The 72,089-nt window shown below is 40.0% G+C and overlaps 1 protein-coding gene across 1 annotated transcript; it reads right to left on the bottom strand.

Annotated features, from left to right (window-relative positions):
* Positions 1-17,126: 17,126 nt before the first annotated feature.
* Positions 17,127-51,385, bottom strand: LOC141803770 (BMP/retinoic acid-inducible neural-specific protein 3-like). Its single transcript, XM_074687770.1, has 8 exons — positions 50,623-51,385; positions 50,140-50,452; positions 38,218-38,420; positions 33,987-34,204; positions 30,305-30,410; positions 25,507-25,743; positions 22,443-22,665; positions 17,127-18,570 (listed from the first exon to the last, which is right to left on the bottom strand). Exons 2-8 carry the CDS (start codon positions 50,418-50,420, stop codon positions 17,436-17,438), a joined length of 2,403 nt encoding a protein of 800 aa, XP_074543871.1. The 5' UTR covers positions 50,421-50,452; positions 50,623-51,385; the 3' UTR covers positions 17,127-17,435.
* Between the last annotated feature and the right edge of the window lie 20,704 nt (positions 51,386-72,089).

Here is a 72,089-nt window from a genome sequence, read left to right as displayed (position 1 = left end):
ACAGCTGAGCGGGGGGTTCGAACGCCGACGGATGAGAATTGAAAAGGTGGGAGGCTGGCGTGGTGGAGAGGAGGAGACGAGTTTGTAAAAGACACCTGAATTGTGAGTAATGAAAGCAGAGAGGAGCGCAGACGTCTCTTTCATCTTCAAGCAGGCTTGAATCGCTCTTTCATCATCGTCATCTGAAAAATGTGCATGCTCATAGTACCGACACATTTACCAGCAGGGAGGAGAGACACATTTCACTTTCAAAGAAGACACTCTCCCATTCTCCCTCTTGTTATTGCTTTTCAGGTCCTTCAGAGTGCTAAGCCATTAAATACATAACACACACCCAGTGTGACGAACACGGGCAGGTGACAGTTATTTGCTTAGAAATTAGCCTTGTTATTGTGCCTGATGAATGTGCGTGGAAATTAAGAGTGAAAGCTTTGAATGGCAGGCCTACAAAGCAGAATAACAAGAGCATGAGGGGGAAAGAAGGGTCCCTCATCAAGATGACAGGGAGCAATGTGAGCAGCTACAGTTTCTACACCGCACAGATGAAGTGATACGAGGGGAAGGGAGTTTCATTGCTTTGATTTCTGTTCATCTGTCTGCTGTGAGGGTTCAAGTTGAGTCACATCAAAGTAAACTGTGTTTTTTTATTAGGCTTTGCCTAAAATATCTATAAAACTATTTTATGGAAATTACATGAAACCAAAACAAAATTCATGGGTCACAGAGGATACATCCTGCAGCAACCAGAAGGTCAAAAAGTTCATCAATATCCACACAGCACTTATTTTTATAACGATAACCAGATGAGGATGTACTTTTCTACTGCAGGAACTTGGAGTCTCACTCAGTTCTCGGGAAACTCAGTTCAAGGGCCTTGTCCAGGGTGACCAGGTGCTTACAAGCCAAATGTGGGACACGGGTGTGTTTGTGCCGGACAATGTGGGACAATGTGGGACCATAGACTGTATATAGAGTGGACAGCGTGGCTCCACCATTTAATCTGAGTGGAGCTGGGTGACAAAAGAAACAATTATTTATTTTTACAATTATTTTTTTAATTTCGAGAGTCAAATCACTTCCTGACTCTACCTCCAGACATATTTTACAATCCCCGCAAAAAATACACGAGAACAGCAGCTGTCAATCATCGTTAAACGTTACATAAAGCCTCGTTTTAACCTCGTATAACTAATGAAAACGAAACTTTTCGGAAAAAGAGGACTAGAATACAAGGCAGCCAAATGATATAATCAAATCACCACAACAATCGGATGTGAGAAACATTTCTACGAGGAGTATTACATTTTTAAAGTTTGACCACAGCCCATCTGGAATGACTGGAAAGCCAGATTTTTTAACCTACACTGCAGCCAGCCACCCGGGAGGAGCAGTTTTTGTGGGAACCTCACTTTGAGCCGATCAAGCGGACGTCCATTTTTTTTTTACGGTCTATGTGTGGGACACTTTACTTCAATGCTGAAATGGGGCCAAATTTCTGAAAAGTGTCCATCTACCCCTGACACATTAATATTCTAATGAGAACAAGCTTATAATTACATACAAAAAACAACAATTTGATTTAATTGCACACTGTGTGCACATTTATGTGTTTATTTTTCTCCCTTTAATTGAAATTTTCCAATTCAAAAGCCAAGCAAATGCATTTGTCACAGGATAATAATACTTATAAAACTTTTAAAATATCTACTTGTAACAATTCAAAAAACAAACCACAAGTTTCTCAGACCCTGTGAAAAATTGTGATTGTATACATTTAGAGTATCGGCTATTTTTTGCGTTCAGTATATGTCAACTAATCTAAATATAAAAACACAAAAGGACAAAACATTTCAACTTTCTGCGCGGGCTGTTTCGTGCAGGTTTTACATCATGACGTGTGTGGCTGCACATCATTACTTCCATGCACAGTGGAGAAATACTGGATCAAGTTCCCAAAACACTTGCTGTGAATCGCCCTGCATTGGTTTTGATCTTTAATAAACATGTTACCAGCTCCTTTTTCTCAGAAGATTCATGTTTTTCCATCAAAACCTGCATTTTGGTGTCTGAAGCTTTTATCTTTATTTTCGTGTCAGAGGGCTGAGGTAAGGAGGATGCAGGTGACAGTTCAATGAACTCCTGACACATGCACGTTGATATTGATTGACCGTGGACACAGACAATGGTGAAGCTTTTGGATGAAAATCATGTTTTCAGAAAAGAAACTACCTTCACTTTAGAAAGCAAGAACCGATCAAATGTGAGACACCGTCTCAATTTGCGGGACATGGGAAAGTGATTAAAATGCTGTGTAGTCCCACACAAAGTGGGACACCTGGTTACCCTAGCCTTGAATTGGAGGCAGAGGTGGCTGGTGGAGTTTTATCCAGAGGGGGCTATGACTACAAAACAGACATATACTAATAAGCAAGCAAATGTGCTAGGGTATCATACCTGTGTACTTACATCAATAAAAACAAACATACAAAAAGTAACATTATACTGTCGAGGTCCGGGCTCTTTCACATTCACCTTCTCCTGATACGTTCTCCTCTCAAAAGGTAACGCTGTGAGTGACTTCACTGTGTTATTTATGTTTTCTCTCTCCATTTTACGTCTCCGTCTGATCGTCTCTTCCTCTCGTGGCCCGACCTGTCAATCAACCGCACTTGATAACAGACGGCTGTGACGTCGGCTCCACAGCGGGAGCGCAAGGGTCTATGGCCAAAGATTTCTGCGCTGGGGTGGAAACACGTCACCAAAAGCAGATGAATTAAAAAACTTAACTCATCGTGAAATATATAATATTCATCGTGCAAATTTAAATATATAAATATATGCATGTAGTTCAGGACATTATATTTTATCATTTCTTTTTCTTTTTTAATGTCTCGTTCTTCAAGGTAATGTTGACGGTAATGACGGAGGGGCGGTGCCCTGGCGCCCTCTATTGACCAGGCGCCACTGATTGGAGATAGTACTTTCCAGATGTTCATGAACTTTGGGGATCAGGGCTTGCATGCGGATCGTCTCTAAATAGCAGAGCACTGGCAGTATTTTTATTTTACCCTCAGTCCACAAAGACACGGCTATGATCTGCTTGGTTTAATGACTCCTGAACAATTGTCTTCATTGAGTCTGATAGTGTCAGTGTGTCTGTCAGCTCCTGGTGTTACAGTTTAAAGACTGACTCTGTAAAGTGGAGACCTTCAGGAGATTTCGACTTTTGTCTCTTTTTCAGGTGTTAATTCAATGAATCCATCTGTAGTTCAATAAAAGTATCAAGAAAAGTCAAGACCAGCACAGGCTGAATCTCCACCATGCTGACATGTTGGTAGTAGTATTGTACATAACAATGACTCTTTGCCTTCAATGGTTTCATCTCTGCTGAATGGCTTACATTGTTGTATTACTGCCCTCTGATTTGGTAGTGTGGTGCAATTCTTTTTATTTTTTCTCCAGCTGTCACCGGCCTGATCTGGGGCTTGGTAGCAATGCAAACAACGGGTCATCAATGGGTAGCACATAGTTGGATGAGTAGTTATAATTTTATTCATTTAAATGGCAACAAGCCCTGTGATTGACTGTCAACCAGTCCAGGGTGTACACCGACTCTCGCCCTAAGACAGCTGGGCTTGGCTCCAGCCAACTGTGAACCCTAACAGGATAAGCATTATAGAAAATAAATGAATAAAACCTAGTTAGCAGAAAGCTTGTGAACACATCAGGAGGAATCTCAAACCGGAAAATCTCTACAAGCATCTTTATCAACAAAATCACCCTACATCTTCATTTTTTTTCTTTTTCTGAAAAATCTGGGAATCTAGGGCCTTCTGTCCTCCCTGAGGAAAATCAAATATTTTTTGCTTTTTCTCTGGTTGTTGTTCACTGGTTGGATAATTTGATTCTGTGTTTATGGATCTTCCATATGAAACTATCCATGCGAAGCAACTTAGCCAAAACATGGCCAGAAACAGAGCGAAGAGTTTAATCTTCCTCGGCATTTATTGGTCACCTGTTTTCAGATTTCAGATTCAAATCCTCTTTTTGGATTACTTTATTGTATTACTGAAAAAAAACCTGATATAGTTTTACATTTTTTTAAACCCCTCAGAGCTCTTTGGTAATAAGTTGGTGTTCACCTGCTCCAGCCCTGGTTGCTAAACCAAAGACGGTGCTTTCCCCTAAAACATCTTATTAAACGAAAACATCAGTAAAAATCTTTTATCCTTTGACATTTTATACCCTGCTGTTTTGTTTTTCACTTCTCACTGTCCTTACATTATTATGATTTGCTTTGTTTTAAGCCTCAGTGCATTCAGTGCAGTTAAACCTTAAATATAGGTTGTGGTCTGTAGCAGAAGGGAGTTCTTACCTTGTTTTTGACAGCTGAGCAGTTTATTCTCTGTTTACAGCCATGTGCCGTCTGTATGCTAACTATATTAGCTTTGTACTCCTGGTCTAGCTGTGTGTCTTTTCATTTCAAGCAAAGTCGAGTTGTAAAAAAAGAAAATGTTTGTGCTGTAGTCTGCATGAACATCTGCCAGTGATTTGAACCTGGTTTGTCACCATCTCTTTGCGTGTGTTCCTGTGTGTTTGTGTGTACGTGTGCGTGAGTCAGCGTGCGGCTGATCTAAAGCTCAGTGGCCTTACTTTGTCCACAAGCAGAGGACGTGATGTGTGCGGACCATCTGACTGGATTTACTGTGACCCAGATAAGCTGAATCCTCAGCTGCTGCTGCCGCTGCAAAGACAACCTGGCTTTGCTTTACTTAACTCCTTTCTTAACCGAGGAGACAGTTCAGTGAAAGAAGACAGAGAATTTCAAAGGGCATTTAGGTAAGAGTTTGTTTCCACTTGATGTGAGCTTAATCACTAGTTTAGTCATCATAACACGTCCTCACCGCTCCCCTTTCGCATTTAGCCTCAAATAATGATTCCCGAAGCAGTATGCCCACAATGGCATGGGTTTACATTTTAATCAAAGCAAATGACAGACAACAGATTAAACCCCTCTCATTCTGCCAGCAAAAAGCATTTATCAGATATTTCTCTTTGATTTCAAGACACAGCTTCTTCATCCAGTTTATGTTTTTGAAGCCGTCTTTGGAAATGCCATTTCACCCTCAGTAGTTGGCTGCAGGACTCCCCCGGCTGTGAGATTGCTGTTTGTCCGGTTATGGCAGCTTCTGCTTTCTAACAGTCCCTGCAGGCCGGAAAGTGCTGATTCCGACTGCTTTTATAAGTGAACTTACTCTCTCTTAATCGCAAAATGGTCTCCAGATGCCTTTTTTAGTGCGAGTCAGCCCCAGTTTGATTAATGTGATTTGGGAGCCCTGAGTGCCGGCAGGCTCAGAGGTGTCAGCCTGCACTGCTGAATAAATGAACATAACTAATTGTTTGTTTATGATTTGAAATATTAATATCACTGAATATACAGGGCCGTGAGTTGTAATCTCCAATTGGGAAAACATGCATGTAGCCTTGTGTTACTGTTAGCCTTAACAGCACTTGCAAGTGTTATGACACAACTCATTCGTAAGTTTGAGGCTCCATTAGCGGCTCCATTAGCTGATGTTTGATCTCATTTCATTAGTCCCATCAGACAGAAAAAACTCTGTTTGAGTTCAAATGGACGATTTGATGTTTTTTGAGAAAATGTTTGAAGGGGGAACGACAAGACATGGCAGTGAAGATTGTTGCTTCTGTTAATGAGGTGATGAAATACTCTCCACCCGCTTACCCTACATTGCACATCAGCTTCTCTGCACTGTTTGTCACTCAGAGACCAACAAAGAGACATGTGGTAACTGATACAGTTCTGTCACATAACCATGGGGATCTTGGCTGCATTGAAAATGGCCTTCACAATTATCATTAAGTGTGATTGCACCTCAAGGATCCCTGAGTTCCAGTATTCCCAGGCCACTGATTAATGGACTATTACACAGTATGTTCTGTTCTGCAACCACTTAGGGGGAGTATGAGGGTTTCCACAGGCGGTGGGATAATGAGTACAGAGACTGTGCAGTGCCTGTGATAGAGCCCAGGAAATCCTTACCGAGTGGTGTTGTTCAAATGTTGCCGTTTGGAGCTCTGCTGGGGTTCATCAGGATTTCTGCTCCCCGCCTCTCCATCCCTGCAAGTTTTAAGAGGATGACGCTGAATCTGGAGACTAAATCCTGCACCACCCTGGAGGTGCAAACCCAAGGCAAAGTTTTGTTTACGCTGTGCTTTATCAGTGATCTTGGAAGCATTGTAAATCCTTTGCATCTCCTCTTTCATCTCCATACAGCACCTTGATCCTCACTGTGTCATTAGCACTGCGGCAATAATGAAAGAGTGGGGTGAGGAACTGCAACCTTCTGGTTGAGTTGCTATGACTGTGTGTGTGTGTGTGTGTGTGTGTGTGTGTGTGTGTGTGTGTGTGTGTGTGTGTGTGTGTGTGTGTGTGTGTGTGTGTGTGTGTGTGTGTGTGTGTGTGTGTGTGTGTGTGTGTGAGTAGGGATGAGGCACCAGCACAACTCATTACAGAGAGACTATATGTAAATCCAAAAGCCTCTGTTGTTGTTAATCTTGGTGAGGAAGCGTCTCAACATATTTTGTGCAGCACACACGGCATGCGAAATGAAATCAGATGATGATGCTTATTATGGATGATAGTGGAGAGCATGTAGCAAGGTCTGAATTATTCTGAAGCAAGTAATCAGTTACCCCATTTTTATTTTATCACACAGAGAAAGGATGTCCTCCGGCGTAGCACAACAAACCAACATGTTGATTTGCAGCTGTAGCACATTGTAAATACTTGCAATCTTTTTATTATTTCATTGTTTTCATTATACTGAGAGTTTCTTCTAAGGACACATTTGAAAATCTCTAAAATATGGTTGTATGCAGGTGGTGTCAGTTTAATTTTTTTCAAGACTTGTTCTTCATACAGTTCTGTCATGTGTTGTCACCTTGTAACATTATTTCATCCCAAAGCCAGTGTTGGTCATTTAATCCAATCTAAAGAAAAAAAAAAGTCTTGCTAATGCTCGTGCTAATGCTGATTAAGAGAATTTTCCATGTTGTCAAAGTAGACCCTTGAAGAGAAGCTTAACATTTGCATTTTTGACTTCAAAGAAACATTTCTTACACATGCATTCTGACAATGTGACATGTAGGAATGCCTCAAACATACGGTGGCCCATGAGGGGCAAATGTGATGTAACAGTTCTCCAATCTTTATCATGAGGAGAACAAGTACTTCAGAAACAAAAGCTTCAATAGCAAAACTGCTTCTCTATCAAAAACCCTCCATATTCCCATAAAATATATGTATAATCCAACTCCAGCAAAGTTAGAGACTTCATTCTTTTCCAACAAGTTCAGAAGTTGTCTTGAGTGGTTGTTATTCAGGCCTTGCCCGGGAAAAATGATGCTCTGGTAAGGTTAAATTAGCTGTCCCAATTCAGGGGTTTCATTTTTCATAGGATGTATTTTCTTCTGCTACAGAGCACGTTAACCTAAGATATGATGATAACTGTTCTTCAGCAAATAAGACGAGACTAAAAATGCTCCTGATGGACTGTCAGACGTTCAAAAACCATGAGATTACCTCCTCTGTGCGTGTTAGCTTTGTCACTTACCTGGGACGACTGTGCTGTGGGTACAAGTTCTCAGCTCCCCCAGTCATCTTTGCCATTTTAATTGATGATTAAGCCCCGAAAACCAAAACCAGCCACGGGTCTATTTATTCAACAGTCATTTTTCAGCTTTTATCATTAGCAGCTGTTGGTTGTCAGCTATTTTGGGCTAGTTTGGTGATCTATAGGACATATTTAGCACAATGTTTGGAAATTTGATCAACTCTGCATCATCAAAGATGAAGAAACAGTTCAGAGTGCAGTAGATTCTGTGTGTCCGTAATAAACAATACATCTATGTCTATGTAATGTGCGATGATAACTTATCTTTATTTATTTAAGCCCAGAGATATCCAGATCCAGTGACCAATTTTGTATTTATTTAACTATAGACTCAACAAAATGTTGCTGGTACAGAAAACCTGTAGGGCAGACTTGTGTACAGAGAAAATTGATAAAGGAGTTGATAAAGAATTGGATCAGTAAGCTCTATAAATAAGGGCATTGATATCAATAAAATCTTGTCAATACTCATCCCTAGTTGTGATGAATGTGGTCTTGCGTGTGTTTCTTTTATATTTAGGATTCACTATTGCAGTTGTTTGAGGGTGTGTTGTTAAATTTGATGCTTATGTCTCCAGATGTAAAATGGTCTGGACAGCTGTAATGATTTTGCCCCTCAGTCACCTTCATTTTATTAAAAAGTAACAGAAAACTAGAACAAAGAAATACCCCAGGGAACGCTGGTTTGGGTAGTTTGGCTGAGTTGGTGAAGTTAGTATGCTAATGCTAATGCTAATGCTACAGTCCTCCATGCAGCATGCACCAAGAGTGCTGGTTTAGCTTCTGGCTGTATGCCATAACCTTCACTCCTCACATTATATGACTAACCTTGTTTGTTGATATGAAGGAAGAAAAAACTAAATACCTCAACATTTGGTGGTCTTCCTTTGGTGTCCTCACAGACATCACATTACATTGCTGCAGGGGATTCACAAGATCATCATTATTCAAGTCGGCATTGCTCCCCTCATGACTAGTGGCAGAATAGCCTTGCTCTTAATTTTCTAAATTAACATGTCCTCATGTTAATGAATGAGGTTTTAATAGCTCTCAGCAGACTGCATTCAGAATGGAGAAGAAGAAAACGATGAGTGCTCCACTCTCCCGCACGCATTCCTGTAGACAAAGGATTATCTACCGTTTAATGAAGGAACCTGTGGATGTTCAATTGGACATAAAGAAAACAACAGTCAGTCTTTGTGAAACTAAAAAGCAACAAAATAAGATTGATTTAAATAATAAATGTGAAACACGCAGCACTGAGTTGACATGTGATGACCGATAACCTGTTTCCCGCTCCGTTGTGTTCTGTTTATGATAAAAAGCTCAGAAAGGAAGCGATGCTCGACAGTTTGTATCCGAGGAAAATCTCCCTGCAGGCTTTTAAAGCAAGCTGTCTGTGCTGCCTTGACGTATTGTCAGCTATTATTCCTGATGCCTCCCATGGGGTCGTCCTCTCCATAAACTCTTCCTCTTCACTGAGCCCCGGCCTCCCATCACCAGCATGCTTGTTAAACAGACTCACACATTAGTCTAACTCATGTTTCCTCTGAGGCCCAAAAGGCTGCCAAGCCAACGCTCCTGCTTATCACTCAACCCTGTGTGTATACATGTGTGTACATTGGGCTCTTTCACACATTCATGCCCCTGCTCTGCCCTCAGATAAAACCACCTGCTGTACGTGTGTATTTCTTAATCCCAGCATCTTTCCTCTTTATTGCTGTGTGAGTTTGCTTTGTTTGATTTGAACTTGTCGATGTGACCCAGAATGTATTTTCAATGAGGGAACTCATTTGAATTCTGTACTTGAATGAAAAATGAAACATCTTGATAAAGAAGGGTTGCTGCCACAAACGTTATATGTGTGTTAACATATTATCGCAGCATATTCAGACTGGCCTGAGCTGAGAATGGGTTCTGTCTTTGATGCATAAAAGTCCCCAGGTTAGGTTGGGTTGGAAAATTAATTCATCAGTTTATCTGCTCTGCAAAAGTGTTAAATTCAAGCATATCAGAACTATTCTAAAATATCAAATGGAGGAATTATCTTCAGAGGAAGTGAAGGACTCTTAAGCAACTACATCATATTGAAATAGCATGGGGATAAATGAGACAGAGGGAGGAGGTCAGAGGGTCCAGATCTGTGCAGGTCAGAGCACTGGAGCAACGTGTTTCTAAAAACCCCCCCAAAAAAACATTGAGTCAGCGTCTACTTGAGCACAAACAGCGAGCTTGGGATAAACACCAGCAGCAGGCCATTATGTGGCAATTAGAAGGACAATAAACAAAGCAAACCTCTCCATCTGAATATAAAATCTTTGAAACTTTAGCCTCAGAAAATTCTCCTCATCGTGTCAGCTCTTTACAGTCACTATGAAAGCAGATGCACTTGGCCGTTTGCTGACTTGTCAGCGTTTTTAAAGGAACACTCCTTAAGGTATACGCTTAGTAAATATTTAACTGCCTTAAAATCACATCCATCAGCATTTTTAGGTACAAAAAAAATGAATAGGATTATTTAATAAAAAGTTGGCAATGTATACTAAATGAGTAGTTATTCAGAATTAAAAGGGTCTTTGTCGTTTCTAACCTTGAAGGGTTTCCCATTAATATCAGCACCAGTCGATTGTTAGTTATCCTCTGTTTTACTTTAATTCCCTGTGAAGAATTTTAAAGTAATCTTGAAAAAGTTTTCCCTCTTGATATATCCCTGATTGTAATACACAATTTAAAATAAGATTATTAGCCCCAAAGAAGAGGGGGTTTCTAAATGCCGTTTCTTGGTATCTGTGGTCAAGTTGTCCAGGACCAGACTGATTTACAGCACATAGAAATACCCATAACAACACTATGGCAGTTGACAAAGTCTAGCAGGAAAAGGAGAGATCTGTGTTTTTCTCCGCTTAAAGGGATTTTTTGGATTTATTTTGTAGTCATGGTGAACACTGGAGATGGACTGTCAAATACAAAAAAAAAAAGATAGAAGAGCAGAAGAAAGCTAAACAGGAGGGTTGTAGAGCATGCAGCAGTAATCCTGCAGTGGTCTGTTCAAACTTGAAAGTCAATCAAGTTACGCTAGCTCTGCTCAGTGAGGTTGGAAATGGTATATGAGCACTGCTACAACATATCAAGGATTTACTAACATTACATGTTACAATGGTACATGTTAAAATACATAGTACAGTTAGCTAGTACTCTTTTTGCCTTCAGAACTTCCTTAATCCTTGGTGGCATTGATTCAACAAGGTACTGGAAACATTCTTTAGAGAGTTTGGTCCATATTGACATGATAGCATCACAGAGTTGCTGCAGATTTGTCGGCTGAACATCCATGATGAGAATCACCCGTTCCACCACATCCCAAAGATGCTCTGTTAGATTGAGATCTGGGGACTGTGGAGGTCATTTGAGTACAGTGAACTCATTGTCATGTTGAAGAAACCAGTCTGATATGATTCCAGCTTTATGACATGGAGCGTTATCCTGCTGGAAGTAGCCATCAGAAGATGGGTACACTGTGCTCATAAAGAGATGGACATGGTCACACCAATACTCAGGTAGGCTGTGGACTTGAAGCCAGGCCCATTTGGTACTAAGCATTCTTCACAGCGACTTAGAGTAAAATGGGGAATAACTTACAATAGACTGATCTCTCTCCTACCCTCTCTCCTCCATCTGTCTCTCTCTAAACCTAACAGTCGAGGCAGATGTCTGTCTAACATGAGTCTGGTTCTGTCCGAGGTTTCTGCCTGTTAAAGGGAAGTTTTTCCTTGCCATTGTAACTTGCTAAATGTTGCAAAGTCCTGTACTCATGGTGGATTAAGATAAGATAAGACTCCTTATCTTGTCTTGATCAAGGGTTTCTGCTAATAAAATTTTAGTAACATTTACGACCTGTGAATGTTTTTGTAAAGTGTCTTGAGATAATGTTTGTTATGATTTGGTGCTATACAAATAAAGACTTACTGATTAACTAAGGGGCCAAAGTGTGCCAAGAAAATATCCCCCACACCATCACACCAGCAGCAGCCTGAACCGTTGACACAAGGCAGGATGGATCCATGCTTTCATGTTGTTGATGCCAAATTCTGATCCTACCATGGCTCAGCTCCTTACGACAGTTTGTTGTTTTGTTTTCAAGCTTGATCTGGTTTTGACAGGGTTTGATCCATTTTGAAAGTCACTTGGCATATTAGGCCGTTTCTGTTCACATCTTCCTGTTCTGTTCTCTCTGCTTTTTGTAAATAGACACGTCACAGCTGTGGCATCTGGCAAAATTTAGGAAGCTTGCGTATCTGCTGCAACCTGCCGGAGCAGGGATGCAGCTTAAATAATTCATCTGTAAATAATTTTGAATTGCCTTGTGTATGAATTGTGCTCTATAAAATAAAATTGCCTTGCCTCATCATCCTTCATGTCTAAGTACATTGGTTTGGCTTTCTTTCATAGAATTAGCCATCAAACTTATTCTCATGGAGTGGGTTACATGCACGTTTCGTTGTTATTTTAAGCCAGTATTAAGCTAAATTACCTAAACAGAATAAAATGTGACATAGAATCACCCCCAAATGCCTTCCTCACCCAAATGAACCCAAAACTTTTTGAACTTGTCTTGGGGAGAAGTTGAATGTCCTCAAACCAAAGTCTGACCTCTAAAGCAGATCTGCTCACAACAACAAACTCCGTCAGACTCACCTGAGAGGTGTGTTGGACTGCCTCCAACTACTCTGCACCACATTTCCAAACCCAGATGCAGAATATTTGCTTGTTATAAAGGTTTTAAAGACACACCAGATGCTCTCTGTTTAACCACAGGCATTAATAACCTTTTACTGGGACACAGTCCAGATTCAGTATCTTCCTCAAACACCACCTCCTCCCGCAGTCGATTTGACAATCTTTGGAGGAGATATCTGAATGTTATATATTACTGTAGCGTCTTATGTTGCATGAGCTGCAAAAAAATAATGAAATAAGAGCCCAAGAAATAGGAAATGACAGGGCTGTGAAAAGGGAATTTCAAAGGGGGATTTAAACTTGATAGGATTTAACAAGCCAATAGCAAAGCTCTGTGATAGCTCAGTAAAAGACTTGTGTTAAGGCCTAGAGACACACAGCTGTGTCATAAAATGCGTCAATAATGTCATAAAATCAACGTTTAAACTAAAGAAAGCCTATGGAAGATGTTAAAACTTGTAAGGACATCAAAGCCTCAAGAATAATTTGTAGCTTTACCCATTAATCCAGCTACATAAACAGATTAAACAGATTCTTACCCTCTTTACATTCACCCTGAACCGTGTCTTTAATCTCAGGAGAAACATGTGTGGTGAATCTTGATGAATCCTCAACTTTTCTTTACATGCTCCTTAGATGCTACGCTAATGAAAACTGCACACGCTGCCCGCCGACAGCTCTTCTGCTGACAGCTCATGGCAGATTAAAGCTGATTTCCCTTTTGGTCAGAGTCACTCTTGTGAGGGTCCAGTGCTGGGTGAGAGTCCTATCCTTGTCGCTGATACCTACCTTACTTTTGTTTGATGCTGGGCATGTCTCTGCTGTGCCCTAGCTCATCTATCACAGTAAGTGTGAATGGCGGACAGGGACGTTGGAGGAACAGAGAAAAGCTGCTTCGACCCTCCCCCCTCTCGCGCTATATACTTAGTAATCTGTGCCAAGGCTGCTACCTCAGTGGAGAATGGAGACCTTGTGTTCTGAAGCTCCAGATGGGCAAAAACAACACAGCGCACACACACACACTCCAGCCACGTAAAGAGATAAACGGAAAGGCTATGAGGGTGTGTTGATGCATACTAGCGTTTTGTGTTAGAATGATTAAAATGTGACGTGATACTAATATCAAAGGCCCTGACATTTTCATTTTTCATCCTGCTTCAATACAATAAGTGATGGGCTTGCAAAATAAATTCAGTGCTTCCTGCCAAGGGTTTAACAGATTTGGATATTCAAAGGAGAAATGAACTTATCTGTTTCTCTGTCACAGGTTTTGTCTCTGGCAATGTTTGGTAAAGATGTCACGTGTTGTAAAAGCAACAAAAAGATTTGATTTCCACATTAAAGTCATAACAAAATGACATTTTTGACCTGATATGATTGCATTAAATCCTTAATATCCTGATAAAAGGACTCACCATATCCACATGGTCCAGACCTTTCTCCGAAATCGGGCTCAGACCGGGCTGCTGAACAACAAACTGTCAGAACAAGTCACATGAACATCAAGAAGACTGCAACTTAACCTCTTACTGCCTGAATTAATTAAAAAATATAGATTGTTTTCATGTGTTTTTGAATTCTCACAGATGTTAAATTAAGTGGAGATTGTAAATTTGAGTACACACAATAGTTATAACTAATTTGTATTATATCTATAGACATGAGAAGTTCATTCTCTGACCAATATATTGTGACATAGTGGATCTGATACGATCTTTGATTTGTGTAGAATATTAATCAATAGGTAATAATGAGAGACAGAGGTCACTTCAGCTGCATCAAGACCTGACAGGGTGTGTCACTAATTTGTGACAACAGGCATCAAGGGGTTAGACGTTACAGTGCAGACAAGTTGTACTTCAAGACACAATAACATGTTTTCTATCGTTTTGGTGGCTCCAGTTAGACAAGAGCCAACAACAATGTTCAATCACTAAAGTATCAAATTTAACAAGAGTGCACATACGTGAGGAAGGTCTAGCATTTCAGTCAGCTAGGGAGTGGCTGTGTGCTTACCAAGGGGAAACCTTTGGTCTAAAGATATACGATAATGCTGCAGTGATAAAATCTGCTGTTTCTTGAGTTTCCGCTTGAGCCTGGCTCCAGAAGTACCAGAAGTCACAAAGATACCAAGCCAAAAAATGCTGTTTTCACAGCAGAAACAAACCTATTTACAGCCTGATGCAAAAAATGTCTACCATCTGTTTTTTTTCTAACTTGGCAGTTTAGAGGATACTACTGAGATCGCGAGTTCGCCCAATCAGAGGCACAGCTCAACTCATGTGACTGAGAGGCACCCTATGGCTGTTAGAGTGGAGACTCAAATCCTGCGACTCTTCCAGTGTGGCTGCACCAGCCGACTTGCTTCAAAAGATCAAGTCAACGTCTCTAAAGGTTGAGTTATATTCATACATCTCAAAGAAAATAAATATATAATTAGTATAATTTGGGGTTGAAAGTTGCCCTTTATTTTGACATATAACTGTATAAGTTAAGTTATAAAAGATGTTAAAAGTTAGTGTGAAGTGATTTGATTTTGTTCTTGTGGATTTTCTGTAAACTTAAAAGCAGTATGGTATTGCTGTTTCAGCAGTGAGTTAGGCTACCGTCACTTTAAGAAAGAGCCCTTTAGTACTGGGGCTCAGTGAAAGTTGAGAATCAATCAAGGACTGAGCCATATGATGTCTTTACCTTCCTATAGATCATCGATTAGAAAAACTTGACTTTGAATCATCCAGTAAGATTGTTTAACAAAACTTTGGATTAAAGGAATTTGTTTCATCAGTTTCACTCCAGAGTCCTGTGGGAGTTTTTTCCTCTTCAAGTGAACGTAGATGAGTAAATCCAAGGATATTTGATCTTTACGCCTCCAAGGTCCCTAGCATTGCTACTTTTGGTTTTATGGGCTGAGGTGTTTGGGAAACAGCTGCATATCATACTTTTGAATGTCTCACCTGTAGTGATGGGCATGCATGGATCTCTCACAGGTATAAAAAGTAAAGGCAAAATACTACAGGTGTTCCAATGTGGCAGGGGGGATGTTTTTGAAGGTGGGTACAGTCCAAAGCAAAACAAATTCTCATGGTTGTTTTAAACAGTGTAATGAGTCCTGATCGTTACTTTTCACCCGTGGTTCCTTTTCCTCTTTTCTGATTTGGAGGAGAAAACTGTTGGAGCCTGCATAGCTCCACAGAGCTGTTCATCATCATGGCACATACTATCATTTTAACATCCAACAACTAATTAAAGCTGAACTTTTGTAAAAATATAACACAAATTGTTAATCGTTAAAGTCCCTGTGAGAACTAAATAAGTGATTTCACTTCTAGTCATAATCCACAATATAAAATAAGATTATCAGCACCAAAATAGGTGATTTCTAAATGTCATCAATGGTTGGGTCCGCCAGGACTAGATTGATTTATGGCACATACACGTCCCTATGACAACCCTTTGCCTGCCAACAAAGTTTGGCAGTGAACAGGAGGACATGACCAAGATTCACCAACATTACAAATTACAGACACGTCTCAGAGCACCAGACTGTGAGTAGGGCTAACTGAAGCCTGGTACTAAACTACACTACAAACTAAGTTTACAAAGTTTGCTTGTTATCATGTCTCAAACAGTTGCGCTACGTAACTATGAATAAATACAGTACCTCTTCACTTTGTATCTGTAAAAAGTTGTATCGAACAAAGAAAAGTGAAAAGTGTTTAAGATTCCATCCTGCTGGACTTGGTTTGTGTAAACTTTTTCACGAGCAGAAGAGGGAGGGGATTAGCTAACATTAGCCACGTTTACATGAGTTTTCCATCTTTCCGAATGGAATCTTTCTGAATGACTTTTCTGCAAACGATGGTTTACATGGAAAGGAATATCCCAATTTCTGGTCTACATGCGCCGCTATAATCAAACAGAATACTCAATGGGGCATGCGCAGAAAAACGTAAACATCACGTGATTTATCAAAGACGGAGGACAACGTTTTTTTTTTTTTTTTTTTATCACAGTGTTGCGATACTCTGTATTGTGAGTGTCTGTCCAGTCTTGAAAGTATGTTCAGTTCTTCAAAGTTTGGATAAAAAGCAAACTTTCCTCCAGTGCTGACTGCACGCCGCCATTTTTAAAATTGAGGAACGTCTCTAGTTGAGTCTTACGTCATATCTGAGCATGCGCTGAAAGAACGCACCCTGACAACTTTCCGTCTGACTGGATACATGATACCTCAATCGGTTTGGGGAAAGGAATATTCCACCCCTGTGAAACCGATTGGCACTTTTCTAGAATGAGGTGTATACAAAGGTTAAATTCTTTCGGTTTGAGCAAATAAACTAAATGCAAGTGGAATATTTGGGCCCATGTATACGTGGCTAGTGATGTTAACAGCCATAAACCTGAGAGAACATCAGCTCAACTGTTCAATTAATGTCTGTGACATCAGAATAATAAAACTGAGTTAATTCTTTTACGGACTGTTTCCAACTCTATTAAGAACCAGTTTTTATGACAGAAATAATGTGTTAGGAAACCTTTCCCCGTGCTTTAATTCACCGGTTTGACCCATGTTTCAATTGCTCTCATTGAGGATGTGGAGCTCCAACTCTTTTGGCTTCACCTTTGGGCAGCTGGTATATTGTCATCTTCTCATAAAGTTTGTTTGCAAACTAAAACACAACAGCGCTAAATATAAAAGATATTTATTTCTACCATCCTGCATTTAAAGACAGAATAGATTATTATATATATTATGATTAACAATAGTGTTTTGTTTTCCAATCCTGAATTTAATTAATCCTTTTTTATCATGTTTCTTTTAAGATGGGAGTTTTAATCCATAAAACTACACTGAAATGATAAAAACACCAAATTTAATTGCACAAAGTGTATGTACAACAAAGCCTTAAACAACAAATCACACACTTAACACAAAGAGATCCAGCTGACAAAGAATACAAGTCTGTCTGTGGCGAGGAAATAGTACAAAACATCTAATAGTGTCCACTAACTGCACAATTTATTTGCCTCGTACTCTACGTGGTTTGGTTGTCTGGCACTAAAAGCCTGCAGGGCAGTGAGTATCCTGCTCACGTCTGCGGCGGATAGTTTAAGCCTGTGGCGAAGCAGACAGGCAAAGAGATCCACATGTGGAGCCCCTGGAGGCGAGAGGCGGTTAACCCTGTAGCGCAGCTCCACCAGCTGCAGCAGGGCTGAGTCCTGTGATCCCTGAGTGTATGGGTAGTCTATCTGCAGGATCAGGTCCTGGATGGCCTCTGGGTCAAAGTGGACACTGTATCCAAACAGCTGCATGCTGTTCACTTTCATGTAGCCAATGTTGTTGGATGGTTCTGTTGTCTCCACAGGCTCGTAGTACACTGTTGTGTTCTTGTTCCCTCCTGTCACTCCGGCAGGGTCCCTGATACGACTCCTCAAGTAGAAATGAACAGTCTCAAAAAAGCTCTTCCATCTGTTTCCAAGAGTCAACGTCCAGTTATAACAGTCCAAAGGGATATCCAGCTTGGTCCGCTCCCAGTCTGGGTATCCGTGCTGACCTATAGGCATGGTCCAGCTTTCTGAGTGGCTGCCCCCGAAGGGATTTACAAACAGAGACATTGCCGGCTCAAGCGTGCTATTTCTTGTGAGGCAGAACTGCAGAGCGAGCCCCAGCAGCATATGAACACGGTTGGACTTCACCCGGTTGCTCTTGAGTGTGAGAAGCATTCTTTTCCTCCAGGACGGGTCAAACCAAGTGTTCACACGCACATCGTTGCTCACAAACACGGCATGCAGCGTGATGCGAGGGTCTCTTCGCTGCAGCAGGTAGCGGAGCTCCAGATCTTGTAGGTCTCGGTCACTCTCCAAGCCCAGGTAGGGATCTGTAGGGTCTGGCACAGCGGGTCGGCAGGCCCCCTGGGTCAAGGTGAAGCCCAGGTTGCAGCTGGAGCATCGTGTCCGGTTCTCCACTGAACAGGAGGCACAGCGGGAACCTTCGCCCACAGTGCAGGGAATGAGGCCTTGACAGGGCGGGTGGCTGTACGGACAGGAGCAGCTACGGCTCTCATCGCTGAAGACTCCAACCTGGTTGTTTTCACTGCAGTACAAGACGGAGAGGGCGTAGCTCAGCCAGAAATGCAGAGGCCTGAGGAGGAGAGGACAGCTGTGTTTAATTCATAATGTTCAGATCACAGCACTGGGAGTATCAGCATCTGTGTCAGTCTACAGAACCAAAACATGAAACATCAGCAAGTATGTCGGTTAACACATGATCGTTAAATAGTCTGATTGTTTTTGTTTAGTGGGTGTAGTTTAGGGCTGAACTTTTCAGACCCCTCTGACGCCTTTTTTTTAACTAGCAACAAATCAAGCAACTTTTCTGGAGTTTGGAGACTGCTGTGTCAGCGTGTATTTATCCGCAGGACCGGCTGCTTCTCAACGAACAGTGCCCGCTGGGCCCCTCCCCTAACCAAAACCACTCACAGACGGACTCCAGGCTCCCAGCAGTCCCTCTCAGGGCACAGTCACACTGATCATCTGAACCCTAACAAGCACACTTCAGAGTCAAGTTTGTTTGGCCAGAGTGACCAACAGTGTGCCGTGCTCAGTCATGATTCATTTCTCCCACTGCAAAGTAATTTAATCTTGTCAAGAGTTTTTGTCTTATTTTCAGGAGAAAATGTCCTTTTAGACGTAATATGAGCCACATTCACCTGACCAGTCCAGAAAAATGGCTTGTTTCAAGTTATTTAAAGACAAAAATGTGGTCTGAATTGCTTGTAAAAAGTTTTTTTTTAAAATCTGCTAATTTAACAAGAGGAAAGTTACTTGTATTAAGATAATATTCTAGTTTCAAGCAAATTTTTAAGCACATTTTTCTTATTCCATCTGCAGATTTTTTTTTCACTTGTTACCAGCAATTTAGAGCCCTTTTTTTACTCAAAACAAGCCATTTTTCTGGACTGATCAGTTAAATGTGGCTCATATTGAGTATAAGACAATTTTTACTCAAAATAAGACAAAAACAGTTTATAAGAGTTCAGTGTTTTGCAGTGCCTCTTTGGCTCCCTTTGGAGAGGTTGACTACAGCTTGGTACACTTGGACATCACATATAATCTGTGACATAAGACTGTGGGATTGTACGACTGTGCTTTGTGTAAACAGGCACTTCATGACGTAGCCAGGCCACACGTTTTTCTTTAAGTCTAGTTCAATTTGGAGTAGTGTGACTGTGGACCATCCCGCATGGGAACAGTGCTGCAGGGGTGCAGTTGTGCTTGAGTATGGCATGTTTTGGATGGCAAGTGACTGCATGTAAATAATTAGTGGAGGAAGACCTATACATAAAAACAAACATAACATAAAACAAAACAAGACTCAACAAGATAAAGTTAATTTTTAGTTCCAAACACATTTACAGTGTTATTACATACTATCTGTTTCTCCTATGAAGATAGGTGCCTAATGTGCTCCAAGACAGCAGGTATCATAATTTTAGTTACCACCGCCAAGGAGGTTATGTTTATGGGAGAGTTTGTTTGTTTGTTAGTTTACTGTGAACAACTTAACTCAAAAAGTAAAGAGCGTATCTTAAGGAAATTTTCAGGAAATGTTCAAAATGGGATAAGGAAGAAGTGATTAAATTTTAGAGGTGATCCTGATCACTGTCTGGATCCAGGAATTTTTTTAAAGGATTCTTTATCATTGTGAGATAGGACCATTTTCACCATATGTGTATATAACTCCACCATAAATGGTCGGATTGCTTTGCAAAAAAATACAAAACAAGGCTACGTTAATTTCTGACAGATGTAAAAGTACGATCCAGATCCTGGCAATATTCTGAATACTAATATCTGGAAAATGAAATATGTACTGGGTCATCATCATTTTCAACACTTTTCAACTAACACCAAATTGTAGCAGACAGTCTGCTGAAAGGGAGTATAACATTAAAGTAGGACTTAAGTGTTGGTGACAATCACAATATGCTTGGTGGAGGTCTGAGCTCTCTGAGTGCTTTTCTAGTTTGAACTGCAAAGACTCTAATGGAGAATATGTCTTATTCCTAGTTAAAATGTCTAATTTCTAGTCAGATGTCATTGAACTTAAAATGCATCATCTAAAGTGTCTTGTTTTCCACTTGTTTAAAACTATTTTAAAACTAATTGCTCTTTAACTAAACAAAAAAATGTTTTATCAGATTGATTGATGGAACTTTCAGTTGAATACTTCAATACTAAAATTTTTGATAGCTGTAGCCTTCGTGTGGAGCATATTTTAAATCATAGTTTGAATATCTATGTAATCCACACTTTCCATGGTAAGATACCGAGCTGCCTCACTAAAACTTCAACCCCAACAGAGGCAACATTCAAAATCTGAACACACAGTGAATACCTGACTGAAATGTGGACCGCATCTTAGTCACAGATGGTTTCTAAATTATTTATGGTCATTATGCCAGAAATTCTGGCTTTACACAAAACTTCTCTGACAGCGATTTCCCTGTTATGCACCACTGTGGCAGTTTTTCCTCCAAAGTTTTGTTTCATCACACACGATTGTTCAGAGTAAAATCATGAGGTTTGCTCAAATTTTGGCGAGCACCATTCATCATGATTATCTGGCCTGAGAAGACGATAAAGCTGAGACTGCACTGATTTTTGTCTCATCACGTTTTAGACACATTATTGAGTGAATCTGACAAACAAAACCAGCTTTGCTAGCAGAGAGCTAAATGTCAACAATCAGCACTTCTCCTTCCATAATATGTCAGTTATTTTTTATCACGTTCACATCCAAGGTTTTTTTTGGCCCAAAACATGAATCTAGGTATCAGAATCAGCATCAGGAAGAAAAAGAATTAGATTGGAACATCTCCAGTTTCTGCAGAGTATCTAATCTGGTTTTTCATTTTGAGTCTTTGTTATGTTTTTGTTTTTGTGATTATGCAGAGAGGGAACATTAATCCTGCCTTTCAAAAAAAGTATGTGTTGTTTTGATACGAGAAAACAACTTTTGTCAAACTCCAACTCTGCTGGAGACAGAGAAGCAGAACCAGATCAAAATGAGCATTTTAATCTATTGAAATCCCCCCGCTGAGGAGCAGATGGGTGCCTCTGAAACACGCAGACACACACCCACATGCAAATAGATAAACACACCCATACCCGCAGTCTTAAAGCCTTTATCTGTATTTTTAAGTTGTACTACTTTGACGCTGGACGCAGCACAAAAACAATGCAGTTAAAATTCAATTACCGTGTGAAAAGAAGGATTAATAAAAAGCACAATATCCTTTTTTAAAACCAACACAAAAACTGCTTTACTTTGTGACCCTGCAACACTATTGAATCCTTCTTTACAAGCAATAGGAGTGTGATAAAGATGTGTAATTGGATTGTGGACTGAGGAGGCTGTGCCTGCGTTTGACTCGGAGCTGATGGATTGTGTCATTTAGTTAATTTCCTTGCCAGAAATAGCTATCAACATGGAGCATGCATGAGAGAGGCATAAATCTGAGGGAAGTTATGACCACAGAGGTCTCTAAGAGCTGCTGAAATCTAGTGTGCAGCATGGGAGTGATGCTGAAACAGCAGCTGTAATGGTGATAAAAAAAAAATCAGATAGTACTCGTGGCCTCTGCAGCTTAAATTCCGGGATGTGATTGTGTTAAAATAAATGGATTATTATATGAGGAATCTAAGATGCTGGATTGATTGTAATGCAGTTTAAATCTGCAGACAGTGAAACGAGTCTGTTTGGCCCCAACATGATCCCGTTTGTCTCGAACAGAAGAGCAGCCCTGCTCCTGTCAGCACTTTTCACCTCTCTCCACAACTCCTCCTCCTCAAGTGCCTTCTAATAACCGCTGTTTCGCTCGGCTGCTTTCTCCCAGCGCCCGGCACATAAATCATTTTCATAATTATAAGTTTTTGGGGAGCACCTTGGGTTAACAGACTGCAGCATAAATATTCCTCCCCTTTCGTCCCCCGTCTCGTCTCGCCCCTTACCTCGGCCTCTGCAGGGCGACTTTGGGCTGCTTTCTGCACCTCTTACTGAGGCTGAAGAGCTTGTTAGCGATGCGGCGGGCTTTGGTGAGAAGCTGGTCGCTGCTGGTCTCCAGCTGCCTGTAGCGCTGGGACAAGCTGGCGTCCATCCTCCACAAGTGTTCCACGACAGATGTGTTTACGGCGTAATGGGTTGGCAGTTTCCCAACAAAGCTCTGAAACTCGTCTGGTGGGAGAAGGAGGAAACATGAATAAGTAAACTGCCTCTGGCTATGAGCCGCAGGGTAACAATATCAACAAAAAACTGCTCAATGTTTGTCCCAGAAAAGCAAACAGCTCAAGAGGAGGGATAACAGCTGCAACATGCCAGAGGAACAGGTTTTGTTTTCCTGATTTCTTTTGGAGGGAGGATTCTTTCTCTCATCTGCTTGTCATATTCTGTTTTTGTAACCAGCTATATGTTAATCACCGTCTTTTTTCTCCCAGAATACAGCACTGCACACCTTCAAAGCAGCAATTAGCTAGAGTGACACTGAAAGCTAAATTGCTGTTCCTGCCTTCAACAATACGAGAGCGAGGCGTTTCGCTGTAATCACTTGTGTCAAACGTTACAAAAAAAAAAAAAAAAGTGCATATCTGGAAAGTTCTCCGACACTTGCAAGGGGAAACTTTTGGACGCATTTGCATGCCACATCTCAAAAGTAGAAGTAGATTTGACACATAGGTACACATATAACAGCAGTGTGTGCTTTCATTTAGTGTTGTTAAACTCAATGACAGGCTTGATTTTTGATGCCAAAGAAGACTCAAAGCTGAGACACTTCAGGGGTTTGAGTCAAAGACGTGCATCTTTATGCTCCTCTCTAAAAGTCAGTTCATTCAACAGTGGTGCTGAAATAATATCCCAGTGTAACCTTGGATATGTTTTCTTAAACAGCAGCTTCTTCCCTCCAAGTAACAGCTTAAGATTTGCTGCAAATATCAGCTTAAATTACCATGCAAACGCTCTTCAAGCCAAGTGATCTTCTCTCCAATAGTGTGATGTGTTTATGGCAATTACGACACTGTCTCAAAATTAATGCAACGATACATTATTAAAGGAACTGGCTGCCAGCCAGGCTTTGCTTTAATTGCTGGCTATTTATTTGTGCTGAGGCTTTTCATAAGTGCACTGAGCTTAAAGAAATGACCATGGAGGGAGGTTGATACTGAGTGCTCCTACACAATGGTACACAGCTGTATTTACAAACACGATGTTAAGCTAAGTGGTGCTCTAGCTGCAACGCTTCAATCAACAGAGATAAATGAATGGTTCAACATGTTAAACAACTGAAATGTTTATTTCACAAATATTCCCATTATGACAGATTTGAATGTTTAAACTGCTTAAAGTTTGTAGTTTCAGATAAAAAGAAGCTTTCCTTTTGAGAGAAAAGGAGGAAGGAGTATCCTCTTATGTTTGTCATAAGGAGCTAAAGCTAGCATAAAATAAACCTAGATTAGAAAATTAATGTAAAAATATTGCTAACAAAACCCTCAGTGAGCCAACATTGTATGCAGAGTCTCTCACAAAAGACAAAACTCCTTAGTGGTTTCAGAGAATTTAAAAAGAAAAACAAACAAACAAACAAAACAAAAACAATTGGCGTATCAGCTAGCTCAGTTAGCCTAGCCTTGTAGAAAAAGAAATGAACTCACACAGGGCAGTGGTGGTCCAGCTGAAGTGGTAAGACAGAAACACTGAATTAAAGTTGAACAAATCAACTTTTGATTTTTTTTAGTTGGCTTACTTCTTTGAGAGTAGGATGAGAACTCTCATATGAGTTTATCTCAAACTGAAAATAAAACTAAATCTGGCTGAAGTTAGCCTAGCTTAACGACAAAAACAGTGTAAGTTCCAGCAAACAAAAACATTTAGCATTATCCACAAAGACCCCATGGAGGAATCCTCTGGCAGTGAAGTCATGATTAGCTACCGCTAACGAAGCTAAGTTAGCATAACTAAGCAAACCTACATCTCAAAGGTCCCATATCACATTGTTTTAGGGTATTTTGAACATACGCTGGTTGTCTTTTAAGCAAAGTTGCAAAAAATAAAAAATAAAACTATACACTGTAAACTAAAAAAAATCACATAAAACAATAAATTCAGGTTTAAATTAATAATGTAAATAATGAACCAATTCTTACTCCCACTTTTGACATCTTGACCCAGAAACACTGAAGGAAAACCACAATACAGCAGGAAGAAGTGCAGGAACAGTGGGAGAGGCTGATATTGCACATTCTGAAGCTTGCTCAGCTAGAGTAAACATGAGCAATAACTATCAGTACTAACAAGAAAATGTTATATCTTATTTAAATGAAAGATTTAAAACACCCTTAAGATGACTAGTATTGTTTATAAAAGCTTAGCTTGCACTTAGAGTTTCACACTTAATGATTAAGTATACAACTAATACATGTCTAAAGATACAAAATACACCTTAAATATACCTTGGTTTTCATACGGTTTTAAGATTGTTCTGCACTTATATTTCTACATGAATAAATGAACAACACATCATGTGTAAGATATGTTTTTTGGGGGGGCTTAAGCCAGATTGTACTCATATAGCTCCTGAAAAGATCAATCAGCATATTTATTTTAGAAGACGTCAAACTTTGTCTTTCATTCCACCTCTGGTATGAGAATCTTCAAAGCACTTTATAGACAACAGATGGACTTCTTGAAGAGTCTGTTTTTATATGTGCAGCCCTGAGCACATGAGAACATCTGAACCATCATTTGATCTGACACTTTGATTGACAGCTCTCATCATTCCTCGTTGAGCAGCTGGCAGAGTTTGAAAGCCAGGAATGCATTTAGAACAAAGACATGTGTAGATGCCCGACCTTATATCCAAGTTTGTGACTTTTCTTCATAGGAACGTAATCCTGTCTGACAAAAATGCTCATAAGAATTTACAAGCCTTTGTTCGACCTGTAGGTTTCTGAAAGGCTTTGTTCACACTGACATTTCCAGCTCTGCTTTTTGAGGGGTACTGCGAATTACAGGCTGACTCACCTGATTCCTCAAACTCCTGGTTGGCCAGCCTCAAGGCATCTGTGTGGCGCTGCAGGTTTTTCTCCAGTGTGTCCAGATCAGCGCGAGGACAGTTACACTGAGGGAAGTCCACGCTGCACTCGCACCAGCAGTCACTGCTCTGACACACAAACTGACCTTCAGATTTACAGCCGATGTAGTCCAGAGCCGCCTGAATGAAGCGGCCTTGCAAGTAGCTCGGCAGGATGACCTGTAGCCCTGTGGAAGAGGAGTGAAAGGACAGAGGTGATGGTTGAGGCTCTGTTCAATGTAAGTTTCGTGAGGTCTAATCATTTCTACCTCAAGCACAAAAAGGATACGAATAGTTGCCATGTATCTTGATTTCTGCACTGACTGACTGCACTGTCGTGAAAACAGGAATCACTGGAGAAGGAAATTCAAGTATTTCTTACTTAACTTCTAGATTACTCCCAATGAGCACCAGCCAGAGTCTCAGTGTTGAAATCCGTAAAAAAAAAAAAAGGTGAAAATAGACCTAAACATCTGAGAGCCCTTTTTTCTCAGTTTCAGACATTTTTTTTATTTTTGATGGTAAAAGGATGGAACATTATTATTCTGATGGGATCTCTTCAAAAGTACTTTATGTTATACTGAACAAACTGAAATCTAAATCATTGTTTATGTCTTTGTATTTGTAAAATTGTCTTATTAGACTTAAGATGAGCCAGGCACACTTAATTCATCTTAAAGGGGTCCTTTGTTGAAGTATTAAAAGACAAAATGATTCATGAAAAGAGAAGAAAACAATCTGCCTAGGGTACGAAAAAAATAACTTGTTTGGTTGCTTCAATTAAGACATTGGTTTTATTTCGAGAAACTTGAAAAACAAATCTTTTGTTGACAAACATTTTCTCCCGTCAGGGATAATTCTGTTTTTTTTTTCACTCTGATTCATGCAACAGCACTTTGCACAGAAATGTGCACTGATTAGAGAGGACAGAGTGATGGTGCTGCACTCTCAGGACACACATGAGCAGTTGGGGATTTGCTGCCTTGCTCAAGGGCACCCCTGACAGTGCTCTGGAAATTATGTAAACACCTCCCAAGTTATCTTCAAATTCCCAATCTTGGCTCATTCTGGCGTTTGAAACCATAGACTGTAAAAAAAAAATGGACATCCTCTTGCTCGGCTCGAAGTGAGGTCTCCACAAAAACTGCTCCCCCTGGTGGCTGGCTGCAGTATGAGTTAAAAAATCCGGGTCTTCAGTCATTCCAGATGGGCTGTGGTGAAACTTTAAAAAATTATTGCTCCTCGTAGAAATGTTTCTCACGTCCGATTGTTGTGGTAATTTAAAAAATATCATTTGACTGTCTTGTATTCAAGTCCTTTTTTTCCTGGATAATTTTGTTTTCGTTAGTTATACAAGGTTAAAAACAAGGCTTCATGTAATGTTTAACAATGATTGACAGCTGCCGTTCTCCTGCATTTTTTGGGGGGATTGTAAAATATGTCGGGAGGTAGAGTCAAGGAATGATTAGACTCGAAAGAAAAAAAATAATTATTGTTTTTGTCCCAGCTCCACTCAGATTCTTCCAGAATCCCTCAGTGTCTCTACTGCGCAGACTCTGGCTGCACAACTGCCTCAATGGCTGCGCCTGTGACGGGGGTATTTTGGCTTCACAATCGTACAATGGTAAATGGCGGAGCCACACTGTCCACTCTATATACAGTCTATGCTTGAAACAGTGACCCTCAGACTGCTAATCCAAGTCCCGATAGACTGAGCCACTGCCACCCCCAAAGTAGTAAATGAATCCAACACTAGTTAATGTACATTACATAATTCTAACACTAGTTAAACTCTAGTTAGTTATTAACAGTAGTCAATGAATGTAACACTCTAATTTATCATGTGTCATCTCATCTTAATGTTAGGTATCTTTGTCTTGTATCGTATCGTTACCTTTGTTTCGTACCACATGGTTTCAGTTTTGTGTTGTCTTATTTCATATTGTATCATGTCATATTGATTGGCACTGTATTGTAATCCTCCCTAGGTCAAAAATCTATGCATATCATAAAGATCATATCACTCCTTTTTTACACTACGACAAATGCTGCCAACTTCTAAAACGTGTTTAAGGAATATGATTTATTTCTAGGCCTCAAACTGATTATGAGCCCAGCTGCTGCCTCAGATACTCAAGCAGGGCTCTTTATCTGGTCAACAAACCAGGTCCAGGACAAAGGGGGACTGTATGCTGTTAGTTGAAGTACGTATACTGTGGAGCTGAACTGCTGCCAGAGGAAACTGCAGCAAAATCAGTTTCATTCTTTAAGTCTTTTTCCAAATATTTTTCATTTTGAGCATGCTTATGGAAAAATAGAGTTATTACTTTCAGTTAACCTTAACACTTTAGACTGTCCCTAACATCTTTTTAACCATTTCCTTTTGTCCCAGATATCATTGATCAGTGACAATTTACAATTCCTCCCACACTGAGTTGAGGTGTTGCTAAGAGAGAGGTGAGTAATGAGTAGTTGAAAGCCATAGAGCAGATATCGACCAGAAGAGATACTTAAATGCTTTGATACTTACTGATTTATCAGGTGTGTTTAAGGCAGTGATTAATTCAGAGGTAAATGATCTGAATTAATCATTGTCTGTGTCTTATTCACCTTGAACCAGCAGCTAAATCCACAAATGTCCCTGAGAGGTTGAGTCACACAGGTCTATTTATCAGGGCCTATTCAGGTGATTGTATATAAATGACACAGTATTTTATTCGAATGTAATATATTTTGATTAAAACAGAGTGGACAAAATAAAGCTGAAGGACATACACTGTGATTTTAATCCTTCTCTGATTTCCCCACACTGCTACATTTTGGCAAATAGAGAATTAAAACCAAATCTAAAAAACAAATGGTTGAGGAAACAATAAAATCTTACCTCCCCAAAGCATCTTATCCATTTTTTCTAGCTCTACCACATCATCAAATACAACAAACTCTCAAATCAGTTATCCAGAAGCTGCTTATACATGATTTATGACTATTTTTCAGCAGCTGTTTTGTTTCACACTTGCTCTTTTGTAAGAAACAAAGTATTTAGTCATGTGTTGTGACTTTCCCTCTCAATCTTTAATTCTGACTCATGTCCTGATGCATTACACTTCACTTTATTCATGAAAAAAATAATTCAAATACCATCTCATACGGTGCCACTCACCAAGAACTAGGCACTGTATGAGGAACACTGCATGGTGATAGCAGGTAACATGCCCCACAGTGTAGTTACTACACTCATCTTATTAGTGAAATCTTCACAAATCTTCTGGCCGCAGTGAACAACAGTGGGCCATGGGAACATTTTAGTTTCTACACTGTAAACCCCAAAGTTCAAAATACTCCATTGAACTAAGCTACGAAAACTTAAAATTGTTTAGTAAGTTAAGTTTACTAAAATGTCTGAGTTTTCAGTGTCGAAAATTATGATTTCTGAGTAGATTTCACTTTTGTTACTGTGTAAGTAAGCACTACTTAAAATCATTAGTTTGTGACTGCATTTTGCAACCGTGAGTGAGGAGGGGACACAGTCGATATAAGACCCTGCTGAACTTCTAGACGTGCTGCAGTCGAACAGGTTCTCTGTGCTCCACATTACACAGACTGTTTGTCTGTGTGTCACGGCATGTACTTTAAAATGTTATTTAATTTAGTTATTTAAATCTGCAATTTTTTATTATTACATTTACTTAATTCATGAGGCAAATTTATTGATATCACATCTTTCAGTTTTGAGTAAGGTCAACTCATTATGCTTTACAGTGATATGCAATATTTTTTTAACATTACTTAATATCCTAATTTGTAACAAATTAGCTTCAGTTTTATTCGATTAAAGACATTCAGTAGAATGATTTTCCATAATAATCGTAGCTACTTAGGATGTTGAGTTAAATTGACTTATTTTATGACTTAGGTTTTTTAAGGTAACCGGTTCACAAGCATTTTTCAAGTAAACTCAACTTATCCAGGTTAACAGTGTAAAGTCCCTGCTACTAAAATTTCCTGGTACCACTGGTTGGAAAGTGCTCTTTCAGTGCTCCTCCTCCGGTCTCATTGGCTTGACTCGGTTGTTTTTTTAAAGGTGTTATGGAGCCTAATTATGGCAGTTGCCATATTTAATAAGTGATGTGGAGACAGATAAATGCACTGGAAACCACACACAAAGAAAAAAATGACTTCAGTCTGAATGGCACATTACACAAACAACAGTCACTGGATGGGTTGAGTTTTTTTCTAACTATGCTGTTTAAAAGATGTTAAGATCGCGAGTGTGCTCAATCAGAGTTGGGTTGTGTGAGTTCTTTGTCATAGAAAGTATATCGCTCACAGGGGATGCCGGTCAGTTCAGCTCCTTTGTTAAGAAACTGAAAGCTGGGGTGTCAATCTCTGCAGAAGGAGCCAGCTCTACCACATACTAAGGTGAGTTATTAACAACTCTAACCAAAGCACTATTTCTGGAGTCATTTTTGCTCTTTTTGGAACATTTTCACTGCACTTTGCTGTCAGGGAGACCCTTTTTTTCCATTTCCAGACATGACTAGATATTTCAAGCCTGATATTACGTAAATATCTTTAGCAATCTTCACACTCCATATATTTCACTTACATCTGATGTTCAGCTGTGTGACCTCTAAGATCAAATTTTTCATACCATCTCCAAAACATCCAGAAACACTTAGAGTAGGAGCTTGCTATGATGGTGAAGAATGTTTGTGGCTACACGAAGCATCATGAGCAGTCACATACCTTGTAATTGGACCTTGTTTTCTGGACTGTGAACCAGTACAGAGCTGACGGTGTCTAGATTGTCATAGTTGCTGCATCCAAGCGGTCCAGTTCTGGTTTCTGTCACCTGGAAGAATACATTATTTTATGATTTCTTTTTCCCACCCTTTCATTATGCTTGAATAAAGAGAAAAGGAGGCAAGTAATCTGAGATAAGTCAGTGGAGACAGGTATCAGCTGTATCATTAAAACATAACTCATTTTGGTTCCATATCTTTAAAAATGAAGGTCAGAACAGAGTAAAAAGGCTTTTTCTGCTTCAAATGAATTTTGAATGTAATGACTCACAGTGAAGAAATATTAAAAAGATTTCCTATTTGAAAGCTTTCCCTCCTCACACAGAATAATCTGTTCCAGTCCGATAGAAGAAATCAACTTATTACTGTCTGAAACTTTGAACAGCTTCTCTGCTTGCATCATTAAAACAGCCATTAATTGAGATACAAAATTACAAATTCTGATGCACAAAAACTGAAAAAAAAACCCTGCATTACCTATGGGAATAAACTCATGGTTAGGATCTTTTTATTTTTCACTCAGTACCCTAAAAAGTGTGATTTTAATGAGTGGCCATGTGTCGCAGGTGCTGCTTTCAATCCTTCATAAAACGAAGTATTCATCTCCCTTCACTGCTCTGATCCTCAATCTGCCTCAACTCCACACACACACACACAAAGTGGCAAATGAATGGAAGTCAGCCTGGCTGGAAATTAATGGAATGATACGTCCAATCCATCAGGCTGATTCATAACCAGGAGAACACGTCCTCAGTTTGGTGAGGGCACTTGTCTTCATCAGTGGCTACTCACTTTAGCATCCACGTTTGCCCCTCAGGCTGATTAATGCACACACTCTAATAGCCACTTCAGATGATAAAATGGATGATTGGTGTTTTATAGTACAGGACGCACGGCTGCTCCCCTGTTCTGCTTCCTCACTCTCCCCTTTAAAGCTGGTGGGGAGGTAATCTCTCAGAAAACTTCAGGTCTGTTCTGTACAGCTCTGAATATTCAGTAGATTAGTCTGTAATAGGTGGTAACGGGAGAAATCTTTGACTAGCTCACAATAAATGTAACACTACAGTTTATTCATCAGAGTCCACTACAAATCGAATCATACCCATCGATGTTAATGTATAAGTTTTCAGCACCAATAAACCGTAAACTAGAGAGTGATGTATTTAACAGTCTTCCTGCAGCCTGCAGCTAACAGGTGAGGATTCAGAGTGTCAGGCCAAATCTGTAAATGAGCATTTGTTCTTAATCCTACCTGATTAAACAAGTCATGGAAATATATTCCCTGAGCTGGATTTAAAAGATTTAGGGCATGTTATCTTTAAGCTGAGCCACCAAAGTGTCAAACTTTGCTCTGTGTTAGTTAAGTAAACTAACACAAGCTTTAAGCAAAGATTGATTTATCAAAGAAATCATAATGTGTTCAAACTCATTAATGCTTAACACTTTGGACAACGAATCAGCGTCTTCAAGAACCCACTGTAATGCTTGCTTAACATTAGATGTTTATAAAAATTTACTTTGAGATGTTTTTTTAAATTCTAAATACCATACAACATCCATTCATATTTTAATTTTTGAAAGTATCGATTAGCATCAAAGCTATTAAAAAAATAAAAATAAGTCATTAAGGATGGGTACCTTTCACATTTGAAACGATACAGTACCATTGCCTGGTAGGCTACCTGGCAATCGGTACTGGTACTCAATTGTACCAATTTTCGGTACTATTTTGTGTTTATGTGGTAAAACATATCAATTTGTTTAATAATAAAGTATAATTTTTTTCAATTTAACATATTTATTCTTTAATATGTAACCTTATAATGCTGTGTTCACGTCCAGCATGGAAAATCTCCTACTCTTCCACTCCCTCACAGTCACTAGGACGTGTTAAGGTACCTTAACATGGTACGTTTTGATTTTGCATGTGTTGGTACCCGACACTTTTGACAGAATTTAGTCGGTACCTATAAAAGTACCAAATTCAGCACCCCTCCTTATCAGTCATAGTTTCAACACAAAGTTACTTCAAGGGAGACAGAGACCATGGTCTGTCAAAGCAGAGAGGGAGAGCACCAACAAATAAATAAAGCAGTGAGAGAAAAAGAAGAAGCACAAAATTTTCCTTCGTTTTCAACCTGTTTCAAATCAGTTACACTCTCAAATATATAAAGTCATACAGGAAGGAGAAAGATTTTGTTTGTTTGCTACCAAAGTTGTGCCCCTCCCGTCTTGCTGTGTGTGTCTCCGCTCTGCCCTCCATCACAGTCACCACACAGCTGACTGGTCTCATTCACAGTTTTGCAAAAACTGAGTTTTTTTTTTTTAAGTTGTCTCATCGTTTCATGAAGATGCAAAAACAAAATACATTAAGTTTGTGTCTGCTGCAAATAGACTGACAGTAGAGGAGAGACACAGCAAAGTCACTTGGTCCCTTTCTGTTTTCTATTAGTTCCAGACTGTTGACAGGCAGTTCCACACTGATGCACAAAAAGGCCCAAAATAAGAAAATTAGAAGATACAGCAAGCACACTCTAAATACTTCCTCAGAGAAATGACTGATAACTCAGAGAAAATGTTTTATTTTGGGTACCCCTATTTTATAGGAAAATCTTATTTTCAATCTACATTTGAACTTTGATCAGTATTAACAGTAAGCCAAATGTTGGTCTGACTTGAGTGGCTGTTCTTGCATCACCCCCGTGTGATCCTTAAAAACCTGTTTTTGTGCTTAGTTGTTGAGACTGGTATTGATTTGTTTGAATTAAAATACCAAAGTTAAAAATCAGGGTATCCTGACAACTTCTGTTATCATTTGCATTTTGGATTAAATTTTAATGCATCATGTCTCCAATTCTCCACTACCAAGGCTTCTAAACCATGAATAAAAAAATCCTCATAATTCTAATATCTTGTGCTAGAAATATTACAATTAAAAATGGGGATTGTATTTTACATCTAATACTTAATTAAAAAGGTAAATTACTGATCCACACCAAAATAGATGCAGAAAAAAAATGGCCGAAAGATAGTTTAAAGCTTTTGGGGTAATTTTTATTTCATGATGAAGTAAGTACGTCAGCTTGTGCCTACCTGTTTTTTTTTCTAAATAATTTTGAACCATGCTTTTTCTCACTGTGTCATGATCGAGGTGTTATGAATGTGGTCACATCATCAGTAAAGGAACAATGTGATGAAATGAGAGAAAAAGCCTTTGCTGCAAAATGAAAAAGTCTAAAGCAATAACAGCTTTCATGACATGGTCTGTATTTTGGATATTTCTCAAGTTAAAACACTAACAATGAAATACTGTGTTAAGTTTTCTCAGTGCCTACAGCGGTTTGGATCCAGTTACAAGTATAAACCATGCTTCGCTCACATGAGCCCAACTCATGAGTGAATTCATTTTGTTTTTATAAAAACTAAATCCTTTTCCTCCTCACTTATTTAGTCTTTTTGAGATGTTACATAACATCAGCAGAAGCCAAACGAAGCCAGTCAAACTTAATGCTTCATATACTGCTCTTGTCACGTGTAAATGCCGGAGGCAATCAAATGCCAAGCTTGCATAACAACATCTTAAAACAGGGACTACATGAAGCCGATCTTTCCAGACGACCACATACCCGTATGGCGGTGGATGCTATCTGGAGGTGGTGTAGTCTTCGCAGGGTGCTCTCTCTGTCTGTGAAGTAGGAAGCTGCCAGCTGGTGGAGGGCCTCCAGGGTCACCACTCCTGCACTGCTTGAGTTCAGGTTGCTGCTTTGCCCACCTTCCACCCCAGAGGATGAGGACTCCTGGCTGAGCTTCCTCTTGTCCACAAATATTGTCAAAGACTCCTCTCCTGATGGCAGCAAGGCAGAGGAAACAAGAGCTTCATTAGCCGTGACTGAGTCGAGCTAATCACCTTTCATTAGTATCTTTTCAGATGGAGGAGAAAAGCGCAGCAGTGATTAAGTGCTCTGAGGGAACTGATGGCTTGGATGATTGGAGGAAAAGGCACAGACAAGGTCTCAGCATGTACTGAACTCCTCAGAGAGCTCCGTCATGATCCCTGACCAAGGTCCTTGGTCCTAATTGTTTTAATTATCTTCATCAAATTAGCCAAAATTATGTTAAAAAATACAAACAAAACACATCTCAGATTAGCGCTGTCTATTTGGGGGACAAGGACGTGTTGTACCAGGAAACTTCTGTATCAATCATTACATGACAAGCTATCTCAAAACCCTAAGTGCATATTTTCTATATCAAAGTGGTGAGATACAATTTTTGTGTCTCTGTAGCTGCTTCACCAGGGTCTGTGAAGCACAAAGTCTTTTTTCAAGTAATACCAGAAAAAATGGGATGACTGAAAATGGCATATGTGGCCATATTTCAAAATCGCACAACATATCAAGTGCTGCTACTGAGTGCAAGCTCATGTTGAGTTACTGTTTGGGTTCCTTTGTTACACAAGAGACAGCGTGAAAGCTAATAGGGGAAAAAAAATCAGGCAACATTTTATGCATTTAGCTACTAAGACAGGGTGGGAGGAAGTGGTTGAAGGCTAAGGTTACATCTGTGTCATGTTGTAGATTACTGGATAGCAAAATTAGCTGCAGGTTGATGCTAGTTAATGGGTTATCCATAGTGTTTCTTTAACATTTTGAGAAATTACTTAAAGATTCTGTGAGGCGATCATGTCATATTCAACTGCACTCCCTCCCCACCTTCTGGCCCTGAGTCTCATTGCACAGTGTCATAAATTACTTTTAGAGAGGCTTGTGTTTGTTTTGGAATTAAATGGAGATCGGATCGAAAAAAAAGGACAACTTTTTACTGGATACAACGCACTGAGGTGAGATATTTATCAGTACGTACTGCCATGGTTTGAAACCTGACATCAAGCAAATGTTGTAGCAGTCGGCTGTATGCAATGCTATCTGCTATCTGCCCGGCGCTCCCATGTATCCGTTTAGTTTTCTTCCTGTGTCCACCATCACTAAAAAATTAATCACAGAAATAATTTTCAGCAGAGAAAAACACAGATCTCTGTCCCCACCTCTAATCTTCGTCTGACGCTGTGGTGTTGTTACAGACACTTTGACACGCCGTAAATCAATCTGGTCCTGCTCAACCTTATCGGGAAGCTAAGAAGTAGCATTTGAAATAACGGGTGTACTGAAATATTAGTGCTGATAATCTCATTTTAAAGTGTGGATTACTATCAGGCATATATCTAGAAGGAAGACTTTTGCAAGATCACTTAGAAACTCCTCTCAGCCCCCCCAACTCACATCCTGGCTAACTGTATGTGATCATCAGAGAGCAGCTAATGTTCGCTAAACGACGGCTAACATTAGCTGCTGTCTGATGATCACACTGCTCCTTTGCGTTTGCATTTACTGTTTAAAGTGCTGATCACTATTCAAGTAATAACATTACACATCAGATTTCTTAATTTATAACTTGGAACTGAACAGTATTACATTATCAGAACATTTCTGCTGCCCACTCTAAACACAATGTCAGTGGGAAATGGCTGACTTGTATCATGATAAAAGGGTGATAATTCACCGTAAGGTCTGAAATACTTAATCCTCTATAAAATGTGCAATGTTCGAGATGGTTGATTTCCAACTTAAACTCTTAAAATGTGCCCTATAAAATGTTTAAAAAGCTCAATTCTGCAATGGGTTTATAAATCTTCAGATAAAAGAGATAACACTGTGTCAACAAAAGGTTCATGAAAAAAGTTATTTTTTATCATTATAACAAAAAAAGCTGCTTTAGGTGCATTTGATAAAGTTTGTGTCCTCAGTGCAACATGGGCTCTCTAGCAAACCATAACAGAATTGAATCATCCCTAACTCTAACAGCATGTGAAGGCCATTTTGTCAATACACAACTCATTGGCTCTAATCCCAAACTTCTTCTTGCCACAAGCACTTAGGGACTGTCGCTTCAAATAAGAAGACATCTGTGGACATAAGGATGCGACAGCTTTTCTGTACCATATTGAGGAGAAGGACTTACAGTAAAAACTAAAGCAAACAGTAATGCCCTTTTCTACACGGCTCCCCCAGCAATCACAACCAATAACCAAATCCTTTTTGTCAGTCACCAAAGGATTGAGGATTTTTCTCTTTCTCTTAGCTGGCTGCTACGTTTGCTTGTTGTCACGTTTCAATCCACAGCGCTGTGTAACTGTACTGATAAATACCTTACCTTGGCGCGTTGTATCCAGTAAAAAGTTGTCTTGAACAAAGAAAATTTGTTTTGCTCTGATCTCCATTTGATTCCAAAACAAACACACACCTCACCAAGAGTAATTTACAACAGTGTGTAGAGACTCCAGGTCACAAGGTGGTGAGGGAGTGCATTTAAAACAGATTCTCCTCATAGCATCTTTAAGCTGTTCTTGTCATAATCGCTGCTTCTTTGCAGTTGTCCTTCCTTTAAAAACTGAAACTGTCCCCTAAAAATTACTTAAACTTAGGCTACAAACAACCAAGTTGAGATAAGGAAATAAAAATTGTTGCATTAAATTTGTTGAAATTTGGTGAAGTAGACATGCCACTGGAGCCTTGGTTGGAGAGTGTGTTTTTTTCCCCATTATCATCATTCAAAACAATTCTTTGGCTGACATTGTTTCCTTTCCCAATAAAGCAGCTTTTAGCCTCGAACTAACTGAACCTTGATGATCTCCTTTTTTTTGGTGTTAAATAGTCACAGTCACATTGTCAAAGTCACTCTGGCTCGTAGCCCTTCTTCAGGATGACTTTGTTACAAACTTAAAGTCTCTTTCGAAACATCCACCTAAGAGTTCACAGATCAGATTGTTTAAATAAGACAGCTTTGACTACTGACTAGAACTGTCTTCCATGACCAAGTCACACGCTTCGTTGATGCTTCAATCCATCTCCACCTGCTCTTTGTGAAGTTAGAGGACCTTTTTTGAGTAAAGTCTCTTTAAGATGGGTGTCAAAAGTCTGATGGCTGAGCAACAAATCAAACCAAGGTCATACTCAGGAATTTGCTTTCAACAGCTTTGGTTGGATCGTTCTGACACTTACATCAGAAGTAATGTAAGCATCAAAGTAAAAGTGAAATTCTTTTAACAGACAGAGATAAAGAGTTGTTCAAGGTGAATCTGAAGAATAAAACCCTGATATTAAAAATCAAAGTTACAGAGTAGTTTGCTCGGGCAAACTTTTGTAAGACGAGAGTGTCAACATCTCCGCTTTTTTATACTGGATAAAAAACCTTGGTATATTGTGGTAAAATGATAAAGAAAAGCTTTTTCCTCGGTTCTGAGGTAATGTTAATGCCAAAGCATATGTTTACTGTCAGTTATTGGCCAGCTGCTGTTTCTGTTGGCACGCAAAACTTCACTGCAATCCTGTTCTGTGGTGCATCGCCAAAAGCTGCTTCCAGTAATAATTTCCAATAAAATATCCACAAATCTGTAATTTTCTTACAGGAAACACTTTTCAAACTGTCACTTTTATAAATAAAATACGCTTTGTGTTCACTTACTTAAGAAGAAATGGATAAAATAGGCCATTCCCATTCAGATAATAGTGGTGTTCAAAAGAGACAAATCTCCATTTAGTGAATCATGCGCTACTGTGCCAAACAAAGATATTAAATCTGTTTCACTGCCTTCTCAAATTATTTTTTTGTACTCTAAACTAGAGCAAATTGATGTTTTTTTTGAGCCAAAAAACACTGATCCAGAAAATATTATTACATGCTTTGTTGTTTGTAAAGCAACAGACGGTAAAATCTGTGCCCCATGTGCCGAAGAGAAAAAATCATATTAGAAGCTGTGTAAATGAGGCTTTCTTTGAAGCTTGGTGAGCTCTACTGTACCTCCCAGAGTGGCAGAGAGGAGGAAGTGGGTGCCATATTTCTTGATTAGACTCTCGGTGATCGTCTGGAGGGCTGGACGCCTCCCCAGCTGTCGGATGGTGTGCATGAAGTCGGGATCGAGGGGCAGGGCAAGGCCCCCGCTGCCACCAAGACTGTCCCGCTTCTCCACGGCAAGGCTGTTGACCTTCCATCGACCAAACTCCCTGGAAACACAGCAACACACACACACACACACACACACACACACACACACACACACACACACACACACACACACACAAACACACACACACACACACACACACACACACACACACACACACACAGATTTTTCTCTCTTAGTTTAGTTGTTAGTGTAAAAGACCTCAGGCAGCTGTTTAACAAGCTCTGCAGAAAGAAAATGTGTGTTGCATACGTCGAGGTGGGAATTGTGCGGTGCATGCTAACATTCATTGGCAACTTACATCACCAACACATGATGAAGATTTAATGTTGTGTCCCCTGAGGAGCTCCAATAATGAGCCTCTAGTGACCAAGAAAACCACGAGTAACCACGTGACAAGCAACACAGCTGGCCCAGCTGCAACATTTGTCACTAATTTCACAATAATTCAATAATTTCTCAGCAATTTCATGAAAACATCTTTTATTTGATCAACTTTATGACTTAACATCCATCAACTGCACACACAATACCATCACAGGTCTGTTAGAGCTGAGTGTTACATGTAGCTGCCATTTCCTCCTCCCCTAAACACAGGTTGACACAGTAATCACAGAGTTTCTGTTTAAATCACTCGTACTTAAATTGATAGTTTCATTTCACAGCAGTAGAGATGAGTACATTGCTTTATCTACAAACAAACATAGTGGAGTGGTAGTGGTGGGTTGGGGGGTTATTTCCCGACTCTTACGCTTTCAATGGAGTCAGTAATTAAAGCAAAGTCTCATCCATGGTAAGGGTGGGGGCTGCCAAGGATATAACTGTACTGACTGGAAAATAAGACCTGATTTTCTTTCCTAAGAATACGTCTGAGAAAAGTGGGATCGTGTTGTATTCAGGGTTTAGTTGATAATTCATTACAACAGACGGTGCCACTTAACTGTAAAGCAAGTGGCACCGCCAACTACTGGTGATGTTACGTCTAATAGTGAAGCCCCGAGACCCGTGTTGCGGCCGTATCATTTTTTAGAATATCACATGACCAAAGACAAACAAGGCGCTGTGTCTCTTAAATCACGTGACAGCATTGTTGTGTAATGTGGAAAAAAGTTCAGAAATAAACTAGAAAAGCACTCAGAGAGCAAAGACTTCCACCAAGCATAGTGTGATTTTCGCACAACACTTTAGTCCTACTTTAATGTCATACTCCCTTTCAGCAGACTGTCTGCTACAATTTGGTGTTAGTGGGAGGTTTGTACAATAATTTGTTACCTGACAGAGTTGAAAATTATGATGACCCAGTACATATTTCATATCACAGATCTTAGTATCCAGAATATTACCAGGATCTAGATTGTACTTTTGCATCTGTAAGAAATTATGGTGACCTTGTTTTGTATTGTTTTGCAAACCAATCCGACCATTTATGGTGGAGTTATTTACACATATGATGAAAACGGCCCTATCTCAGAATGATAAAGAATCCTTTAAAAAAATCCTGGACCCAGACGGTGATCCGGATCACCTCCAGAATTTAATCACTCCTTCCTTATCCCATTTTGAACATTTCCTGAAAATCCCATCAAGATCTGTTTGTTACTTTTTGAGTTGTTGTTCACAGACAAACTAACAAACTAACTCTCCCAAAAACATAACCTCCATGGCGGAGGTAATTAATTTGGTTGGCCTTATAATACTTCACACGCAGATTTGAGCATAATACCTGCATCATTATATTTACAGATCCACTGATATGTATCCCATATGTAATGTCACTGTACGACTGCTGTACATCTAATGACCAGCAGATATCAGTATTCTCAAATGATTGCCTGTTTGATTAGACTTTGGGTGAAGCAATTGGCTGGAAAGATTCAAGATTCATTCACAGAGCTGCATCATACCAACATAACCAACTGCTCCAGGGCTAGTCTTGTGGAGTGCATAACCTAACCACTTCGCCATACTGGCGCCCAGTAACAGGACGATTTTAAAATATATCAAATGTACTTGCTTTTATCTCTATTGACAATTAAAACTATTTCCCTTGAAGAAACAAAATGTTACTTTTCAAAAAAATTTGTTTTTTTCCAAAGGAAAAAGACAAAAAGTTTTGAAACGATAAGGTCCTCTTATAAAAAATAAAGTGTTTTCTTCCTTTCTGGCCAATATGGCAATATTCGTTTTCTTCATGACCGTATGCCATGAAAATAGAGTGGTGTGATGACTTTGTGTATCATGGGAAAACTGAGTTTTTCAGAAGTGGTTCTGTATTTGTTGATTTTGTTTCCTGATTAAGGACAGTCACAGAAAATTCTTCATTAGACTTAAAGTTTAAGGTAAATAGATTTCACATAAACTTTTCTAACACAATGTTTATCACTGATCTGTTTACTGATTGTGTATTGATAGATAATCAAAGGGTTGCTTGAGATCTTCTGGACTTTAAGATAAAAAATGTACAGTTAAAACAAATCAAACATAAGTTTTATGAAAGTTGAGGTTACGAGTTCATTTTATTCTCATGTAAAACACATTTTATACTAATTCATCAAATATTGAAGCTCTACAAAACTAAGTAAATGATCTGTTTTAAGGAATCTCTTTGTGTCTGTTTTAAGTTTCAACTTTCCTCATTTTTAAAACCTCTCATACTTCCCTCATCAGTTCCTGATCTTTTGTCCTCCATGCAGCAGTAAAAGCTTTGAGACACTCCTTATAATACTTGTGCAACCAAGGATTGAACAGCAAGGAAATATAATTTAACAGCTTTGTGATGCAGAGCTGGAGTCTGCCTCCTACTTCTCCATAAGGCCTCTGGCAACAGTATCTCATAGAGTTCAAGATTAGTTTGAGTTACTCAGCTTGTGGGTGGTAATTTATCCATTGTTAGATCTTAAATTGAATCCGTTCCCTGGTAATAGCATAAAGTTCATGAGGGCAGCGATGTGTCCATTTGAATTGATTGAGACTGGACTTTATTTAACCTGGGAGATAGTGTTGCAGTGAAACGAGTCCTTCTGCACACTGTATCTTTTTTCCTATGTCCATGACATTGCTGTTGTACTTTTTCTTGGCACAGACTCAAAATTTCAACCATTAAGTCGTCACTTTTATAACTCTGTTAAGAACTTCATGGCAGGAAAAAAGTCACCTGATTCTTATATATTAGTTATGTTATTGAGTAATGACTGGAAGAGTTTGCTTGCTGTTATCACACAGCAGCTTTGTTCTTTGATCAACATCAGGGTGAAAAACTATACGCTGTTTTTGTAGCTATGAGCTGTTTAAACTTTGGGAAACTGAGGTTTCGCTAATAATTCATGACTTTCTGATTGATCAGCAACTGAAAACTACATAAGGATACTTCAAACCTGGAGGTGCCCTGAGCTGGCATTGATCTTTTGTAGACAACAGCCAGCATTAGCGTCAGACCACTTTCTGCTACCTTTTACAGCCACCGATAGTGTTACACAAGCTTATAATAAACTAGGCACGAGAGCATTCTTGAATAATAATGCAGCAATAAACGCATTGTTAAGTCGGAGTGTTCACTTTAGCACTTATAACTGTATCAATGCTCCCATTTTGTTTCAGGTGCTTGTTTGATGCAAGAATAGGCTGCATCACAAAATTCAATAAGCTATAGACAAACAGGAATCCTGCTAAAGGAATTCAAGTACATAATTGTCTAATTTAAGAATTAACTAGCTCCTTCTTTATTTTAATGAATTACTCTGATGTTATCACATGCTAATGTTTGCTAAAAGGTTGATTGCTAATATCAGTGTCTGACAACAAGTGCTTTTACAAGTGAATTAGCAAGAACTTTGCCAAATAATTTCCTTGATGCCACTCTATCTTTGGAAACACACTTCGGCTACTGTTTTGCAGCACCTAGCATGAGTTTAAGCTTTAAGCTGTTAGCACGTGTCAGCTAGTTAGGTTAAAGCTTTACGTTTTGTAATGAATTAAACAACAAATGACTAATAGAAGCAGGCTGTGTTGTGATTTTGCAGCAGATTTTGTTATATTTTGACACAGCTACCAATAATAGTTATTTCAACTTGTTTTAACCTTTGCATCAAACTGAGCCTAAGCCAACCTCCAACTAAACCCTGTACCTGAAAGACATAAATTAAAGTGGAATCAGTGTTCTTTTTTTATGTAATAAACTGACCCTTCAACATGATATGTGAGCCTATCCTCAACAATGGGGCTTTCATAATTTTTACTTAAGAAGACTACACTCATCCTCCAAAAACATCTCATGGAGAAAGGATGTTTAAACTCAAGAAGGCTCGCTATAAAGTGTTGCTCTGCTGTCACTTAATTGAGAAACTTAGTTGAGATGATTAGTTTGAACATATCAGCTTTAAAAAAACATTGAGGTGTTTTTATTTTCCTTAAAAAAATAGAGCTTAGCGAAAGCTCAGTGATGAAGACTGTGTGCTCGCACTCTTCTGTTTCTTTTCTCACTCTTCCCGCTTCTCACACCAGCTGACTGGGGGCGTGTCAGCTTTTCTCTCTCTATCCAATCACATCATCCCAGCTTCAATCGCTAGCCAATCTTTACAAAGCTGTCAAAGTTTGAATGCCATCTCTTCTGCTTGTCAGCTGTCTTTCAAGCTCACGTCACGACTCTTCTCCTAGGCACCTCCAGGCCATGTCCACACCAAGGTTAAAATAGTTTTGGATTTATCATTATAGTTTAGTTTAAGTTAGTTTTGACATTTTTTTTCCATTATAGTTTAGTTTTAGTTAGTTTTGACATTTTTTTCCATTACAGTTTAGTTTTAGTTAGTTTTGGAGCGGTATTTCTAGTTTTTATTTAGTTTTAATTTTTCCAACAAGGCTTAGTTTTAGTTTAGTTTCAGTTTAGTTTTAGTTTTCCATACCTTATTAATCAGGTGCAGGATTCATAAAGGTCAGAGTAAATATTTTGTGATACTGTTTATTTTCCAGTTCAACATAGTGCTCACTGCTCAGTCAATGCTGATACTGAACTGTTGGCTGCTGCCTTAAACACAAGAAAATAAACTTAATATAAAAATATTAACATAAATTATATAAAATAATGTTAACATGAATTAAATAAAAATAATAAAAACATAAATTGTGTAAAAAAATATATAATATGAGCATTAATAATTAGAAACTTGGACTCTGTAACAATAAAGTCAGACTCAAATGAAATTAAACTATTACAGATGCTCTGATTCATTGCTCCACTACATTTGGTCGCAACACAGCGCACAGCCAGTCAGTGCAGTAAACAAGCACGGCCCAGTACGTCGCGTCGTGCAAGTTTTTTTTCCTTAGGATGACATCGGGAAATCCATGCCGCCAACGCATGTGATTGGTTCCTGCAGCATCTCTTCTTCTTCTTCTTTTATATAATCCTGCTGATTTGACATTGAGTGCATAACATGCACCACCATCGATCTCCAAGGGAAATGAGGCGCCTCACAGGTAGTTTATAATTACCTATCAGAATGATATATAAAATCAGAACAAGAAGAAACGCGCCAAAATCACACAGAGTTCGAATAATTTTCTGTGGTAATGGCTAGCTTTTGTCAGCATTGCAAGTGGCCAGGAGGTGAAGACTCCAAAAGTCCACTTTTGGAGGTTAGAAATTATGTTAAAGTAAAATATTCTGCACTTAAATTACGTTCTGTAACAGCATCATCTGTATGATATTTTGCATTTAGTGGAAATGCGCGCCTACCTTCCACAGCTAATGCAGTTTTTCTTCAAAACGTTTCGGCTACATATGGTTCTGACAGATGGAGTATAGAATTATTTGACGTTTGTAAATGAAAAATAGTACATATTCTCTTAAGGGCAACTAAACTAAAAGGTTGACCCAAAGTTTGTTTACATGGAGATCATACAACATTGAACAAAAAATAGGGGAGAGCTGTGCCATTTTTTACTTTAAAGTGATACTCCAGGATGGAACAAGTTGGTCCTATCACAAGGTTTAGGGCAGAAATTACCCCTACAGCAGTGTTTTTGTGCAGCAGAAGCCCAGGGCGCTCACACCAAACACCCCCTTCCTGCTCCTCAGCCGGTTTCCTCTGCACTCAGACGGGGCCATATTTTACTTGACCAAAAACACAAATAAACGGACTCCCACCGAAAAAATCTGATATCTGTCTGCATTCACGCTTTATTTAGAGAATTTTCAGCGTGTTACTTTCACACAAAAACACAGCTAAATAAGGTTTTAGTTCTCATCGTGTCATAAAATGGCGCTACCTCCACTGCAGAGCCACAGCTGGCTATGAGGTGCTTGCCGCTTAGTGTATAAGTCCGTGTGCGGCATGCCAGATATAAACAAACGCAGGTAGTCTGCCAGGACGAAGAGACACGATGAGAACAAGAGCACGTTTCTTCTTGTTCTGATTTTATATATCATTCTGATAGGTTATTGTAAACTACCTGTGAGGCGCCTCATTTCCCTTGGAGACCGATGGTGGCGCATGTAATGCACTCGTCAAATCAGCAGGATTATACAGAAGAAGAAGAGATGCTGCAGGAACCAATCACATGCATTGGGGGTGTGGATTTCCCGATGTCATCCTAAGGAAAAAAAACTCGCATATGTTGCTGACAACTGCCGAAAACTGTCGTAAAATTGGTTGGGAAAATGTGTCGGATTAATTTAAATCCTAAAGGCTATTAATATTGTCAAAAACTAAAACTAAGGGAATTTTGTTTTTAATTTTAGTTAGTTTCAGTTAGTTTTGTGAACACAAGATACAGTTTTAGTTTACTTATCGTTTTTGTTTTCTTTTCTAGTTTTTATTAGTTTTAGTTAACTGAAATGTATTTTGAATTTTAGTTTTCCTTTTTAGTTTCGTTTTAGTTAACTGTTATAACCTTGGTCCACACATAGCTGGGCATTTTCAACAGTGGGTATCTCCCCCTTGTTCTTTTAAAAAAATTCTTTCATCCACAGTGTCCACAGTGGGAAAACCCGCTGATAAGTGCAGCTCGAGGCATGCCAAACCCATAATAGGCAGTGTTTTCCACATGTAAAACCCGTGCCAGCCAATCAGTGTGAGCCCTGTCGTGCAGCTGTGACGTTTAAGAACTGAAGACTCTGTCTACTGGCGTCCACACGAAACCATGAAAGCGGATTTTCAAAAATCTTTACTTTGGCCGAAGTTTTCAGAAAATGTTGTTTTTGGTGACGTAAAGCTGCAGTTTTGTGTGGGAAACAGGAGTAAATGTATAAAAATATATGCGGTTTCCCAAATACCTGGCTACATGTGGGCAAGGCCCCAGTCTTCTTGCTCAGCAGTGTTGCCAACTGAGCGATTTTGTCGCTATTTTTAGCAACTTTCTGGACCCCCCTAGTGAGAAAATTAGAGAAAAGCAACTAGCGTCTAGTGTGTAGACCATATGTCGTATAAAGCATGGACGTAGTCTCGGCGACGTCACCCATCTGTTTCTGAAACGGAAAATGAAGCACATCGTCTATAGCGGCCATATTGGTAGTGGCAAGGGCTTCGCCTGCAGCCATAGGGCGCCTGTTGGTCATGTGACCCTCAGCTGTGCCTCTTATTGGGTGAGCTTGAGATCTAAATATCCTCTAAACGGCCGCGTTAGAAAAAAATTCACCCCCCCGCACAGTGGGTGCCGGTAGTAAAATTAGTGACTCAGACAGGAAACATTTTTTGAGCCAGGCTATAAATAGGTTAATTTCTGCTTTGAAAATGGCTTTTTTGGCTTAGTGTGTGTGTGACTCCCGGCACTTGAAAAACAGCAGATTTTAGCACTTCTGCATTGTCTAATATTCTTAGGATATTCTTCCAGAGGTTGCCACTTGGTCTAGACTCCATCGGAGGAGATTTATAATTCACCACGTCATGTTACCCCCTTCATTGATTTTTATGCTTAACGATTGATGGGATCTAACTGCCAAATTTTATTTTGTATTTATTCATTAAATCTGTTCATAACTTGTTCTTGTGTTTAAGTCTCTCCTGATTGAAAAAAGAAAAATCAATGCCTAAATTTAGGGTTAGGTGAAAAAAAAAACAAGTTTCAACCAATTTAGTTTTAATTAAGATATTAAATGGAGATTTGGTTTGTAAAATCCTGAGATCAATCTTTTGATATATCATCTTTCCTGTGGGGGTGCCCCTGTCCTGTGAGAATAGCCTTCACACGTACAACTAGATCTGGCCACATGAGAGACTGCTACCTCAAAACAAACATGGCAGGAAGCTGAGCTGCTCCACCGAAGCAGCTCAGTCCTCAGAGCTGATGTCCAGTTACATTTTGGTTTTTAAAGTTCTGAAGACAGAAAAGAGCTGGCCAACAAAAGGAAGGGCACAAGCTCCATGTGCAACGTGGTGGTAAAAATGTGGAAGTACTACAAATCAACAGAACCATTTAATGAGGCATCACCCAGAGATACAATCTGCAGAAATATACCCCACCAGAGAAGGCATTTGCATTTCAGTAACCATGAGTTCTCTGTGTGCCCAAAAAAAAAAGAAAAAAAAAAAGACTGATCGAAACACTGGGGCTGTCAAAACATTCATATGCATGGATGAACATCTGTACGGCACTGTTGGAAACACTTCCTTCCACAACCTCATTAATATACTTAAACCATGCTATGTGTCACGCAAACATGTCAGAGAAGTTACTATCCCCAAACTGTAAGCAGCAGTGAAACAGTGATGCAACTACAACGCCCAAGGCTTGTTCCAACAGTTCATTGTATGTTAGTGTAAAATCATCTGTTAATGCAACAATACAGCTGCGTCAGATAACAGATGAGGTGTAGCATCATGAACATCTGGCCAGTGAACAATGCAGTGAACACATGTGCATAGGAGAAGTCCAGGACAATGTTAAGAAGACATTAAATTAAGTATAAAGCGAACATCTGGAGTGGGTTGGTCGGAACATTCTAGTTACTGCTCTGGGGTCAAATATTTCACTTTGTTAGAGGGTTGTTTGTACAGTAACAGCAGTAATTCACTGAAAATCTCTTGTGAATCAGCATCAGATGAATCTAGACATCGTGCAGACCTAACCCTAACCAAGTCACACTGGAATGTTTTTATGGTAAAGTTGGAACAAATTATGAGGTAAAATTTACCATCATTTTAATTCTCTGCAAATCTCTGTTCCTGTGCTTGCTCATGTCTTAACAAGCCTGGAAGTGCTTTAAATAACTCCAGAGTTTAACAGAACTCATTAAAATGCATCGCTGTTCCTCCCGAGCAGTTTCACAGAAAGGTGTTAAACTAAAATATAGTCCCACATGATCATCGTCTGCCATTATTTGTTATCTTTTGCCTTTCGGACACACGACTCGCTGAACTCCAGCTCTTAACAAACCAGCGGGGAGATGCGACTGCCATTCTCTCTTCACGGCACCAGTTAATGTGTACCTCTCCCACAGAGCTGCCTGCTGCTCTGTGTACCTCCCTCTCCTCTTCACAGGCAATCAAATGACTGCCATGAGAAAAATGATCGGCAGAGAAATAATTGGGGAACCGGGACAGTGTGGAGTGTCATTACAGCCAATCATCATAACGAGGGGACAGAGTGAGAGCCCATCCCTGGTGGACAGTTGGGGTGGTGTGGATCCTGCCCAGGGTTTAGCCTACAGCTATCCCATTAGCATGCACACACAGCAATCACAGGTGAGCTCACTGTGGGGAAATGCATCACCAAACATGACCATATCTAACTGTTTGAATTGAAAGTGGTGAAACGAATTCACAATGAGAGTAACTGTGAAAGGAGCAGACATAGGGAGCAGCTTAATCACATGCTGCTGTATGATTGGCAGCCCCTGATGGTGATGTCTCAGCTATTACAAAAGTCAGAGGAGCAGTTTAGACCCTCAGGATATTTAGGAGCACATATTTAAATGAATCAGCAACTCTGATGGCTGTTTAAAGTTCAGTTATGACATATTTCTAGGAATAAATGCTTTTAGTTTTCTACATTTTATCCCCTTCCTGATTAAGTCTTTGCATTAAATGATATCAAAACAGGAAAAGACACTGAAAATTGGTTCAAATTGACTTCCTGTCAGTTATCATCCCAACACAGCAGATTTTTTTTTTTCCCAACTGTGGTTGAGTCCCATTTTGGTGGCACCCTTAATCCATAATCCTTAAAACTGCCTGTGGGTGGGAAAATATGAGCTTGCAGCTTACAGGTTGCGGGATCGACTGCTCCAAGGTGAACAGAGCATCGAGTGGTGAGATGTCAGCTAGCCGATACGGGTGGCAGCCGCATGAGACTGTCCAAGTTGTGCGCTCCTTTGTCATTTTCAGTGATTTTCGCTGATTGTGGAAGAGGTTTAGGGAAGAAGAAGCCTGAAGTCAAGGGGATACTAGGACGGCAGGTACATTACAAATAGGCAGGTGTGAGATAAACACTGTTAAGTTTCGAGTGAAGAAAGAATGTGCTCATTAATTCATCCACCGACAGAAACATGAATCCAGATGAAGTAGATCGGAGAGAAGATACTCAGAAGATAAATTGCCCTTCCTTAATATGATGAAACATGCACCAATAAAAACAGTCTCTTAATGTCTTCTTTTGATAAAATCAGGGGCGGGTTCAAGGGTGGCCTGGGGTGGCACGCCACCCCTTGAAAGTCTGATAGCAGCCTAATGATCCCACTCTTTTAACCTATTTCTACCTACAAGTTTAATTTCCTGTTTTAGTGATCAACAAGCAATTTATCACGCCTGAGTTGGGACTTATATTGGAACTAATCAGCAGGGCAATAGTGCAACTGGATGCAATCACCTTTTGAGGCATTTCAATGTTGCAAATTTTGGTCATACAATTTCTTAAGTACATCAAAAATAAAACTCAAAATATGTTTTTATTTCTTTTTTATATTTTTAAATGAACACCTGCACAGTATATAGATAAATCTAATAATAGTGTCAAAAATATATTTATCAGAGACAGATATCATGTAAAATCCTATTTGGGCATGTGTTTGACTGTGTATGAAAAAAACTTTACACCACCTCTTAACAAACTATTACCCCCCTTGTGCCACCCTAGTCAAAAGAGTCCAAACACACTTCTGTCAAAATTAAATGGCATGTACACGCTGAGTGTACTAACCTTCAAGTGAGGCTCAAACTCCAAAAAAATGTGGGAATGTATCAATCAATAAACAACTGCACATAGCAGTACCGAACAGAACAATGCAAGCCCAAACAAAGCCTCTAATGGATGTTTCAAGAAGCAGCAGCAGTGGCAACCAAGTGCAGCTCAGGGACACTAAGTCATTGGAAGAATAACCCTATTCGCACTCTGTCATGAGATTAACTCCAGCCGCAAGAGTCGTTTTTAAAACCGCCAATACCACAATTATGTCCCACCCTGAAGCCTCAGGAGAGGGATATCTGCTGCTTTTCGCCTGACTGATCAGTATTCAGCCTGACAGACAAAGCAAAGGGCACACTCAGCGGCGCTACAGTACTTCTTCAGATTTGCTCATCAGCTCGCAGCTAATTCAGTGCAGGTGTGATACCTGTGAGAGCCATCCTGAAAGACAGCAGGTTTTCACTGCAAACACTACAGCAGATGCTTTCGTTGATTAGATCCTCTACGGCTCAAAATGCTCATCACCAAAATTACCCTGAAGTGTGTTTTGGGAAATGAGAACCTGCAGGAGTAAAACTTCTGATCAAAACTTGTAATACACACTGAAATAAAACACATGCAGCAGAGCTCAGTATCTGGCTCACCTGTAGATCTTATATCTAGTGCTGAAGCCCTGCTGGTATCTCTCCGCAGCCTCCGTGAACTCCAGAGACTGCTGGAAGGGTCCTTTATCGGACAGCAGCCAGCCCAGGGAGCCCGGGACGCCGTCGCCTTGTCCGGCTGCGGCTGCGGCTCCATCGGCCGCGGAGGCGGATGCGGCGGGCCTGGAGGTCCAGAGGCAGCAGCAGCAGCAGATCCAGATGCTGAGAGCCGCCCCCTCCCATGGCAGAGACAGCCGCTTATGACTGATCCTCTGACAGCTCATGCTTCACCCAGCGACACCTCATTCTCTCCGGACTGGGAGGAGGAAAGAGCAGTAAGGGAGTTATTCATAAATTTAGGGATGAAGGAGTAGTGCGTCGCAAAGAATAGAGGGTTTGATTGGGTATTTCCCTTTACACTCATAATTCCAAAGTGTTAAAGTGCTAAAAGCATGATCAAATGTATAATTATCTTGGGGAACTTACCTGATTATCCAATATTGAACTCTTTCGATCTACCAGGAGCTGTGAGTAAATCCTCTTCAGTTTGGAGATAGGGTTAAATCCTACATAAGATCGGTATTACTCTTCGGTTTTCGCGCAGCTCCAGCTTGATTCCCGCTCTCTAACAACTTTTATTTCGGAGCTCGGTTCCCCAGTAGCCCCCGCTCATCCATCCGCTCCTCCTCGGCGGGAAGTTGCAGCAGCGGAGGCACGAGCGCAGAAGAGTTCATTCTGAGGCTGTCCGCGCGCTCCGAGATATTTCCAGAGGTTAAATGCAAATTGTAGCGTCCCGCATCATGACTGCTGTCCTTTAATTGCAACGTGTGGTCCTTAAAGCTGCTCCTCTTTCTGCTCTTTCATGAAAAATGTCGTGTGAGCAGTTATTTCCCGCCTCTGCAGTGAGGGCTGGTGGATGAATGAGCGCGTGCTTCCACACAGAGAGCTTTTCTTCCCCTGTGTGTTTTTTTTTCCAAGTGAGATAGCAAGAGGGCGAGCAAGTGCATCCTGATGAGGGTAATAAACACAGTCTGGGTATATCCAAGTTTTGAGAACGGCAGGAGGAAGATGGTGATGATGATGGTGCATCACTGGCTGCTTCCATCATTCACCATTACCTCCACATAATTCATCCTCATTATTTCCCATCACAGCGAGCTCCTCTCTCTGAGCTAGTGGCACAGTAAAAGTGTTAAAAGGAGCTTGATAATAGACTAATCATCTCCGGGTATTTTTTTTCTATTCTTTTATTTTCCAGAGGAGCAGCTTCACAGACAGCAGCTCGCATGACTAAACAGCTCACACCTACCTCCCCTATGATGACACGCACATTGCATTTACCAGAGAGAGTAATTGCGGGCCATTACGAGGGGAAAGGTTTCATGTTAGATGTGATTTCAGCTTAAAAGCGTGCTCATTATGCCTCCTCCAAGTAAATTAATTTGAACAGAAAATGGAATTTTCTTTCAGTGTAAAAAGACACTCCAGTGTAAAAGTACTGTCTGACCTGTAGCTTCTAAATTACAAACTTTGAGAGCTGTAAAGCATGAAATTTATAAAATGTTGCAGGAAATCTGCTCAATTAAGCAAATATTTTATTCCAATTTAATCTCGATGAAAGAAACTGGAAAAAAAAGAAACTTTGAATTAATTCACCACAGCAGATGTTGGAATAGCCTATAAGATCAACCATAATGCAAAAACTCAGTTTTCACCAAGTGGTTCAGTTTGTTTTGTTATAGTATGGCACAGTTTTTGTGGCATTTCTGTTGACTAAAACTGGGACAGGTCCCCAAATTACCAACCCATCCCCAAACATTGGACATCAGAGAGACGTGCAGATCACGTCAATATTGGGTTGATCCGTTGAAGATCATATCTAGACGTCAGAGCAAAATAGGCACCAATTTTGACATCTATATCTGACCTTTTATGGATGTTGTTGGACGTCAAAAATTACAGTAAATATACCTCATTTCAGCGTCATTGCGCTGTAGGATAACGTCCCACTATTAAGGACCCTTCTGTTGGGGCACCAGACATACCAATCCAACCCTAAAAGGTAGAGCATGAAACACTGCGGTCTGTTCATTGGTCGAAAGAATCATCTCTTATCTCTTCCCATCGTTGCTCTTTGTTAAATGTGTCGTGTTTTACTCTTCATTGGATTTATTAAGGGAGTACACATGCGCTACCATATGTAGCTGACGAGGCTACCAGTATTCGGCTTACACGCCCCCTGCCAACAGGGGCACAGTGGCTGTGCCAACGCACACTGGATCAGGCTTTATCTGTCTAACTTATACCGGTCTACACTAACCCCTTGGTGGAAATGGTGCTAAAGAGAAAATGCACAGCCCCGAGGAGCTGTCAAGAAAGTGAAGACAGTGTCACCTGAGTAAATCTTGCATGCCAAGATACAAGTTTTCAAGTAGGAAAAAGACTTTCTTATTGCTCAAATCTTATAAGTTACCAAAACGTCATTGCAAAAAAACTAATTTTGAAAAAAATATTAAGCAGTAGTAGCTGCAGCTAGCATTGGGATAACACATTGCAGCATGTGTGATATAGCTCCAATGTGGGAGGAGGAAAGTTTTCCAGAGAAAAGGCCTAACCAGTGTTGTGAGTGAACTTGTAAAAATGAACTGCTCAGTTTTGAACCAATGAAGGAAAACGTGAGCATAGTTCACTCCTGGGGTAACTTATTCATGAGCAGTAAAAGTACATAGAGAGCTTTGAACTAGCTGATTTAGTATCAGACTGTAAACATGTTTTGTTGGGCTGTAAGTTGGGAGTCTCAATATTAGGCCTAATGGGGATTGACTCACTTCAGGAGCCAGCCTCCTGTGGCCACTCAGTGAACTACAGTTTATTTCCTCTCTTGATTCTGCAGTGGCTTTATTCCCCAGCACTGAGGATTGCTGCTCGGTGAAATCATTTTCAGATGTAGTTTCTCAGACAGTTATGGGGGAGACAGGTGGAGGAACAGATGCTGATGTGAGCCCCCTACTTCTCCTCCTCCTCCCTCCTCGCAGCAACATCACAGCTACTTCACACACAGCAGACAAATCTCTCAGACATTTGAAAGCTGAATGACGTTAGAGAGGAAAGTTAGCTGCCACCAGTCTCTAGATTTGGTTGGAGGAGAGAGCAGGGATGTAGGTCTTTGTGTGTTTGTTAGTGCAGTGACAGGTACAGCAGATGAATCTCTAATTAGAGTCTTGAGTCTGTTCTTTTGGGAACACAACAATAATACAAACGCTTAATTCTCCAAGCCAGAAGTTGTTTGATGTTGGCGCAATTATTCGTTATGTTTGCCAGGAGAGTCCTTTGTCTCCTCCTTTCAAGTCATCTTGTCATTATGCTCGTCACTCACACTGAAAACCTGACTGACAAAGGCCCCTCTGTGTTAAACAGGCTGTGATGAGAGTGTCTGTTTCCATGATGGGATTGAATCAATAGTCTGGTCCCACTGATTCCCCTTTTTGCTTCAATGTTATCCCCCCCCCCCCCCCCCCCCCAAAAAAAAAAAAAAAAAAAAAAAAAAAAAAAAAAAAAAAACCCAGGATGTATGGGATTTTTCTTCTTTTAGGCAAAGACAATTAAACGATTAGGAGTCCCATGATAAACTCTAAATTGTTGTTGTCACTGTTAGTGTTTTGGGATTTAAAAGTGAAGCTTACATAGAAATTCTTAAAGGGGACATATCCAGTAAGGCGATTTTGTAAATACTGCCATGCTGCAAAAACCGCCCCCCTGGCTCTACCCCCTCCGCCCCTCTGATAGAACTGTACAATCAGAGCACAAAGGGCTGTGACGTTGCGAGGTTACTGGAGGTCATTCTCCAAACGGAGCGTTTCAACGAGATCTTCAGAATGGCCTAAAATGAGGATATTGAGAACGCGATTGTGGGGCAATGAAGGGACTAAATGACTTGTACTGAGGGCAGAAATGCTTTACAGGCATCCCAGTCTGGCATAGTGAAAAGGAGAAACAAGCATGATATTTCCCCTTTAAATCAGATTTTTCCTCATAGCAGAGAATCATGGTAGGGAAACCAAGACATCTATAGATGGTTCCTAACATGGGGGTCATGAGGTGCCTTCAAAATAAAAGGGAGTGTTATTATTAAATAATTTAAGTCAAATGAATGAATCACATGTGTGTTTTATCCATTATTGTGAAAAACATTGAAAACTTTAGACTTGAATTAAATTCACTGCTGAAGTCTAACATGAAAATTACTTCAGAGTAACAGCTGTTTAGCTGTGGTCTTATGTTGTGGCGTTAAAAAATCTGCTTCTGGATTGCCTTATTAGTGCTATGTACAGCTTTGAGCAACCTCCAGGGGCAGTGGGGGTCGCCAGTCTCTGGGACTATCATTTGGGGGTTGCAGGCTGAAAAGTTTGGGAACCCCTGTCCCATAATACGGAAGTTGTGATGGCTGACAACCTTTAACAGCTCAAACAATCCTCACTTAAAGGGTATGAGCTGCAAATGCAGAATGATGCAAGTTCAAAAATACATTAAGGAGTCCAAAACAAACTCAACAGCTGAGAATTACCGCAAATGGAAAACAAGACTACTGTATTATCAAGTATAACATGCAAAATCAAAAACACAAACACAGGAACTACTAAAGAAAATCGTATGTATATGCTTCAAATTCAGAGTTTCTAATGTAAGTGATCCAGGCCTGCAGGGCTACAATGTAAAAAGTTTTATTGTTGATAGGACAGAGAGATGTTTGTCTCTATGGAGGCGGTCACACTGGCCATCTGTGCCATGCACAAGCACGCTTCACTTGTAAATACTGTCAGTGCTCCTCTTGAAAATCAAACTGAAAATTGACACCTTGCATAATCAATCAAATCAGGGATGTCAGAGGAGTATGTCTGATCAAAACCACTCAACATAAGCCAAAAACTAACTGAAGTGAAACCCATGTTCTTTGTGTTTTCCAATGTGCTGACTCTCTTGGATCGTACTTCTTGCAAACAGAGGCTCACAATGACATAGGTGGGATATGTGTGTGTTGGATTATGACGTGATGACGTGTACAAGAGACATTATAAAGAGATTTATACTGGAGTTGTGATTGCTGACCGTATCTGCCAGTGGGGGAATTGTGGTGCAGGAGGCCAATCAGGCTTGAGTACTGCACGATATGGATGGCCAGTCTGACCACTCGCTGAGTGTCCACTTTGTTCAAGACTGGTCTCCTGTACAGGTTTGTGGCACCTCTTGCCCAATATTTGCTGAGACTGTCTCCAGTCCCTCGTTATCCCTGACTGGATAGGTCATCGGGATAATCATTAGTACGGATGCACCGATACCAATTAGTGGTATCTGTTATCCGTGTATCGGTACCCCTCAAAGCTCAAACACATCCATGGTGCTGGTCCAGGCAAACAGCTCTCTTCCTTTTTTTTTTTTCTTAAATTTACCAGCGCTCTTTGCTCCTTGACTTAAATATTGCCTCTGATGCACTCGCTTTGTTTTTTTCTGCATAACCAGTTTACAAGGTATAAAAGTTTACATTTATAAAGAACTTGTGTACATTCTGAAGAATTGTTTTGATGGTAAACATTTAAATATTTCACAGTTCAAATAAATATTAACTTCAGTAATTCCATGAACTCATTTTTTTTGCCTTTTACCCCAAACATTACTAGTCTTATCCCACAGTATGATGAGCAAGTCATTATTAAACACAATCTTTAGATGGACATGTACCCACACTCAGAGGCCATTCAAGCAGAATCACTTCTTCTTGAATTGCCAACATCTAAAATTTTGAATGCAAGCCTTCAAAAGTGGGTCACTTATAAGTGACTTTGTGGTGACTATTCACTTCTAGTCTGCAGCTTATCAACTTAAAAAAACTACAACAACTTACTAAACCCAACCAAAGTTCAGGCCATTTTTTTTATTTTATCTCCCAGGTGGCCAATCGCAGCATTCTGGACATCTGTAATGATAGGAAAGCTTGTGTTTGCTTGTGCAACAAAAGGAACGCATTAAATATTCCAGCTTGTAATTTGTGCAGAGAAGAAGAGGAGAAATGAAGGAGGCCAAATGAGCTTTTCCCTCTGGGCTGCAGATTGTTATAGTCTCTTGAAATCTGGGTCTTTGTTGTCTGTGTGAGCTGTAATTGAAAAGTTCCAACCCCCCCAACCCCGTCTGTTTCTGTCTTCCTTCCGCTCTCTCTTTTTCTCATCTCCCTCTCTATCCTACCCCTGACACCATATAACTTCCTCTCCCTCATCCTCGACCAGCGCTCTCTCTTCTCCTCTTTCAACGTCTTTTATGCTTCTCTCTTTTTGATTTCCATGTCATATCCCACCCCCCCCCCCCCACCCCTCCTTCTTCAAGCCGCCGTCGCCCGCTGTGCTTTAGGACCAATGTAGCCGATTTTGATCATTTGCAACCCAGCCATCCTCCAGCAGATGGGAAAAGAGGCGGAGAAAACCTCAAGATGATGTGAAAGAGCTTGACATGACAGTGGTGTTAATATGCCTGAACACAAATACCAAACATGCAATGTGCCAAAGCAATCACAACCCAGGAGTGACGTGATTTCCTGTCATATAAGAAGAGGGGAGATTCAGCTGCATACTATGTGACATACAGGCCTGGGCATAAAGCAGGACCCTGTCTGTGACTGTTTGCAAGTTTTGCATCAGCTCTGTTGAAATGAAATAAGAATGAATTTTGCTGAGGAGTTCTGCAGACTTGTTACTGTTTCAGCTGATATCAAGCCATAGCTGCAAATGTGTTTCACCAAGTAATTGCTTCTTCTGCAGCTTTTTTGTGAAGGAATGAACTGTACTTGATGAGCAGAGTGTACGACAGATCATGTCTGCGCTGTGTGCCTCGCACCCATTGTTCTTTGAAAGTCTTTCCAAAATGGAAAAGTGATGTTACTTGGCAGCAGGTGGCGAATGTGAAAGTGCAAACAAATTGGAACGGATGATGATGATGAGGTCTCAGCTTTTCTAATTCCATTTAACCCTGGAGTTAAAAGACAGCGATTGGAGCGAAACCTCTCGAGTGTGAGTAATTGGACAGGGATCGCAGAAAAACATGTTTGGAAACCTAACAGCAAATGCCCCCACATCTTAATGCAAGCATGAGGGAGCAGAGGCACATTAGCAGTTGTTTCAGCACATTAAACCTGATCTCAACACTCAAATTCAATAAATAAATGAGTTTTGAGAGCTCTCCTGTACAGCCTTTTGTGAACTGAATACCCTCAGCTCTGCTTCTGCTTCAGGAAGCAAACAGCAAAATAAAAAGCACCGATGGCAGTGAGAGAAAAGTTGTGCTATTTTCCGTCAGGTCTGGGGTCTACCTGGTCGAGCGCTCCTCACTTCTCTTGGTTATTCAGGTCAGGGAACGCACATGTCCAAGGCTTTGTCAAGGCATTGGCTTCTGTGGCCCAGCTGCTATTTTTGCCTCTTCCCTGTTCATGCCCTTTCATTCTTGAGTCACACTGGAGCATTGAAAGGCTGACCTAAAATAGTGAGAGCCTGTCACACGATGGGACATGAACATCTGTGCACAGGAAAGGCAACCAAACAACAACGAGGAACAAAAATGCTTCTCTATACATCACATTGCTTTATAGTAACAGGACTTAAGAAAAGTACTTAACTAAGACCTGTTCCTTTAGGTGACAATGCACAATGTACTCTGTAAATCTAGCTTTCATTCTCTCTCAAACATTCTCTCTCTCACACACACATTTACAACAATAAGACAACGATGGCAAGTGTTGGTTTTTTTTCTGTGCTAAAAACTGCAGCCCCTCTTCTGGCCACTTGGGGCTAGCTTCACTTTATGCCATTTAGGACCAACGCTTAAATCACCAGAGCCCTTATGCATGACAAGCCATTGGCGGGGAAAACAAACCATTTGTAATGGCAAAAAAATAAACAGATTAGTAGTATCCATGAACCAGTATAACAGACCAAAAAGTGTTAGATTGAATAGAGGTACACCCCACCATTACAGGCGCTATCAGCAGGATTACAGCACCTTTTCGGCTGTTTATCACGCAATGTGTTACCACAAATATGCATAGACAGAGGAACATCCTCTGGAAAGGTGGTGATGTGTATCCCTACAACAACTTTAGATTTAGGAGACTCAATATTTTTTCAGTGAACAGATGAGATAAGGGAGTCCATCCAAGTCTCAAACCAGCGAGGCTCGCTTCCATCAGTTTTAGTTCAGTCAGTTTGGTTCACTCTTTGCTTTTATACGTCTAGGTCCTTCCAAGATGTGTGGTGAAATGTTGCAGTTCATAAACTGCTTTAAGAGTTATTTATCGAGATACTGGGGGATTGCTGCCACGTATGTTTCGCAAAGCAGCTTTAATATTACTGATTTTTATATAGAGGTTTTCTACTGTGCATTTACTGTGTTCAGGATCGCCAAGCTTTCTCTTTGCTAACCTGATTGACTCACTGATAACAGCTGTTCATATTTGTGTATTCATATTATAAAATCTTCATTTCTCTGGCCAATGAATGTTTTTGATCTTCTCTCAGTCACACCGATACCGCTCGCCAGGTTTATTGCTGTTTGCGTGGTAGGCATGCGCAGTTTAAATTTGTGTGATGGGGTTTTCCAGGAGGTTCCCCTTAATTATGACATAATCTAAACCTGAGTCTCTTTTATGGTGTAATTAGCGGGCTGGCCGATTATTTGCAGTCATGCATGCGGCTAATGCTACAGCCAAACGGGCCGTTCCATAACAGAAGATTAGGACTAATGGTCTCCTTTGTTTAATGACAGAATGTGCATATGGGCTCAGGTTTAGAGTTGAGTTAATCAAGGTATCAACCTTGTACCTTCAACAAAGGTACAATATAAATATGAATGACCCATCTACAGCTCCTCCCAGTTAATGAACTAAGCCAAAACACTGATTCAATCAGGGTTGATAAAATTTTGAACCAAGACACCTGCAGTAGCAGTGTAGTTGGTGGTGCTGTGGTGATGTGACACGCCTTCTGCTAACTGAAGAGTTATTCTCAAATCTGCAAATGCAGTAAAGATCTCTGCAGGTAATGCATTTGTTAGCCAAATGTTTCCTCCTTTGGAAATTAAGGACGTAATAAAAATTACCTTCTCTGACAAATGAGCACTATCACTTAAACCCACAGAAAAGACAGAAGACAGAAATAACCATTCTGAAAGCAGCATTAAGAAAATGCGTTCCACTTTTCTTCCCCTCCACTGTAACTCATGTTCTATACGTTCACTAAGGAGACCTGTTGTGCTCGTCATGTTTTACAAAGAATGATTTATCCCCATGGCTAACATTCTTTAGTTTGTGCAACCAACAGGGAATTTTGACTTTTCTTTTATGAGTGAAAACCCATTAGTATTATTAAAATGTGATGGTACTAATTTGTGGGAAAAGCTGTTGTTGCTCGCTCATTCGTGGACATACAGTTTATTGGTTTGGGCAGCAGCTTGTGCCCAGAGTAGGATGTTGTCTGCAGAAAAATGGTGCATGTACATGTAATATTTGATGACCAAGTTTGTTTCGCACATCAAAGTTAACTCAAATTCATGAAGCGCATTGTGATGCTTACAAAGATGTTGTTTAATCAATTGAAGATAAGATGGGAGAAACAAACAACAACATCAAAAAAGTGATCAGGGTCAGGTTTTCATCATGAGGAAAACTGATGTTAGTGCCTTTTAGTCAGTTGTTAAATCGTCTTATCAAATGACAAATTAACTTTTTTTTCTTCTGAATTTCCACTCTCTACAAGCAACATTCTATTGGTCATTTCTGTCTCAAAAAAAAAAAAAAACCCTTTTATAGCTGCTAATACTTAACTTGAGGCTTCAGATTAGTTAATGGCCTGAGGTTGACGTAAAGTGGCTCCATACCGTATGGAAAGTCTGTGCTCAATATATATAGTTGACAATCCACTCCTCGGTTGTGCTCTAGGTGTTGCTGCAAATGCAAAAGAGTTTATTACAAATGCGAATTTATTCAGCATTGTGAAAGTTGAACAGCTTATAAATTATGGTTTTCTTTGTAGGGGTTGGATAAACAAAGTATAGGGTGGTGATAAAACACCTTGTGAAGTGATTTCATGCTTTGGTTAGATCAGGGCCTCTTTCTCCTCTTTTCTTTTTCTTTTTGTTCACTGGTCTACAATGACCCTGCTACTGGCACTATGGCTCCATATTCACAATTTTTTAACATCAGTTTGCCTCAACAGATGAAATAACTGGTCATTTTATTTTTCTACTTTTTAAGTGGCTTTTCTTTGAATATTCTTATTGGCATGAAGGTTATGGGTAATTTGTGCAGGGGCAACCTTTCCTGAAGTCAGGCCATTAAATTACGAATCCTCTATCAATTTCACTATTGGATTAACTGTTACAACAATGCACTGAACAGGGGAATTCAACAGAATTTGACTTGGGAGGAAGCTGGATAAAAGAAAGTGCTTGAACTTTTTGAAACTGAAGATCTATCATCTATTCAGGCATCAGAGCTCAAGAGAGGAATGATACTAGCTCTGAAACACTGGCAGGTTCACGGTAGAATATTTTTCCTACGCTGCCTCACAATCCTGAGAGAGCATAGCTTGTTTACATTCCCTACAGCAGAAAGGAGGGGGGGGGGGCAGAGCGCACTAGCGCTGCGCGGAAGGATACATGACCAGTTAGTTAGGTCCGGATAAATATTTATATATCCAAAGACTTGATGCACTTAAAAGATATTTTATGTAGCGTACTCTTAAACTGTGGTATTACCTTTTGATTTTAGTTCTTGTAGGCAGAGAAAATAGCGAAAATAGCAGAGAAAATAGCCTTTGAATTTGGTACGGTCTCTCCCTGTTAGCGTCTATTTCCTCGTCACCATCGATTACAGTTTGTGTCTTACTGAGGGAGAGGAGACAACTTTCTACTGTATCTAATGTCCTTAGTGGTCACATAGAGCTCATACAACCCCACTTCAAAAATACTGAACTATCCCTTTAAGGTACATGCATGGCCTGCCTACATCATTGTGAAGTGTCTCATTATATGAAACACAATCTTATCAGAGTCAGCACAATGAGGCAAAGAGAACACTGCTACAACATTAGTGACTTTTTTGGCTTATGGTAAGCAATTTTGGTGTAAAAGAGCCCTCTAATACCCCTGCTATTGTTTAAAATGATTGTTGAGAGGGGCGGTTGCAGCGGTCACATGTCATGGAGTATACCTCAAGTTTTGCGTGCTTGTGCTTGTGCATGTAGTGAACTATGCTGAAGCCTGCCTCTTTAAAGCATACCAAAGCAGAGAAGTGAATCGTTTGTAAGGAAGGTGCGCTTTCGGTCACACTGGCCTAACAAACAAGGTTTTAGTGTTGATTGTGCTTAAAGGTCCCATATCATGCTCCTTTTCTGCAGTTTAATATGGATAATTGATGTCTTCATGAAATGGTAGTAACATGTTTTGGTCCAAAAAGCCAATAAATCAAGCACAGCAGCATTGTTTCCAGGCTCTCATAGCCCCTCTGTTCAGAACGCTCTGATTTAGTGGGCGTGACCTTCATATGTAAATAAGCCACCGCTTATACCACCCAGCTCTTCCGCATCACTGAGAGCGGTGCCACGAGCTTTGAGTGCACAATGTTTGGAAAACAGCGAAGCTGGTTTACTGTAACATTATAGGCCAAAACAACAGGCTAACTGCAGCTAAAGTTAGCATCCTGAAGCTAACATAGAAACAGGGGGGACACTGAGGAAAAGCTCTTACATCTGCTCCACAGCACACAGCATTTGAAATACTCACATTTCCGGGGTCCGAGGTTTGTTGGTGGATGGTTGGTAATGCTCCTGGATTCAGGACCAGTCTATTCGCCGGCCCTCTGTTGTACTGTCCAAAGTTGGAAAAGCAGTCGGCCGTGAAGTGACACACATGCACAGTTTTACTGAGTGTAGCTGGCACATTTCCCTCAAAAATGAACTCTAGCCACTTGGTCTTGTCTTCTTCTGAGATGTGAAGCTTGTGCACGATGGAAATATGTGGCTGTTTACAGCCAAAAAATAAGAGCAGTGATGGCTCTTCAACTTCGGCTTTCTCGGGAGTGGGTGGGAGGAGGTTCGGAGATATCTGCTCCAGTGGGCCAATCAGATCAGACTTGCTCCTGATTGGACAAAATCGGGTAAATCCCCAAAATCCAAACAGCTTGTTTTAGGTCAGGATTTTACATTCACCATCACTACTAAGTACAGGTTTTTGTCATTAAATATCACATTTTGTGAGCTGGGAGGAAAGCCAAAGACCCACAAATTTCACTAAAAGACTTAATAAAATGATCTTCACATAATATGGGACCTTTAAGCACAGTATGGTTTGCCACCGTGACCGTGTCCTAATACAAATTTTTAAAAAAAGAAGAAGAAAAAGAAAAAATCTCTTTGATTTACTTTCTATGTAAAATTTGTGCAAAAGTTAATGAAGTATGTTCAAAAAAGTAAAATGTATCCTGACTTAAAAAGCTTAATTAAAGTAAATAGTTGAAAAAGCATTAGAACGGATGTTTGAAGTTTACCTGGCTTCTTAACATCTGACTCTATCATAGGAGCAAATTCTGGGTTGAAAGATGTGAATGTAATTTATTGTTACCGAGTCACACAAAAACAGGCATATCCTTGTGAGGCCCTGTTAGACATATTCTATTCTATTTCTGCAAAGCTTTGAAGTAAAACCAGACTGAAACTACAAATTAAAGCTCTTTTATTATTCCACTGCGAGCAGTCACCGTGAACTTACACTCATATAAAGCTTGATTGTGGGAAGATTGAAAGAAATTTAGCACTCATAAATGTCAGTCTTGTGTTACAAAGCACAAAGTTAGAGTTCATCGTTTTCCTTTGAGGTAGGAGAGCACTGCTCTTCTTTGACAATAGGTCTACTGGAGGGGAACAGTGGATCTGAATCTGTTAACACACATCCAGCTTTTTTTCAATCCTGGCCTTTAGGCAGGGTAAAAAATAAGAGACAAAAATGAAAAACTTCAACTAGGCAAAGTAAGTCAGATTTAATTGGTTAAATTGTGAATTAAGGCTTGTTTTTCCTGGCACTTCAATTTAATAAGGTTATTTTTGCTTTTTGAAGATTGATGATATATATTTTAATTCTCATTTTTTCCACAATATAAGAGTGAATAATTTGTACTTAAGTCCTCTGATCTGAAATTGGCTTTCTGCCTTTATTATGCTGGACAACCGAAAAACTTCTTTTGAACAACCCCTTGTTTCAGACTGGAACTTTTAATATTCCTCTCCTGATAGTTAAAGTCATTTGGCAGCCACTTGAAACTAATAAAACTGACTAATACGTTACCATCCCTCCAGTTGAACCTGTTAGAAAATAATTGCTCATGAAGACATTTATGAGTTATGAAGGAAAATAAGCAATTATTGTTCTCCAGCTGGGCACTATATCTACCTTCTGCTAATTTATGCTGAGCAGAGCAGAGGCAGAGTAAGGAAAGATGTATAATGAGCAGGTGGTTATGTAAATGAGAACCCCACAAGGTGACGTGGAGTGGGGGTGGGGGGGGTGTCCTACTCACTTTTATTATTAACAAAAGATGAACAAGCTTACAAAGTACAGACATGGAGATGAGTTTAAAACTTTGGCCTACCTATTTGTCATAATTCACTTGAAACTAGAAATTTCCACCAAAGTTTGTAAGATCATAAGAATATTTTTCCCCTTTCTCTTTTTAAGCCAATAATGTGAGTGTATTGATTCTGTCATAAAACCCCTCAGAGGTCCAGGGCAATTTTCTGCAGTTTCTGAATGACTGGTTTATCTTTGTGAAATGGCATTGGGGATGCTGACCCAACCTCCCCTTGGTGCTGACTGGGCGTCTAGTTGGTATCAGAGAAGAGGGCTGGGGGTTACTTTTGTTATAACCTCAGTGTTATGACAAAGGCTCTTAAGAATAAAGAGATAACATAAAACCAGACGATAAGATGTAACAGATGTATTAAATAAAAATAATGTGATATTTACAAACAAACAGGTTCTCCAGAATCTAGGTTAACAAACAATAAAAAGGAAAGCTCTGTTTCAAACAAGAGCCAAGCAACAAAGTCCAGATCTGGAAGCAATTTGAACAAACACAAATTCTGGATTTTATAAGCCAAAACAAACTCAAATGCTGCTCTCATCCAAAGATGAAGAGACTTGGAAATCAGACTTCTACAGACTCACACTCTAGTTCAATCCTATGCCAAGCACAGACAAAGTTTGGGAAGACAGTTGATGCTCCAATCACCCATCTCCACCGGGTAGTCTGAGAGGAGGGAAAATACAAGCACAGGCACACAGGCACAAAAAACTATACTGTGCAAGCCATAACACTCAAGAATAGAGAAAAATCATGTAAAATATGTCTTTTTCAGAAGGCTCAGGAGAATCAAAATACTTTAACCAAGGGGAAGTTGGATGAAGTCCTAAGTAGGTATGATATAACAATAACATTTATAAAAAATGGATATATCTCGAGCTGCAGGTCTTACGAACTAGTTTTTGACATCACGTCTTCCTGAGGGTTTTGATTAGCCCCATACACATCTATAACACACTCCATTTGAATGAGTTGCAGCGTGGGTTAATTTGTATCGTCGGCAAAAAGCTTGTGTCTAATCACGTCTTTACATTAACTTTAACTGTAGTTCACTCACAAGAAAAAGTTAATTTCCACCTGGAGTGATCACAACATAATGCCAAACACTTACAACTTTACAACCAAGTGATAGATGTTATTTTGTACACACATCCACACACAAATACATGCACACGCACAAACATACAATTCAGTTACAGCACATCAGATCGAAAGATTTTCTAACCACATAGGCCTTGGCTTGGCTCTTTTCATCCTGTACTACTTCAGCCTCTAAAAACGTTGGGGTATTTTCAAATAAGCTGAATAGTTCTTTACATAAACATAGATTCTCTGACTATCTAGCAGCTCTTTGTCTCAGTCAGTAGACTTGTGTTTATTTCTATGTACAAATTACTCTCCATCATAACTTTTCTCTGCTGTAACTCTTAAACTCAAGTACTGGCCTCTCCCTCGCTGGGCTGCTCCAATGATCGGCTCAGTTGGCCTCAGAGTCGGGGTTCAGCTCACAGGGCGTCTCAGTCGCACAGTCAGAGACCCAGAAAGCCGCTGAGGATGATTTGATGGACTACTCCAGTCACCTTGGTCATATGGGAGAACAAAGTCATCATTTGATTATAAGATGAATGTTAGGAGGGCTCCTTGTGACAGCTTTGCAACACTCCTAATGCATCATAATTGCTTCTAATGTATTTTTGTGGGCCTTAGCACGGGGACGGCTTTGAAGAGCTTTCGTGAATATGTAATGATTCCTCGGTCAGTGGTGCATTGACACGTGGGCAGAAAACATCATCAGCAATGTGCCGGGGCAGTCACAGTGTCATTTGGATACATCACATCACGTCTAATCCAAACAATCGCTAATATATCCATCCTCACTGTGGACAAAGCTGTGTACACACTCTGAAACCTGTTGCAACATGTCCAAATAAATCCGTTTGTCGACTCTCCAGAGAACCTCCAAACTTTTTTCAAAATGTACAGGTGGCACTTTTCTGAAACAAAGGCTGACCTTCAGTTCTCATTATATGAAGTTGTGTTTCTAATTTGCCTGAGATGAGAAATTCAGTTGCCAAATATTCGTCTGCTGAAGACACTCTCTGGCTCATTACACAGAAAGAATATATAATGGTGTTCCAGCAGCAAGGTCAGACTCATCACGAATCCTCTGGTCAAAAGAGACAGATAAACTCTTTTTCTACCTCTATGGTTTCTAACATCCCCTCACTGTGATTTTAATTATGTTATCATGCTTTTTCACATTTTCAGAGCTCATTAGCAGACTGAATGAACTGCTACATGTTTGTTTGATCCACACTGGCTACACAGCTCAGGACACGTTAATGCTGGTCTGTGTGCAGTTTGAAGACAGGAAAACAGGATGGAAAGTCCTGATTTTAAGAGCAGACAGCTATTGTTCCTTCAAAGGTTGAGGCATCGTTGACTGTAAAGAGGGACGGCGTGTCTCCACTTTCTGCAGTAAAGCCGTCCCCTCCACTTTAAATCACACCACTTTTAGAGCCACAGCCTGCACAGTAGAGATTGAGTGGATCTAATGTCCCACTCCACTGCCTAAAACACACATTACTTACTGATACAACAACAAAGATCCCTCAAGTCAATACACTCCACTACAGAACACATTCTTGAGCTGGTCTGAAGCAGACAGCCGCAGCTCTGGAAAGTTCACAGACTTCTTTGTTAGTGTCATGTTTCCTCACTGCTTTGATCAACAAACACTGGGACGCAAAAAGAAATGACTGAATCGAGAAAAAGCAAGTAACGAAGAAACAATGCAGCTTCATCTATTTGACATGTATTTCAATGTTTAACTGATGTCCCATCTGTGGACGTGAAGGATGCAAGCTTTATGATCCAGACCCCAGCCTGCTTTGGCTCTGATGTTTGGGAGCTGTCATGGGGTCTACCTTTTAAGAGGGCTGTTGAAACCATAAGAAAAGAAAAGACCTTTATTGTCATTGTAACAAGAACAACAAAATTGAAGTCACAACAGCAATCAAGAAAACAAAAGTAAGAAAGTGTATAGAAAGTGCAAAAAGGTTCATAAGAAAATAGATGCTGACAGCTTGTCCATTATTCTCCAGTTCAGCCAGCCTCCACCTCCACAGGGTCCAGGACTGAGCTTCTTCAGCAGTCTGTTCAGTCTCTGTCTCCTGGATCGTGTCTGCTCACAGCAGGTGAAGCTCTTCCAATGTGGCGTTGGTGTCTGGTGTTAGCTCTGTTAGCCATGTCTGTGAAAAGTATGATGCTACTCTGCCCTCTGGTATTCCCTCTGTTGCTGGGTTAGCACGGCTAGCTTGTCCATCTTGTTGAAGGTAGATCTTACGTTCCCAATAACAATGGATGGAAGAACAGGTCCATGTCGTCACTTCTTAGCTCACACCTGAGAACCAGCACATCATCCTCAGCTCCTTCTCCTCACCTTGTGGGAAGACATCAGGCCTTGCACCAGTTAGCATTGACATGCTACAGGCTACCAACAGCTGAGTTCAAATGTTAACAATGCAGCCATGGTCACATGTAGGATCTCCAGACAAACACAGAAGCAAAAATGTCGCTGAAGCCACAAGAAGTTTGGTGTCCATGACCAACATATGAACCATAAACAGTAATGATCCACTCCAAATACAGAGATTACAAAAAGGAGATGAAAAAATTACAAGAAACGGACAAATAAGAGAGAACTGCTTCAAAAGGCAGTCATAGCCAACAGGGCGGCGCCTAGCAAAGAATCAACCTTTGGTAACCTCCTGATCTTTTCTCCACCCTTGACATGTTAATTGTCTTATAAAATACACTAAAGTTAGTCATTTCATTGATATTTAACATGGTGTTTGTCTCTTTTTTTGTCATGATCTTTAAGCCCAGCCATGACACCAAAATGTGAGCATTAACAGCTTTTTTCAAAAAGGGTTATTCGTGTTTACATGGCCATGAACAACCAGGCTATTGCTAATAATTTGAGTATGAAAGGGTCACTAACTGCATGTAAACACAGCCAATGACTGAGCTGCTTATTGTAGTGTATTGTGCTTTGGCAGCTTCTTACCTGTGTTTCTTTGTGCTCAGGTTCTCTGGTGAGCCTCTACAGTGACCTCATCCGAGTTTTCTGTGTCACTTTGAGGGTAACTTTTCTGGCCAGCAAGCTCTCTGCCTCCACTACCTGCTTCTTTTTTAGGACATAAAACTGGTTGTTTTCGCATCGTATTACTGAGTCAGACTCTGCTTTGGGGTTTGATTGAACTATCACCTTACAAAGAGGCTGGAGTCTTAAGTTAAGATCTGGATTTGAGAAGTCAGGAACTGATAGTTAAGGAAAGAAAGAGAGAGAAATAAATTAAAAAAGAGTAGAAAGATGAAAGTCTGGGGAAAAAGACAAGAGGTGAAATGTACAGTTTTTCCACAAGAGAGCAGAGATGTCTGGGAGTAGAGTATGCATTTGATCGTCTCTGCATCTGCAGTTAATGATCTCAAGTCTTTTAAAATTTTGTCACTTTAACAGCGAATAAGAGCTTGATGAGAAGATCAAATCTGGTAATAAAAGAATAATGTTCTGTTAACTGTCTTTGTTATAATGAAATCTAAAAAGATTTATTAAGAGAACTCTCTCTTTTGTAGCGTATCTGATTCCTCGTATTAGAGAGCACATTTTCTGTGTTTTGTTGTTGATGATCCTGATTCTCAGAATAGCCGCTACTGGAATTCAGATGAAGCAGATTTATCAGCTGTTCATCAATACTTCTACAGTTCTACAGTTTCATTTAGCAGACACTTTTGTTCAAAGTGACAGACAGCACAAGCAAGAATTTAAACAGAAGGGAAAAGCTTAGTATGTGCGACAAAGTGCTAAAAGTTATTTGGCTTCAGGCGCTGCCAGTAAGTGCAAGAAGATTTTTTTTTTGTTTTTTTTTTGCTTTTTTTCTTGTTTTTTTTTCTTTTTTTTTTTCCCTATGCAGAACAATACGTCCATTACTAACCACAATTAATCGCTGTTACAATATAGTTAGTATAGACATCTCTTATAAGAGACTCTGCATATCTCATGGAGTTTACTTGACTTTCTTTGTCACTTTATATCAGAAGCAGTGATAATCATGTTCTGTTCTCTGGTTAAGTTTTGCAGGTTATTTGAACCGTAAAAAGTTTAAGCTTTGAAGTTGGTGTTAAGTGTAGACAGTACACCTTTCATGTCCCATCACCCAGTTCTTTATAACAAAAGACATAAAACCTGCAAAGACAAGGATTACAAAGACATTGTTTGGAGGAGAATAGCTGTGGAGATTGAATATAACACCTCACAATTTTTTGCAATTTCGTGCCATTTATTTGTGCTGCACTTGGTGTACAAAGGCCTTTAGCCCAAGGCACTTATGTTTGCCTACTTCACCGTGCAAAACACTTGCACATTTATAAGCTTGTCATATTTATTCTATATTTTACAAGAGATTATAGTAAAGTATCATTTGAAAAACAAGTAGAAAGGGGGATTTTGCCATTTGAATGGCTTGATTTATGTATTTGAGCAACAAGGACAACTTTTTAAAAACTGATACAAGTTTGTTATACAACAGAATTGATGTTAAAAAGAGATGAGATGGCAAGTGCATTAATTGTTAACTGTAGATGATATTTCTTTTGTTTATCCTTACTTTCAGTACAGAGAGACAAATATAATAAGCAAGCAGAGTGCTGGGTCCACAGGGTGATTTTAATTACTTTTCATCTAAATGATAAACAGAAAGAGACGCTCTACTATCCTGTTACTTAAAACACATTGTGACACTCGAGCAACGTGTAAGGAGGAATTATGCAACTCTTGCCCTGGGTGTCCCCCAGGTTTGGGCCTTGCCCCCAGTGTTTACGTGGTCCAGCAACGCCCCTGGCTGTGACTAATCACTGGCTCACAGAGCCTCCAGTGTGGCTGCAGTCTCACAGTCCTGTTTTTGTTTAATTTTACCAAAGTACCTGTTCCCCTCTCCAGCACGGAGGAAAAACATAACCTACAAAATGTAGGCCACATTTTCACCAGGACATCATGTAACATTTTGTATTTGGCAGGGAGTTATGAACCGTGTTATTGATGTGAGGAATTGTTGGGTTTTGTGCTCAAAGACAGATATGACATTCTCTCTGACCTGCTTGCTGTCAGGATAATCTGCCCTGTCAGCTTTCATAAAGAACCAAAGGGACACAAAAAGAGTCCTTTGACTCAAACTAAGCCTCTTATTCAGATTTTAAGTCTTTGCTCTTTTCATGTGTGCTCTTCCTCTTCCGTTTACTGTCAGCCACAGTATCCTTCTCCCCGCTTATCTGTTAATCTTTACCCAAGCCCCTTACTATCAGAACTATTAGATATGTGATTGTGGAGGAGGCTAATTAGCAAAAAAACATGCCTGCTTCAATTTCCAGGAGTAAGTAAGCATCTGCTTTCCCTCCACAGCGAGGTTTTGTTGTTTGCAGCACATCACTGATTAGACAGTAATCTCTCCCACTGTGTCACCTGTTACCTGCAGACGAGCCGCTGCTCCTCATTAACCTTCAGCCGTAGTTGTGTGTTTGTCATGGCAACTCTCGCCCCTCATAAAGAAAACACAACACTCGTGCTTTTCATGTGCTGAGATCTCAGCGCACCAAAACAGCGGGTGTGGGATTATACTGTCCAGTGGATGAAGTGTGTCCAATCCCCCGCCTGGAAAAGAGATCAGAACACATAAAGTGTGTGTGTGTGTGTGTGTGTGTGTGTGTGTGTGTGTGTGTGTGTGTGTGTGTGTGTGTGTGTGTGTGTGTGTGTGTGTGTGTGTGTGTTTGGGCCCGTTTTGATTTGCTCATGAGCGTCATTCTGAGCTTTAGGCTTTTTATGTGAAGTGAGGTCATATTGGTCAGTCCTCGCTTCACCCACTTTCAGTTCGAAGTTGAGGATTAGGATTTTGGATTATGGATTTATTTTGAAATTAGGTTTTCGTAGGAAAGATTTCAAGGCAAGAATTAAGTCTGGAGTCACGTTTAACACCTGCTCACGGAGATAATTTACATACTTCAATAGATTTAACATTCTCCATTTGCCCTGGTGTATTAAATTGTAAGGATTAATAAAAACACTAAATCTCATAAAAAAAGGATGTCAGTTTTTCAGATTGCTTTTTCAATCTTAATATGCTGTACTAATGCTGTACTAATCTTTTGAAAAAGATCAATGTCTCTACTGTCTAAACTATTGACTTTTGCACTAAGTCCTCTTTTAAGGGAGAGTACATTTTTTGTGCCAAATTCTGGTTGTTTAACATTTTTTTGTATTCACTAACTGAATAAATCTGGGACCACAAGCTAACCAAACATATGATGAGAGCAGTTTTGAGCCCTGAATGTTGGAAAAGTTTCAAATTGTGAGGCAAACATGTTGTAATCACAGGATGGGACTGCTGGCTGCTCTCACCAACAGCTTGTTTAAGAAGTCACACAAGAATAATGTGAGAGTGACCTGAACACACAATTTGTGACATCACTAATTGGCCTTAAGTGAGCAGAATAAAAGGTACACTTTCCAGACAGAAGCAACCTGCTCTGTTGTTCTTTACAAAGCTTAAAGAGAAACTGTCAAACTCTTTTTTAGGCTTTACCGCCACACCTTTGTTGCTTTACGTGATTTGCTTTTTTAAGTTTTTATTCATAGAATAGGATAGAACTTTATTGTCGTAACAAGTACAACAAAATTGAAGTCACAGCAGCAGTCAAGAAAACAAAAGGAAGAAAGTGTATAGAAAGTGCAAAAAGGTCCATAAGAAAATAGATGATGACAGCTTGTCCATCATTCTCCAGTTCAGCCAGTCTCCACCTCCACAGGGTCCAGGACTGAGCTTCTTCAGCAGTCTGTTCAGTCTCTGTCTCCTGGATCCTGTTTGCTCACAGCAGGTGAAGTTCTTCCAATGTGGTGTTAGTGTCTAATGTTAGCTTCGTTAGCCATGTCTGTGAATAGCATGATGCTACTCTGCCCTCTGGTATTCCCTCTGTTGCTTGGTTAGCACAGCTAGCTTGTCCATCTTACTGGAGATAGATCTGACGTTCCCAATAACGATGGATGGAAGGACAGGTCCATGTCGCTGCTTTTTAGCTCACACCTGAGAACCAGCACGTCATCCTCACCTCCTTCTCCTCACCTTGTGGGAAGACATCAGGCCTCTACCAGTTAGCATTGACATGCTACAGGCTGCTAACAGCTGAGTTCACATGTAAACAATGCAGCCATGGTTACATGTAGACTCTCCAG

Source organism: Halichoeres trimaculatus, unplaced genomic scaffold (assembly GCF_033239565.1).
Source record: "Halichoeres trimaculatus isolate MK-OKI-2021-1 unplaced genomic scaffold, fHalTri1.1 fHalTri1_scaffold_15, whole genome shotgun sequence".
In the NCBI taxonomy this organism is placed as follows: Eukaryota; Metazoa; Chordata; class Actinopteri; order Labriformes; family Labridae; genus Halichoeres; species Halichoeres trimaculatus.
This window is presented reverse-complemented; position numbering and strand designations above follow the sequence as displayed.

Excerpts from the sequence above, each read along its gene's own strand:
- LOC141803770 (XM_074687770.1), bottom strand. The coding sequence starts at position 50,420 with ATGAGCTGTCAGAGGATCAGTCATAAGCGGCTGTCTCTGCCATGGGAG. Across the intron at positions 34,205-38,217 it reads CCTCTCTGCCACTCTGGGAG|GAGAGGAGTCTTTGACAATA; the intron begins GTACAGTAGAGC and ends TGCTGCCATCAG. Across the intron at positions 18,571-22,442 it reads GTCGCCCTGCAGAGGCCGAG|GCCTCTGCATTTCTGGCTGA; the intron begins GTAAGGGGCGAG and ends TCTCCTCCTCAG.